Source organism: Coffea arabica, chromosome 11c (genome assembly GCF_036785885.1).
Source record: "Coffea arabica cultivar ET-39 chromosome 11c, Coffea Arabica ET-39 HiFi, whole genome shotgun sequence".
Classification (NCBI taxonomy): Eukaryota; Viridiplantae; Streptophyta; class Magnoliopsida; order Gentianales; family Rubiaceae; genus Coffea; species Coffea arabica.
Window position 1 is genome coordinate 5,627,786 of NC_092330.1, and position 72,089 is coordinate 5,699,874.

Consider the following 72,089-nt stretch of genomic DNA (forward strand, 5'->3'; position numbering starts at 1 on the left):
AGTGTGTACTTTATCGCACTTGACCTACATGAAATGTGAAATTTTCAATGTTTAAGTGATTAAACGTTAGTTGTGCATGAATGTAAACCTTTTGGCTGAACTGGGTCCTTACTCTTTGTTGCCGGTCGACTCGAGCCAAAAGCGGACTCGGTCGGGCGATTTGGTGACCCTGGGTGAAAGTTTGGTATACTCGAGTATTACCACGTTGTCGGGTGGAGTCTGGCCAATGTCCAGAAGGGGGAGAAATGAAATGAATGAACGAAAGAAGGTTTTAAATTACAAATGAAATTTTAAAGTAATTGGAGGAATAAGGAAATGAAAGGTGAATGAAAGAACGAAAGTCTCCATGTGAGCATGTATCCTTTTAATGAATGTGTTATCATTGTTTCATATTGTAAATGTTTCCTGACTTACTTGTTATTGCATGATTCATGTCTTTGCTGAAGTTGATTACGTGTCTGGAACCTCACTGAGCTTTTGGCTCATTTCGTTAGTTTTGTTTTCTTTAACAAGGGATGCAAGCAAGGATAAGAGATCTATACAGACTGGCCTAGTCTAGTACTTTTAAATTTTTGTAATGGTTCTCGCCCTAGCGCTTGGCAAGGATTAGATGTATGAAGAATTGAAAACCTTTGTACATTTGGGTTTGTACTACTTTGAGATGGAAATGTATATAAGTATTTGTTTTAAACTTGGAATTATTGTTACACTTGTTCTTGTGGTCTTACTTTCTTTTTTCTTGCTGGGTATGATTGAGTCCTGGCGAGAGTTGGACAGGCGACCCGCGGAACCCTAGAGTACGCCCTAGAGAGAGGTGGGCCTGTCACAATCATGCTACTCATACATGTAAATAAGTACAAAATGTGGATTATTATGATGAATTTGGGCATTGCTATCCTTATTTTGATCAATATGGTCCTAAGTGGGGTAATGCTTGTGCTTAAGGCTGGGATAATCAATGTACCAATAGTGCTTCTCCTTGTTCATATGATTACCAATCTGAATGTGTCCAATATGAATCTAAGCTATCTTAGGAATTAGCAACAGAAAGGTTAGCTAATGCATCTTTATCTTGGGAATTAGAAAGTGAAACCTTAGCTAATGATTCTAATGCATCTTGGGAACTAGCCATAGAAAAATCCGCTTATCAATTTGATTTAGCTACAGAAAAGCTAACTAATGCAACCTCCGATTGTATTGCTAGGATTGAGAAAAGGTTAGATGAATTAACTTCTTACTTTTGTAAAATACAAGATCAATTACATGTTTATGTGAAGTTATTTTTTCTAATGCAATGCAAAATGACCCTAGCATGAATCAGGGGAATATTGTATGTGAAAATGGATTATATTTTGATCAAAATGATGAATTCAACTTGAGTTTCAATGAGAAAATGCCCAATTCACGAAATAATATCTTTGGAACTAACTTTGAACCTTAAGAGATAAGCCTTAACGACTTATTTTTTACCCCTCTTGAGGAATGTATTGAGAGTATAGGTTTTAAATGTATTATTTCCCAAGAAAACCATGCGGATGTTCTTTTGGTGAGTTCTCAAATGATACAAATTCAAGGTAATATCTATAATTCACTTGAGATTGGTAAGCCACTTCCACCTCTTACATCATTAGAACACGTGGCTTTTGTTGTTAAGCCACTTTTTAATGATCCACCACGTCCTTTAATGGTGGATTATTTATTGACAAAGCCTCCTTGAAAAATGAGGTGAAATAGTCAAGCTAATGACTATAAAGAAACGCTTGTTGAGAGACAACCCAATATTTTGGTGTTTTATTTCAATTTAGTGTGATTTTAGGGTTTTGTTATGTATTGATGTTATTTTGTTTTGTTTGTTTTGTAGGTATTGGAAATAGAAGCAAAAGTGATCAAATAAGGTGAAAAAGGTCAAGTTTGATTGAGGAACTCCATCACTTGATTGGAGTAAAAGTTGTTTTTGATTCGTTAGAAAGGGGTAAGATGCATGTTTTAATCATTTTGCATGTGCGCGCATTGATTATTTTGACAAAAAATTGATCTATGATGCATTTTGAGCAATTAGGGCAACAAGTGTAATTTTCAAAAACTAAAACAATTCTACAGAAAATTTGCAGAAATTTGAAAACGCGACCAAAATAAGCGACTTCAAGTCGCGTTTTCTTCAGTCGTGTTTTCCATTCTGTAACATTAAAACGAGAAATGCAGGCATGAAAACGCGACTTTAGGTCACATTTTCCTGAAGTCGCGTAATCCTTTCTGAATCATTAAAACAGAAAATGCGACTCTAAAACGCAAGCTCATGGTCACGTTTTCAAGTCGTGTTTTTAGGGTTCCTCTTTTAAAAGACAAAACGTAGGCTGCATTTTCTTCTCTTCTTCTATTTCACCTCATATATTTCCTCATATACTCACACACTTTTCACCAATCTCCTCTTATACACCATTTTCTTGCAAGAAATCATCCACCAAACATTATTTGACCTTCATAGAGCCTTTTTTAACTGATTAGAATTCACATAAAACATCTCAAAAATCGATTGAAGGTTAGGGTTCTTCATTTCTAAATCCATCAATTGGAGGTTAAATGGGGTGATTTTCATAGACTTTTTGCATCATTTGCATCACCATAGCTCACTCTACCAATTTGAGATAAATTTCTTGAACTTAACTTGGTATTTTAAAATTCACCATTTGCATAATTTTTTGAATTTATTGATACACATTGGATGGTGAATTTGTGATGTTATTTGTTGATGTATATAAGTTCTCTTATGCTTATTTAACATATCTAAGCATGTTTAGATAATCAAATGTGGGGATGTGATGATCTATGCAACGTTTCACTTTATGCACATACTTATTTTATGATCAATGTAGTAATTGCTCTTGGAATGTTTTTAAGCATAATTGGATGGTTCAAATTGTTAAAATGTGACTTGTTCATGATGCTTACATGTCTACATTCATTATATGGTGACATTTTAGTAAATTTGAATTTGTAAACTTTAGGGAATGGTTGGTTTATCTAGTTAAAAGAAAATGGTGCATTTAAATGGAAATTTATTGCCTAATCTTCACAGAAAGCATGATTGAATGATGAATTTTGAATATGTGAAAAATTTAGCAATTTGTGGTATTTTAGGGTGAAAAATGTGTGAAGTGAAGTGCTTTATTGTACCTTGAGGAGTTTTTTGTCAATTTTATACGAGTACATCACCAAGACAGCGCGTAGAGTTACGGATCGCCATTTTATGTTTATTAATGCTTTTGTTATTACCTTTGTTTCTCATTTTCAAATCTTAGGCATAGTTACTAATGGTTACAAATGGAACTCATGAAGTTTTGGAGATAAGTGGACAACAGTTTGTGATACTTCATGATGCTTCAATCACAACAATATGGGAGTATTCTTTTCTTTATCTTTCTTGATTTCCTTTTTTACACATTGAGAACAATGTGCATGTTAAGTGTTGGGGGGGGAGAATTGAGATGATATGCATCAGTTGTCATTGATTTGTGATTAAAATGATTTGAACTTGCCTTGGAAATATTTCCTATGCTTTAATTTGTTCACACTTGGGTTTGTTGGCAGGAAATTTAGTCCATTTATAAGGGAAAACTCTGCCAAAATTTTTTCAAAATCTTGTTCAAAATTCAAAAATGCCCCAAAAGATTTCAAATTTTTTCAATTTTATCCAAGGGTAATAAGTTCTATACCATTAGTAAGTCAAATTCCTTCTACTTTTGAGATAAATATATGTGACTTAAAAACTTCTTTTCTCATTAACTTGGAAATGATTATTATGTTATTATAATTTGTTCACTTAGAGGAAAGTATATCATGTAAAGTAGAGAAAATTATGCCTATATTTTGCATATTTAATGACATTTCTTCTCTTTACTTGATTTTACATAGTTAAGTGATAATATGATCAAAAAATGTAACACTCTTCTCATGATTATTCTTTTAAGGCAATAATTATTATCTTTATTTTTAAAAAAAAGTAGAAAAAAATGAAAAAAAAAAGAGAATAAAAGTTACTCTACTCCAATGGTTCTTATATTTAGTAACCGAGAGTCTTCATCTACAAATGTTGACTTTCGCGTAAAACAGTACTTGAATTAAGAGTAGGCAAGGCAACTTCAGGATATGAAGTGTTGAGTAACCAGCGATTTTTATATAAAAATGTCGATCATCACGTCAAAATGCACTATCACAACTTGAGTAAACATTTAGCTATGTTGTGTGAATAAATTCCTATTTAAATTTTAATAAGAAGATGATCATGAGTTTAGGAAGCATTTTATTGATTATATGAGTTACTTGTGAAATTGGGTAAGGATGAGAAATTGAGTTGAACTAGTTAAAATTGTGGTATAATTGACTCTCTGTTATTTGATATTGTGAGTACTTGACTTTAGTTGAGTGATTGCATAATGGTTATTTACCTTGTTTTGAGGAAATGAAGTTGAATTGTGCACATATGTTTAATTTCAAAGTTTTGGATCATTGTTGGTTAGTATATTTTAATTGCACTACAAGAAAATTGTTCATTAGTGACAACACAAAGTCATCACAAAACATACAAATATCGTCACAAATACCTTTTATTGACGACTTTTTGATCGTCACAAAGTCGTCACTAAATCCCCGTCGGTAAAAGTAAACAGTGACGACCTAAAATGTCGTCACTAAATAGTTCTCATTAGTGACGACTTTAAGTAGAGCATTTTTTACAAAAGATCAAGTCGTCAATAAAACACTTCCAGATTGTCGTCACTAATGACAACTATTTAGTGACGACCTGAAATGTCGTCACTAAATAGTTGTCATTAGTGACAACAATCCGGAAGTGTTTTATTGACGAATTGACCTTTTGTCAAAAATGCTCTACTTAAGGTCGTCACTAAAAAGCACCGAAAGCCATTGTATATAACTATTTTACTGACAACAATTGTCGTCACAAATTTAGCTTAGATTTAGTGACAGTCTCTGTTGTGACAAGGAGTTTTTATTTTCTATTTTGTGACAACTTTTTTTTGTCATTAGATAATTTCTCAATAGCTTAATAGTCATAATTTGACCTGTAATCATTGCTAAATCATTGATTTTAAACAAACCATACAAATAAACATGAACGATTGATAACCAAAAGTATTTGCATTAGATTACATGGTAATAATATAGCATTCTCAAATGCCAAATTCAAGTGTACATTACCCAACTAATGCCTACAAAAATAACATTTGTCCAAAATATCACTTGTACATAAGGTACATTTACAAAAGCAATCACAGTTTAAGAAATTGAAGAACATCTAAATGAACCACTCCATGAGCAAAAGGCAATTTTGTCTTCAACATTCTTCAACCATAACCATAGATATCTTCCAAAAGCTAGTATGAATAGCATTTATCTGTCATAAAAGAGTAAAAGAAGTAGGTAAGAGGAGGAGTATAATAATAAAGAACAAGTAATGAGACTTAGATTATTAAGACAAAAATTACAATTCATTAAGAACCTCATATAATTTGGGCCCACATATTACAGCACCAGCAAGAAGTTAGAAATCACAGTCCAATCTATACAAATACAACACTGCATAAGTTCAACTAAAGAGCTCTCTGCCGGAACTTCAAACAAATTCACAAGATAAGAATCTAAGGTCCAACCATAATCTTGCAAATAAAAACTTCAGCATTCATAGCAAAACAGCCCTCCAGGTCATCGGATGGAGGAAACTGACAGCTTTCATTCAAAATGGCATAAATGAAACGACAATGGCAAAGCTGAAAACATATTCTACTACAGGAGAACTGATATGGGTCAAATTATTCACATGCCAAGTGTAGAATCCTTTGAAAAGAACATACAAAGCCATGAGGAACTTTTCTTTTGGACAACAAATATTCTCTGCAATAATTTTATTCCCAACCGTGGCCTTCTTTTAATTCATCATTTCAAATCTATTGCACACAGGGACGGAGCCAGAAATTTATTTTTGGGGGGGCTGAAGTGTATTAAAAATTTTTTTTTGTGACGAAATAAATATATTTAATAAGTAAAATTTAGAATCGATATTATAAAAATAATAAAAACATATAATTATACATACCCAAAAATTTGTTATTGATTAACACTTGAAGTATTGGTAGTTGTTGCACTCGAATAACGAAGAGGAGGCAATTGCATTCTGCGAGTCTTCATCCGTTGAAAACGCTGCAATATTTGCTCAATATTTGAAAACGCTACAATTATGGTCTAAATTCTAGAATTAATCTGTCCAAAAAACCACATAAAATATGCAAACAGAGGACTAAGCTTAAAAGAGTGAAATTAGTTTGATTTTTCCAGATTTTGGGCCACGGTGAACAAAGGGAGACTTGGGGGGCCAGAGTGCAATTTTAGAAAGTTATTTTTGCAAAGCACATTTCTACAATCTGTTCATGCAAGGCTACGGTGAGAATTTATGCAACATCAACCTGCTACCTTCTCTAGTTCACTATCAATTCGAATATGTCACTCACAAACATCAGCTTTTTGAATCAAACAATCGCAAGACACACTCCTAATCACCACCCAAGCCAAATATTACCCTTTTGTTGCAAGATCAAATCAGAAAATCTGGTTTGGTGACAGCTAGCAAAAACAAAGGGGTAGCAGTGGTTTTCAAAATAACAAAACAAAAATGCAGCGAAAATGTTTAACTCTTGTTTGAAGTGCCGAACCAAAACATTCAAGAAAACATGCTAAAGATCAGATCTTGAATTTGAACAAAATACTAAACATGCTAATCCAACACCACTTATCTAATCCACCTTTTCAATATAAGACCAATCAGCAGGTTGGATGGCTGAAACTTGGTGAGCAATTGCAGAAAAAACAAAAAACAGCAAAGAGGACTGCAAAAATTTTATTCTGCTGCAGATTTGATGCTCATCAAAATGCAACCAAAATGGCTTAGAGCTCTGCCATAACTTCAAACAAACTCACAAGATAAAAATCTTAGGCACAACCATAATCTTGCAATAAAAACTCAGTATTCACAGCAAAACAGCCTCGCAGATCATCGGATGAAGGAAACTAACAGCTTTCATTCAAAAATGGCAGAAATGAAACAACAATAGCCAAACTGAAAAACATATTCTACTAAAGGGAAATTGATACGGGTCAACTTATTCACATGCTAAGTGTAGAATCCTTTGAAAAGAACATACAAAGCCATGAGAAACTTTTCTTTTGAGCAACAAATATTCTCTGCAATAATTTTATTCCCAACCGTGGCTTTCTTCTAATTCATCATTTCAAATCTATTGCACAACCACAAGGGAAAAGCAGGGAGCTACAGCATACCATCAAAACCCAACCTCTTGCATAATTGCCAAAAACGTCAACTACCCAACTCTAGTAAACAAAATTTCTGGGATAAGAACACGCAAAATGCAAGCAAAATCGTCTTCAAGCAAGACTGTCGGTTAGGTATTTCGTCAAACACCACATGAGCATAAGAAATTTTAGCTAATCTCTCGCTCAATTGATGTAAAGCAGCACCCAAAATTATCAGAAATCCCAAGAAAATCCAACCAAATCAACACATAAAACACGTATAATCATAAAATTATGGACCATCAACAGGGGAAACGCAACAACCAAGTCATGGCAGACCCATTTGAAAAACTTTCCAAAACTTGTGATCAAGGAAAAAAAATGAAATACAAATGAAAGGGATAACTTACGGTGGACTGCTAGCGGCGGTGCTCTTCTGGCAGCAGGACTGGAGGCAGTCGGGGATGGCGGTGTCCTTGAGATCGACTGAGATAGGCAGAGTAAGCCTTAGCGTTTGATTATAGGGGGTTTTCCGGCGGCTTGGGGGGGGCTTAAGCCCCCACCAGCCCCCCCTTAAATCCGTGGCTGATTGCACAACCACAAGGGAAAAGCAGGGAGCTACAGCATGCCATCTTAGCAAAAACAAAACCCAACCTCTAGCATAATTACCAAAAACTTCAACTACCCAACTCTGGTAAACAAAATTTCTGGGATAAGAACAACGCAAAACGCAAGCAAAAATCATCTTCAAAGCAGGACTTTCGGTTAGGCATTTCGTCGAACAGCAAATAGGCACTAAAATTTCACCGACTTTTTTTGCTCAATTAAGGTCATTTTCAGCCCCAAAAGTTTGCCAGAAACACAGCAAACAGTCCAATTAACACATACAGCATGCGTATTCAAAAATCATGAACAAACAACCGAAAATTGCAACCAAACACAGTCACGGCAGCCTGTTTCAAAGGCTTGAACAAAACTGAAGTTTTAAAGAAGAAAAGACAGCTTACCGTGCTCTTGCTTGATGAAAATTGGCCAGTGATGATGGTGGATTCGGTGAAGTGGCGGCGCTGGCGGTGGTCGACGGCAGTGGTGATTCTGGTTCTTACTCTCCTCTGCCTCCGTTTTGATTTTTCCCTAGCCCGAAGCTTCTTTCTTCCTCTTGTTCTGGTTCCTGCTCTTGTCTTCCTCTCAGAAACTCCCCGAAGTTCTCCCTTTCACTTTCGCGTCTCCCTTTTCTCTAACCCTAGCCGTCCCTTTTCCTCTTAGTTTTCTGCTTTGTTCCGCCGCCCCTTGTCTTTCCTTTGCTTTGTTCTTTTTAGCCCAAACCTCTCTCGGCCTTCTCTGTTTTTCCCCACCGAAGCCCCCCTCTCGGTTCTCTCCTTTTTCTTCTCCTTGTTCTCAGCCCCTCTGTTTTCCCCTTGTATTTTTGCTCTTTTTTCCTCCTCTGCCCGTCAGCCGCCACCCTCTTTCCCTTTTCTCTATTTTTTGTTTTCGTTGAGCTTCCCTCTCCGTCCTTTTCCCTTCACTCAGCCGAAGCCTCTCCTCAGCCTTCAGCCGCTAAACTTCCCATTTTTTCCTTTCAATCTTTCTCTTTCTTTTTCTTTAGCCTCCGATGAAGCACCTCCTTTTTTTCCTTTTCGTTTTCCACGATTCCTTTTCATCCGCCACCCTCTTGGTTTTTCTTTTACTCTGTTTTTTCCAGCCGTCCTCCCCTCTCGGTTCTCTCATTTCTTTTTTCTCTTTTCGGCCACCAACCAGGTTCCCCCCCTACTCAGCCGCCAAACCCTCCTCTTTGTCTTGCCTTTTTTTTCAAGCCCCGTTGCCCTTTTCTTCTCTTTCTTTTCCTTTTCAAAATATCTATCCTACAAGTGTCTAGACACCTCACCATCTAGGTGAGGTGAGGTGTTGTCAAATGCAAAAAGGGACACTTGTCTCTATCCATGATTCCCACTTGTCATTATTTTTTTTTTGCTTTTTCTTTTTCTCTTTTTTTTTAGTACGAGACAAAAATAAATAATAAAATAAAATGAATTAGAACAAAATAAAATAAAATAAAATAATAATAAAAATAAAAGCCCTAGAATTGAAACAAATAAACCTATTAAATTAATTAAACAAAATAAAATTAAAAAAAAAATTTGGTGTCTACACATAGTTTCAATAAAAATAATCATTTTCCCAACATTTGAGACCAATCATCATGTTTTTTTTTTATTTTTAATTTGGTTTGAAGCATAGATTTTATTGCTATAGTATTATTCTTTATTTTTTAGTACAAAAACACAAATTTTCGTCAATATAGGTGGCAAAATTTGTTAATTACATATAAGTGAAAATATACTTTTATAATTTGTAAATATTTTAGCCCTGCAATTTTTTATAATTGCAGCACTAAAGTACATCATTAATTGAAAATAACGAAAGTCAAATTCTATGGTTATAACAGACTTTCATTAAAAATAATCAAATGCTATTAATAAGACATTATTGTTAAGTCAAAATCAAAGAAAATTTAGTGATGACATAATGTTATCACTAATTTATTCAAGATTATAATGACAAGAAAAGTCATCACTAATTAAATTGCTAGTTTTTAATATTGTCAATTGCTAGTTTTTAATACTTTTGTGAAAATATTGATAATGGTTGAGAAAATTTTGCTACATTACTGCAAGTGATAAATGTACTTTTTGTTCTTTTTCAATCATTTATTTTAATGTTTAATTTTGTTTAAAATTATTGTACTAGTATAGATTTGCAAGACAAAACTTAAGTTCTCAATAGTTAAAAAATTCATTACAGAGAAAACACAAAGTAGTAGTTGCAAAATGTGTATAAATTACAGATATTTTGTTAATTGCTTTGTAGTACTTTGTTATTCCTTTGCTAATACTACTTGGCATGTAGTACAAAGGATAAATCTGCCATAAATTTCTTATTCCATTGATAAAAAGACCTGCCTGCCTTATAACTATTGTAATGAAAGATATATCTTTAGAATTTATAACAAATTATTACTTAAGTTTGAGAAAATTATAAAATATTTATGCATAGTTTATCAAGATACCATTCGCAATTTCCTAATAAAAAAATAGGGGCAAAATTGTAAAAGCTAGGGTGCCATAATAGAAATAATAAAATTGGTGTATTACATATGGGGGTTAAATTGCAAAAGTTAGAGTGCCATAATAGAATTAATGAAATTGGTGAATTACATATGGGGCTAAATTACAAAAGTTAGGGAGTAATAATAGAATTAAAGAAATCGGTGTACTACATATGGGGCTAAATTGAAAAAGTTAAGGTATCATAATGGAATTAATGAAATTTATTACAACATTTGGGGCTAAATCGCAAAAGTTAGGGTGGCACAGTAGAATTAATGAAAGTGATTTAGAAATAAGTACTTTAAACAGTGACGATTAATTCTTGTCACTAAATCCGAATCGGTAGAGTGACAGTGACGATATTAGAAGTTGTCACTATATAGATCATTTTAGTGACAACTTTTTCAAGGTCGTCACTGAAGACTTAGTTGCTTTGAGCAATTATGACAACTTTCCTTGTCGTCACTAAATAACCACTTTTTGTGACGACTTTTGTCGTCACTAAAAAATGTTGTCACTAATGACCATATTTCTTGCAGTGTAGTTTGTGACGAAAATAACGGGTCGTCACTAAAAAAGTCGTCACTAAAAAATGTTGTCACTAATGACCATATTTCTTGCAGTGTAGTTTGTGACGAAAATAACGGGTCGTCACTAAACATTTAGTTGCTTTGATGCAATTGTGACAACTTTAGGTGTCGCGACTAAAGAAGCACCTTTTGTGACGACTTATTGTCATCACTACAGAATGTTGTCACTAATAACCTTTTTTTTAGTGATCAGTGACGACAACAAAAAGTTGTCCGTAACTAGGCCAAGCAATAGTGATGATGTTTTTAATGTCGTCACTATTGTGTGTTCCAAACACTCCCGCACTCTTGCTAAATCTTGGCGGGAATTTACTAGTGACGACTTTTCTAAGTTGTCACAAATGAGTTGGCTCCCATTAGAGGTTTGTGACGAGTTAGAAAGTCGTCAATAAAGGATCCACTTTTGTGACAACTTTTTTTCGTCACAGAGAAAAGTTGTCACTAATGACCAATTTTCTTGTAGTGTTGCTTGAGAACAAGCAATGGTTCAAGTGTGGGAGAGTTTGATAAGTGCATATTACGTGTTTTTAGTGTGTTTTATTAGTTAGTTTTGGTGTGTTTTAACTACTTTTATAGCTAATTAACTAAGTTTGTAGTGAAAATATGTATTTTATTGTTTAAGTGATAAAAATTGCATTTCTATGGATTTTAATGGGGAAAACTTCATACTTTTACAGGTTTAATGATTCAATCATCAAATGACATAAATTGAGAAGATAATTAGATGATTATTGATCATTTAAAATGATAAAAGAAGACATGAAATACAAAATACTCAAAGGATGAAATGCAAGTTTTTCAACTTTGACACCTTGTGACATCAAAGTCTAGTTTAGTCATTTCCCTAGTCAAAAAGTCGAAATACAGAAGTGTAATTTCACTGTCGAAAGCTGAAACAGGTGACCAGTTGAGGATATTTTGGTCATTTCACGATCCACAGAGATCTAAATTGGATAAATCTTGATGTATTGGAAAACTAACTTAAAGGGCTACAACTTTCATGTGTTATGCAAGAGTTCAGCATCCATCACCAAGAAAATATCAGTTGAAGTTCGACCAAAAATAGAGCAAGAATCAATTCTACCCAGAAAGTGTAAACCTGCAAAATGCAATATGTGGGATATAATATGTGACCTAAGGTCGCGTATTTGAGGTCATGTATTCTAGTTTTTCTGCTGCAACTTACTTTATAACTTGTTTTGCATTCACACAACCTTTCCAACTCATCTACAACTCAAAATTTCGGTTGTATCTGACCAAGAAGAGTGTGGAAACTTGGAGAACAACTCTTGGTGAATTCAAAAGCCAACTTTGCCAACCAAGAAACAACTCACCTTGAACTTGAATCCTTGATAAATAGCTGCTTTTGGAGACCACTTTAAAAAGCTTTGGAAGGCTAGAGAAACTCACAAAAATTATAGTTTTCACTAGAATTTCCTTAGTTCATTAGTTAGGATAGTATAGTATAGGTAGTATAGTTTATCCTTCTTGTATTTGTAGTTAGATTTGGATGAAGAATTGGGGAGCAAAGATGGAGATGTTGAAACTCATGTGACAAGAATGACTTCTCTCCTATACTTTATCTTTTGTATTTAAGTCCATATTTAACTATAATACAAGTTTAGATCTTGTTTTTCATGTTTAGTTAAAGTTTATGCCTGGAGTATGGATGAATTTTCTATATCTTGTTTGTGATATTTATTTGGTTATTTGATGATGTTATTTTGAGCAAGTTAATTATCACTTTTGCTTAGTTAATCATGATTAACCGACCATTAATTGTAATAATCTTAAGGTGTTAAATTTGCAATGAGAATTAGAATTGGAATTTAACACTAATTCAAGGAAGTGATAAACTTAGGGAGTTCACTTACGAGAGTAGAAGAGCACCTTTGTGGCTTTAGTAACTTGTTTCATGTAATTTTATAGAAGAAATGAACTTATAATTAATTCATAACCACAAGAGTAGGTATGACTTAATTACAAATATAGTTGATTCACTACGAGCGTAGGTTTCACATATAAGAGGAAATTAAGCTATAACTATTCAAGATAATAGTATTCACTTAACTGGTAATGTCATTTGCAAGAATAGGAAGGAATTCCATACCACTTGGAGCTTTTTATTGTATTTTTGTTACTTTTATAGTATAAATTTAATTTCTTGTTCTTGTGATAGTCTAAACAATAAAGGAGTTCGAAAAATATCAGTAATTGACAATCTTCCATGTGTGATCGACACTTAATACCCCTATGCTCAATAAACAACTCGTAAACTTGTGAAAAATAGCGTATGGGGTATTTAAGAATTTATAAATATAAAACTTGACTGTGGATAAGCTAATTGATATATGTATACCCCGTGCTCGTCACGGTCCAATTAAATCATGGTTTATAGTTTCCCTTCCAAATTCTAACAACACCACTTTGTACCGGTTCTTCATCTTCAAACACTTTTCTCATTGTAATAATCCAAATATCTGGATAGACTGTTTTCATTGCTTAATTTGATACCCATTTATTGACAACTCACTTCGTGATTTTAATGATCACAACTAAAAAGATATGATTCTTCTCCAATTTCTAGATCAATCTTATGGTTCAATCTTCACTAACTAGGTATTTCATGACCAACCTTGTGGTCTAACTCAATCAACAAACTCCTTCACATTTATTCTTATACTCCAACTCGGACAGTAGAAAGCACCCAAAACTAAACTCGTAGTTGGGTCAATTCTTTAATGTTTACAAGCACACCAAGATCAATTCTTGAACCTAGGGCTCTAATGCCAGATATAGGACTCAAAACATTTCACCATAAATCTATATGAGACAAATTTCAAAAAAATCAAATGTATATGGGGAAGCAATTTACACACATAAAAATATGTGTGGGAGAAGAGAAATAAATTAATAATATAACATCAATAACACCATAAGAACAAACCTATCAAACTTTATTCTTTACTCATCTAAACCGACCATAACAATACAACTCTCTATTTATAGAGTGACTTAATAAACATGTTTTATTAACTACAAGAAATTTTCTAATAAAATAATATTTCTTAAATAACAAAATTACCATAATTTGACTGCTATAGAATTACTAAAAGTTTAACTTGATTAAAAGGTAACCCGGGTCTGGGTGGTGGTGGTGGTGTCTTACGGGATTCGTCAGGAAGCCCTCTATTTGCTTTCTCGGCCTTTCTGGGGGTTACCTCTAGTTTACGGGCGGAGACTATGGCCCTGTTGATTGGGCTTCGCGAGTGTGCTCAGAAGGGTTTTGGTACTGTGGGCGTCCAGCTAGACTCCTTGGTCTTGGTGGGGATTCTGCAAAAGCAGTTTCAGTGTCCTTGGCATGTCCGACGGGAGGTGGGACAGATTTGGCAGTTGCTGGGTGAATCCCCGTGGATAATTCATTGTTACAGGGAGGCGAACAATGTTGCTGACATTCTATCTAATGTGGGAGTAGCTCATCCTGAGCATAAGGTTAGGGTTTATGACCACATCCGAATGATTCCACAGATGGCTCGTGGTGCAATCCGGCTAGATAAACTAGGAGTGCCTTCAATTAGGAAGTTCAGGATGTTATAGGGTTTGGACTTGCGTAATTTCTGCTACTATTGTAACTTTTGGTTCGAATTAATAATATTGCTGCATTTATATAAAAAAAAACACTACTAACTAATAATATAGAAATTATATATTTTTTTTAGGTCTGATTTGATTTGCCAAAAGAATCTATGACATATTTCTGTTTTCTGTGGTTGTTGCATATAACACACAATAACGAACAAGGAAAATGATAAGGGAAATGACAAAGAGAAGTGTAAATGAAAGTTTATTTCGATAACTGCTTGTAATAACAAAAGTTTTGTGGTTTTTTAAGATCTTTTTTTTTTTAGGATAAATTTTGATGGCATTATTAACACTTGAAATCCAAAATGTAGGGCCAGAGGCAAAGATCATGTGTATACCTCCTTTGCCTATGTCAAAACGAGAGGTCGCTCAGGTAAAGTTTTTTTTTTTTTTTTTAAGAAATTCTTTTTATTTATTCATGGAGAATATAACCAAATATCCCTCTTACATAATCCTCATTTTTCTAATTGAAGGTATCCCTATTCTGTCCAAACGGATTGCCCCACGAGACAATCTTGGGAATGTACTGAAGGTATCATAAACCTCAATTTGTTTATCTGGATGAGATATACCCACATTAGATAAAGCATCAGCAACTGTGTTAGCCTCCCGATAGCAGTGCGTGAATCTAGGTGGATCATCTAATAACTGCCAAATCTGGTTGACGTATCTTCGAATTTTCCACGGACACTGAGTTCGGCGTTGAATGATCCCAATTAAAACCAATGAATCTGATTGTACACATATGTTTCCAAAACCGTTATGTATACAGATCTAAAGACCAATAAGAAGGGCACAAGCCTCTGCACGGAGACATGTAGTTTCTCCCAGATATGCCGAAAAACCAATCATTGGTAATCCAGTGGAATCCCGGAGTATGCCCCCACCTCCACCTATTCCTGGATTACCCTTAGCACATCCATCCGTGTTAAGAGTATACCTCCCTGTCTCTTTGGTTTCCCAGCGGATACCTTGATATATAACCGTACCCCCAGGTGCCTTTGACCAATCATACAATTGACAAAAGGATTGTAGTCTTATCAGTTGTTTAAAATGTATTCCTACCATGGATTGGATTTCTGAGAAGATGGCTTGACGAATGGCCGATGATTGCATCTGGACACCCTCAAACATTGCTTTGTTCCTTGCCTTCCAAATCTGCCAGCAAATTACACTAGGAAGAATACGGCAAATAAGCCTTCGTAACTCAGAATCCTGTGAATACAACCACCAATCTACTATGCGTGCTCGTAGAAAAGATCCTGAGAATTTTATTCCACATAACCCTCCAAAATAATTCCAAAGGAATGACGCAATGTGTCCATTGGAGAATAAATGCTCAATAGACTCCTCAGAAGCCTAAGTACAGCAAAAGCACTTTGAAGGCAAATGGAAACCAAATTTACGAAGCTTATCCGGTGTCGGTATTCTCCTCAGAAGTAGTCTCAACATGAAAAATGAAACTTTCAAAGGTATCCGAGGGTGCCAAATGGAAGCAAATACCATAGACGTGGGTCGGGTCTGCCTAATGTCCCCAAAAGCCGAATGTAGAGAGAAATTTCCAGTTGTTGTGGGCATCCAAATGACTTCAGCTATACTTCCTTCTTCTGGGACCATTTGTTCTGAAATGGAATAAGCAATTTCCTTTGGCAATGTGTGGTATAGAAGATTCAAATCCAAATGGCCGTTGTTTACGAAGTTTCGGAACGTCAAATTTGGGATAACCGGAACCTTTAGAAACAATGCACCACTCCCCAACCAGTTATCGTACCAAAAATGACACGCCCCATATTTGGCCACCCATAATATTGAGAGTTCCACTTGCCGGCTCACATTGATCATCCTTCGCCAAATTGCCGAATCCGTTGGTCTGAGTTCTACCTGACAAGGATGCAGACATTTACAATACTTTGCTTTCATGAAGGTCGACCACAATGATGATTCTGTTCGGAATTTCCACCATAACTTGGAGGAAAAGGCTGTGTAGACGTCACATAATCTCCGAAATCCAATTCCCCCTTCCTCAACTGGATAGCACAATTGAGGCCAACGTATCCAATGAAGCTTCGATTCCTCGGGTGAGGATCCCCAAAGGAATGCCGAGCATGCCTTTTCTATAGTTTTAAACACCGAACTGGGAATCACTGCAGCTGACATTAGGTGAACTGGTATTGATGATAATACATGCTTGATTAGAATAATTTTTCCTCCAAAGGAAAGTAACCTTGATTTCCAAGACAGAATCCTTGCTAGTATTGCGTGACAAACTTCTCCAAAATAAGATGATTTGCATCTTCCAATGTAGAGCGGAAACCCTAAATAGCGTATTGGAAATGACTTGCGGGCAAACCTAGAGATGCGATCAAGCAGCCGTCGTCTTGCCATTGATACAGATGGATGAACTATATAACAGCTTTTTTGTACATTTAGTAATTGGCCCGAGCATCTTTGATAATCATCTAACACTTTCATGATAGCCTTCAGGGAAAATGAGGATCCATTTGCAAATATAAGAACATCATCCGCAAATGCCAAGTGAGTAATAGACGGGCATCCATATGGAACTTTGAAACTCACAAATCTTGGTTGCATGACAAGATTATTCAGTGCTCTAGATAACACCTCTGCCCCTATAATAAATAATGCTGGTGATAATGGGTCACCCTGACGGAGTCCTCTCGAAGACTTGAAAAAACCGTATGAGGATCCATTTATAATGACGGAAAACCAGACATTAGAAATCAGTCGCCAAACCATATCAATGAATCTCTCACCAAAACCGAACCTTCTCAGAACATTGATAATATGACCCCATGCCACTCTGTCATATGCCTTAGACATGTCTAATTTCATAACCACATTACCACCTCTATTCTTTTTCGCCATACCCGATATCACCTCCTGTGCAAGTAGGAAGTTTTCGGTTATATTGCGACCCTTCACAAATCCTGTCTGCTGGGGAGAAATAATTTTTGGCAATATTCCCGCCACTCTGTCTGCCAAGATCCTTGATAATAGCTTGTTGAAGAAGTTACATAGGCTGATGGGTCGAAATTGAGAAAAATCTTGAGGATTTGGCACCTTTGGAATTTGAACAATTGAAGTAGAGGTGATGAAACGAGGTAGTTCTGCTCCACAGAAAAAACTAAGTACCGCCTTGTAGACATCTTGGGCGATTACTTGCCATGCAAAAGTAAAAAATTTTCCCGTGAATCCATCTGGGCCGGCAGCACTTTCTTCATCCATTGCCTTCAGGACTCTAAAAACCTCTTCAATTGAAGGGATTTCTTCCAACTTCACATTATCCTATCCCGAAATCATAGGTGGAATGAGGTGTAGCATATCTGCAGATGATCCCAAAGAATCCGAGAAAAGTTCAGAGAAATAGGTGGTTGCTTCACTTGCTATATCAGCTTCATTGTCCACCCAAACACCATTGGCTTTTTTGATACGATAAATCATAGCTTGAGCCCGTCTCTGTCTTACTATCGCATGAAAATACTTTGAATTGGTATCTCCCTGTCGAAGCCATTTTACCCTAGCCTTTTGCCTCCAAAATTGTTCTTCAATTGATAATGCATATCTCAGCTCCGCTTGAACCTTTTTGAGTTCAATCTGGCACTCCTCCGAATCATCTTGATCTACCACTTCTTCTGCCCGTTGCACCGCCATTTCTGCAGATCGCATATTATCGATCACATTTCCAAAGTGTTCTTTGTTCCATGTCTGAATAGCTTTTCTTGTTGTCAATAATTTAGAACATAGAACACGCATCGGAGATCCATTGACATCTTGATTCCAAGCCTGGCTTATCACCTCCAAGAGTTGTGGTTTAGTTGTCCACACATTCAAAAATCGAAATGGATGCGGCTAGTATCTGATTGAGCAACAAATGAGAGCTTTAACGGTGAATGGTCAGAAGGATGTCTAGCCAAGTGAAGGACAGAAATGTTATAAGAAAGATCCAGACATGCCACGTTGACTAAGAACCTGTCTAACCTCTTTGAAATCCGAGCTCTACTTCGTCGATTGTTTGACCATGTAAAATTGGGTCCTGAGAAGCCTACATCAAATACTCCAGCCTCCTCCATGAAAGACAGAAATTCCACTCCTTCTGTTATAGCAAATGGACGACCTCCCCTTTTTTCATGAGGTGCCACAATAACATTAAAATCACCCCCAATACACCAAGGAAGAAAACTAGGCTTATCAGCTAACAATGAGGACCATAACTCACGCCGCTCGTCAACTGAGCATTTTGCATGAACAAAGGACATAATTATTGGAGAAGGAATTAGGGGACTTTGTACATGTAGAGAAATATGCTGATCCGAATTACCAACAATTGAGCAAAGAAAAGGATTATTGTAGAACACCCAAATATCACTTGAAGAATTAACAAGCACGTAATCAAATAATAGACGTAGACGAATGGTTTGTATTTTAGATACGTCTAACTTTGGCTCACAAATCACAACAAATTGGAAATGATGTGTCCGTACTAAATTGATTAATCTTCGTAGATTAGGTGCTTTAGCTACTCCTCTAATATTCCAAAAAATGCCATTAATCATGAGAAAGAACCTGGAATGAGTTTTTGGATGATGTCTCTGACCGTGAGCGCAAAATTCTGTCGGTTTGAAGATTAGCCCTCAAACCTTTTGTCCTTTTTTGTTTGGGATTACGGTCAGCCCCCCCTGATTGATCAATACTTAAAGAAGGACCTGATGATTCAGGCAAATTTTCTTGTGGGACACCCGGTCTGGGAGACAAATTTCCTGCAACAGTTGGTGAATTAACCTCCACTATCCCATGCTCTGTAGGACCGAAATTCTCCACTCCTCGCAACTCAACATAGAGATGCTCCAAAGAGTTATTGTCGGCCATGGACTGAAGTTTCTCTTTTGATGCTTCAGACGATGTAGCTTGGGTCCCTTCATCATTTCCGTGGACCTGTTCTAAATGCTTTTGCATAATCAATTGTTCCCCAACAAGTGCTTGCTCCCTCATATGAGCCGTATTCAAATTCCCTTGCACATCATATGTTGTCGGCTTGGATGCAGCAACTATCACCACTTGGTGATCAGTATTTAGATGATGAAGAGAATTTTTGTCGGCCTTACTCTGAAGTTTGTCTGTGGGATTTATATTAGTTTCAAAACGGGTCCCTTGGTATTCATTCCCGTGGACCTTCTCCAGCTGGTTTTCCATTTCCCTTCGTTCCTCACGTACTGGCAGCTCCATTGCAAGATCATTTTGTGGTTGTTCAAATCCAGCAGATGACGACAACTTAGTTACTCCAAGCTTAATAAGGTGATCATCAGGCTTACTAACTTCCTGAACCTTTGTGGCAGTACAGACTTCCTCCACCACTGTACCTTTTAGTTTTTCAGCATAATTGCCCATCTCAGTACGCTGCACTTCGTCGGAATCAGTCACGGTATCTGTTGTTTTTTCCAAGTTAGCATCTGGGTTTTTCACAAGGTCTAAATTATACACTTGAACATTATTAACTTCTAACGATAGATCCCTCTGCAGCTTCGTGTTATGCTTATATAGATACCAAGCCCCAACCTCAGTTACATTCTTCTTGCATTGCTCTTGGGAATGACCCAAACGTGAACAAGATGAACAGTACAATGGCATATTCTCTGGCACAATCCGTTGCCAAAATCCAGAATATTATAAGAAGATTATTTGGAAAACTTTTTAAATATTTTTTTATAAGAATATTATAATTTGTTTTATGATTTGATGTATATGAAATTAAAAAAGTGGTTGGAAAAATAAATATGTGATTAAGAAATGTATTTTGGATGAAACTTTCTATACCTTTCCAGAAAAACTAAAAGATCTTAAATTTATAAAATGCATAGACATGGTAATTTTTAATTTTAATTTGCATTTTTTATTTGTTCAAGTAGGACACTTTAGTCTTGAGAAGGCGGAGGGAGAAGATGTTACAGTCAAACCTAGGAATCTCCAGTTCTCCTGACTAGTGTAGTAGTGTTACTATCGATTGAAGCATTTAAAGAAAAGAGATCCAGGCCATTATTTCCCGATTCGTTGAATAAGAGATCATTGAGTCTTGCAATGATGACTTGTAACAAAAATTAATAATTTTGTAAATGATGTAAACAAATACTTATTGAAATGCAACCGCAATTATATGTTGACCAAAATTTCTATTCCCATTCCAATGTACTTGAAGAGATGAATAGCAAGGCTTCACGAAACTAAATAATGATGAACCTTGGACAAATTTCTTGTCTTTTTAATTTTGCAAGATCTCAAAATTACCCAATGATAATTTGGTAGAAGCAGTTCAACAATTTATTCTTAGTTTGTTCAAAAGCGGCATATGAGCAAAAATATAAATGCAAAATAACGAAAGTAACGGAGTGTATCATAAATTGTACACTACAAATGTGACAATCAAATTTCTTGATAAAACCTTTCATAGTTCCTATATATGAGTCTTACATGTCGTGATAACACTAGTTACCCTTCGCACACAAAGTATATTTTTCTTAATGGAACAATAGTAAATTTTATTAATTCTCCAAGAAATGGACGTTTCTCATTTAGTCATCATTAATTCAACTTCTACATTTCATGTTTAATACTTGTGGTATTTCCTAAAGTTAGCTGAAAACAAATTGTGAATATTGATGAAGCCCTACAATCTAATACATGACTTTTTGGAGTTTGTAACGGGTATTAGTTGATGTATCTCTAATGACTTAGAGAAAACCAAATGTTTTCAATTTTAGATAGCTAATGATGAAATTTTATAGGGAGTAATTGGCCGCCACTTGACAAAAGATTTGTTAAACTCTTTAGCTGATAGATCTTTCATCAACCTTACCCAATACAATGCTAATTTTAGGTATGAACTATTGAAGACAAAAATGGATGGATGGTTGAATTCCCATGATGTTAGTCAATAGATTTGGTTGAAAAGTTAGGACTACTGTTTAGGTTTTCTTAGCCATTACGTTCTATGGATGCTTATAATGCTAGTACCATTAGTCTATAAATTCGTTAGCTAGCCATTGAAATCCAGAAATTCAAACAAGAGTTAAAGGAATTTTCAGCTTATATTTCTAAAAAGCAATATAAACTTTTAATCGATCAATTAGACATTTTGAATTTAATGAAATCCCAATACAATATTGTAAGGGAGTTCAATTGGTAGATCATAGGCCCCTTTAACGTCCCCGCGTTACGGAAGGTGAAAGAAAATTGCCATTGGATCCGCAAAATAAAATCTTTCTTGACTTTATTATAGAAGTAAACAATGGTATATAACGAGAATAATGAAAAGGTTTACATCTATGTGAAACAAAAACGAAACCGAAACCTATTTCATACTTTTTCTTATCTTAGCAAAACTTTTTATAAAAACAAGTTTACTATGCGATGCAACAACATGTTCTTGACATTTTTTAATATTAGGATCCAAGTGTGGAATAAAACAACTATTGAGACAAACAAGCCACAAGTATAAAAGATAAACGACACACAATATTTAATGTTATTCGACTCCACCATTGAACCTATATTCATGGAGAGAAACCTGTTCTTTATTATGAGAAGAAAACCCTATACAAGAATACAATTTGAATCCAAACCCAACCCTTGTATATTATCTCTCATCTCCCAAGAACCCTCTTCCACCCCCATGTATAAAGCTACATGTTGCGCTTTTGTACTCTTGTGTGTCTTTGTATAGTATGTCAACCCACCTATTTATAGATAATATTATTTGGCTAAAACCCAAATAACAATATTAAGCCAATTCTAATTCCTAGATTTATACAAAATAGGAAATAACTTCTAATCCTGAAAAAATAGAAAATTGCTTGACTACTACTTCAAGTAACTAAAACTAATTAGAAAACTAGTTACTTACACACAAAACAAGAAACTTACCTAAAAAAAATTAAGCCAATATCCTAACAAATCTCCACCTTGGCAAAAATTTCTTTTAGTAACCATTTACTTTCAACTACCAAATAATATGGTATCAAACTACACACCCGAATCAATACAGTCCTGATACCAAATTGATTCAATCGACAAATGAACATGTGTAGTTATCCCAAATCGAACCTCCAGTTGACTCATGAGAAGGTGCGTCAATTTACCGTCTCTCTTTGCAGGATTTTTTCTCACCACCACTTGCAATCTGGAAGCCCTTCTGTGAGCTTTAACCCTAATCATTGAGGCTACCAAATGATAAAATCACCATACTTTTTTTCATCCTCAAGACTGTCTCGCCACGTGTGGTCTCCAAGACTCAACCTAAAACGAAAAATTCGTAACTGTCAGATTCTTCTGGCTTATGAAAATTAGATCTCTTTGTTTCTTTGGGACACGTATCACACCATCCAAAAAACATAATCCAAATCTAATAATCATTTGAGAAGAAGTATCAACCGATGGAGTTGTGAGAAAGTCTCCACCGATTCACATTCAAAATCAATATTGGATTCCACATTTTCCTTGACCCTTGAATCACCTATCTAAATTCACTGTCAAGTATCTCTCTACTTTTCGACTTTCCATCCTTTACCATCAATATTTTTTGCCAAGTCATTGAAACAAGGATACCACTAATTAAATTGTTCAATTGGTAACAACCACCATTTAGTTTGTTGGGATTCAAGTGCTTGTAAACAGCCCAATCTTGCAACCATTTAGTTTATTGGGATCCAAGTGCTTGTAAGCAGCCCAATCTTGCAACCAAACTCTGATACCACTTGTTAGGATCCAAGAGCGAAATAAATAACTATTGAAATATCAAGTACACAATAATTAAATGACAAACAAGCCACAAGTATAGAAGATAAACGACACACAATATTTAACGTGGTTCGACTCCACCATTGAATCTACGTCCACGAAGAGAAACCCGCTTTTTATTATGAGAGGAAACCCCTATACAAGAATACAACTTGAATTCAAAACCAACCGCAACGGATCTTCTGTACCACACCCTGTCTCACATCCTGTCCCATTCCTTAGAATCTCGCCAAGTGTCCCTTAATAAATCAAACCCTCAAACAACCCAACTCGAACCATATTAAGTTAATTAATCGATTAACCGGGCGAAGAAACTTAATCCCTTTAACCATTATAACCAAAACCAAGAAAAATAAAAACTCTTTAATCAAAATCACAGTTTATCAACGAAAAAAACCCTAAAATATTAAAAAACCTCTGTCCTCTCTTCATCATCTTCACCGTACTCTTACGGTTGTTTCAGCCTCTGCTTCACTGACGACTCTTCTTCTTCCTCCTTCGGATTCCTCAAAATCCATTTCCCTTTTCCCCCCTCCAACCCATCGATGGAATTCCAACGGCTTTTTCAAAATTGTCACCTGCGCTCCGCCGAAGCATGGCATTCACTCCACTGAAGCAATTGAAACTAGTATCGGGTATCAAGATGCTATCTTTATCTTTTGCCTTTCTAGAAAATCCAGATTGCTTTTTAGTGCCTATTGGACGAGTTTCAAGCATGGCATTTTGAGTGGCCTTCTCTGCTAGGAATAATTTTCTTTGTTTGAGTTTTATTTAGTGGGTAATTGACCAGAATTATCTGAAACTGATGCATGGTATAATATTGGACCCGAACGAGAGACCTCTGCTCTTTCTCTCCATCCTTTTTTTTTAACTCATTTTTTGTGTCATTCATGTTAAAGGTACTCCGAAAACTTGTTCTCTGATTCTAAACAACTCGGGACCAATCTCGTATTTGACTGTTGACACCAAATTGTATATATAATCCATATAACAATGCTGAAATTCCCAAAATATGTCCATAAACCAGGCCCTGTACACCTTTGCACCCTTCTCTTTAGCACATTGAGCCATCCAACTCACAGTCTGGCTCCCATGGTCAAACATATTCAACAGCCTCTTGTTCGAATGGGAAGGATAAGATTCAGCAACAATTTAAATGCAGATCCTCTACTAATAGTAAAAACAAGTACAAACTCATTCTCAAGAATGTTCAAGTAATCCATAATTTTGGTTTTAATATCATGCTCCACAGTACCTTCCTCTGCACACCAATGAAGTACATGATTGCTCAAATTTGCAGTAATTTCCTTTAAGCTAAATATAGATGAATCCCAATACTGTAGCGTTTGAAAACAAGAAAACAACCCGTACAAAGTCAATTCTCAAATGGTCAATTGTTTCTCAACATTGGAACTTTGGGTACAAAGTCAAGAACCAACAAGAAGGCTTCATTAAAGCCAGGAATGGATTCTTCAATGCAAAATGTCCTTTCAGACAAAAGAGTAGTTGCCCTCAAGAATTCCTTCTGGGCATTAAGCCTTGCAAGAGATATTGACCTTCCCAAGCAGCCATCTTGATTCAAAGACTCAGAGTGAATTTCATGTGTTTTTACGAAGTGACCCATCTTCAGAAGCCTCCTCGAGAGCCTCCCTTAGTTTGTTCTCCGGCGAATTCTTGAGAGTTGATGGCTCTGCCTTACCCCACTCCTCCTCCTCCTCCTCCTCCACGCAAGAACCTTTTCCTCTCCTGCTCTTCTTGTCCATCATCAAGGTTGCACAGAATGATATAGGCTTCCATAGTCTCAGATGCAGTAACACGAATCAGTTCCAGTTGACTGCAAAAACCTATCATCATATCAGATACCCCTGCAGTATTAGGGAAAAAGTTACAAGCTTTACATGATTGAAGCTTCATTATGCATAACATTCTGCAAATAAGAGATTACAATTATCTAAGTTACATAATTTTCATAAACATTGAACTTTGTAAACAGTAACAATGAAGTGAATGAATACATAAACCCTGTAACTAGTCACACTAATGCATGTCAAGATGGCACCTCTATCCATATAGACCAAAACCAGAAAACCATTTGAGAAAACAGTGATCACACATGTTTCTTGGCTTTAATTCATAGTTACAGAATAAAAAAAAGAGCTTTTTTTTTGAGAAGCACTTACCTTTAGGCCTTATCAGGTTTTAGATGATCTCATCTGCCAAAGACAGAGATAGATTTCCCAAATGAAACCAGCAGGTTGACCAATAATACTACTACGACTAATCAAGATTATGAATCAAAGACCATCCATTCATTGTTGATCAATAATACTACGACTAATCTAAGATTATGAATCAGCATTTGATAAAAATTTCAACTCATGGACTAATTATCAAATGCATCAAATAAAATTGCGACACGAAAGAGTAGAAGGGAGACAAGGATCGCATGTGCCAGCACAAAAAAGTAACCACCATGCAAACTTTAACATATTTTCTAACTACTAATTACAAGCCTACAGGTAGTCCTAATAAACAAAATCAAACGTATAAAACGCAAAACACCCTCCTAATAAATATGGGCTCAACCAAGTCAGACTTTTACCTTATAGTTTGATTCATCTTCCTCTTAGGCATTTGATCGAACAGCTGGTGAGCTTCGTCCAGTACATACCGAATTTTCAGAAAATTTAACAGATGAAACATTTGGAGTGGAAGCTGCAAATTAGAAGAAAAATTCCCTTAATCAGCAAAAGATAAAGGCAAACTTGTTACCCTCTAGTTTCATCATCTACACCTAAGTTCCAAAACACTAAAACAGAGACACTAGAGAATATAACCAATTTCTTACTACTACACACATGCAGTTGAGGATATAGCAAAACTAATTCAAATGTGTGTATCTATACCAATTTGAAGTTGAAAACTAGATCAAGTGCCTAAGCTAAGCAAATTACATCAAATTGGCCTGCGTAGCTAGAAAGAAAAAAAAGCAACACAAAAAAAAAAAAAAACCGCAACCGAGAGAACAAAAAATGAAACCGCAATAAACTCGTTCAATAGGCACTAAAAAGCAATCTGGATTTTCTAGAAAGGCAAAAGATAAAGATAGCATCTTGATACCCGATACTAGTTTCAATTGCTTCAGTGGAGTGAATGCCATGCTTCGGCGGAGCGCAGGTGACAATTTTGAAAAAGCCGTTGGAATTCCATCGATGGGTTGGAGGGGGGAAAAGGGAAATGGATTTTGAGGAATCCGAAGGAGGAAGAAGAAGAGTCGTCAGTGAAGCAGAGGCTGAAACAACCGTAAGAGTACGGTGAAGATGATGAAGAGAGGACAGAGGTTTTTTAATATTTTAGGGTTTTTTTCGTTGATAAACTGTGATTTTGATTAAAGAGTTTTTATTTTTCTTGATTTTGGTTATAATGGTTAAAGGGATTAAGTTTCTTCGCCCGGTTAATCGATTAATTAACTTAATATGGTTCGAGTTGGATTGTTTGAGGATTTGGTTTATTAAGGGACACTTGGCGAGATTCTAAGGAATGGGACAGGATGTGAGACAGGGTGTGGTACAGAAGATCCGTTGCGAAAACCAACCCTTATATACCATCTTTCACCTCCCAAAAACCCTTTCTCACCCCCATGTATACGGCTACATATTGCCCTTTTGTACTCTTGTGTGTCTTTGTGTAGTATGCTAACCCACCTATTTATAGATAACATTATTTAGCCAAAACTCAAATAACAATAGGAAGTCAATTCTAATTCCTAGACTTATACAAAATAGGAAATAACTTCTAATTCTAAACAAAATAGAAAATTCCTTGACTACTACTTCAAGTAACTAAAACCAATTAGAAAACTAGTTACTTTTACACAAAATAAAAACCTACCTAAAAAAATTAAGCCAATATCCTAACAGTTAATACTTTTGAATCCAATGCAACCTATAAGTTTTTCAATTAATCCGTAAGTACAAGCCTAAGATTTTAAAATTACACCTGTCATCCTTTTTCTTCACTTGGTTAAATGAGAAAATGCCCAAAGAATGGAAAATTGAGAGCGACAGTGCACCAATGTTTTTAAACTCGGACCGGTCAGTGAACCGGAGAGGTGGCCGGTTCGCGGCCCGACCGGTCGAACCGGCCGGTTCAAAGGTTCACTGTTTTTTTTTTTTTTTTTTTAGTGTTAAGTACTAAGCAGGTTTCATTCTACATTTGAACTTTACCAACATAACTTAATTTAAGTTACGATAATAATAAATTTTCTAAAAGTTATACACAAAACATGGAATGATAAATATAATTAAAATATCATAATTCACCACAAGTTTTCATAAATTCATTATAAACATAAATAGATACAATCCAAATGTGCACCAATTATCACAAATAAAAACACAAAAAATAAATAAATTAAATATTGAAATTCTTTTACAACCCTTAAAAAAATCCATAAAAGAGTTCAAGTTAAGACAAACTATTTGAATAGCAAACTTTTATCAGTGGCATGAAAAGCAACCACACCACCTTCACAATTTCATCAACTTAAGCTGAAAAAGTTAAAATTTTATTATAAAAATATAAATATAATTGCTCAAACTAAAAAAAAACTAAAAATTTTTGAAAAACAAATATACAGTTAAACACATAAAAAATTAATTGCTACTAAACATTACTAATTAACATGTTATATTAAATTCAATGATCCTATGCCATTAATTATTTTAAATTCAATTATCAATAGCTTCGATTATGTGCCAACTACCATATTTTTGACCAACCCAATGTTATTATTTGTAATTCCTACCCAATTCCTACACGGATGTGCACTACTTTTGCAAAAATTTCATCCTTAATTAATCGAATAAAAATAAAACAAAAATGAGGGAAACATATGAAAATTGAGGGGAAAAAGAAGAAAATGCAAAAAATCAACTAAAGATAATAATATAGAAAAAAAAACCTTGAAAAGAAAAAAATTAAACTTACTAAAATGCTGGAAAACAAGAAAAGTTGAAATTTTCAACTTGTTTACAATCTGCTAAAGATAATAACCTGATAATAATGGTGAAGACTTGAGAAAATCTTGTTGTGGATATTTGGGTTAAAAATGGTTAAGAAGAAAAAATTGAAAAAAAAAATAATAGAAGAACTTGATGTTTTAATATATGTTTTAGTCAAGTAGAATTCTCAACAAACTTAAGTATAGTCTAGCGGTAAGATTGTCATATTTAAACTTGGAGACCCAGGTTTGAATCTTAGCTACACCATTCTTGATATTTTGTTGAAGAATTTAAAAAACCGCCGGTTCGCAGTTCTTAACGGTTTGCACGGTTCGTCCGGGTTTCAACGGTTCTCCATGAAATTCCGGCTTTAGCATTAGACCGGACCGGTGACATGGCCGGTTCGCGGTCCAACCGGTCGAACCGGCCGGTCCGGTCCGGTTCTAAAAACATTGCAGTGCACTCTTGTGACCCGGGTAGCAAATGTATGCACAATATTTTTGTAAGCACTAGTACAGTTCATGCTTTCTCTTGTGATTTTTGGTCACCTAATACAATTCTTTTTTAATCTATTGCACTCACTTACATATATTACCGCTTTTTAGTTACATATTTTCCAACTTTTAATTTGAATTTTTCAAAATGCAAATACTTGGAACCCCACTTAACCTGCTCAAAAGGCACTTATTAGACAAGCCCTTGCCTATTCGTCATGCAACATATATTCACTCACCATATTTTAAAATGTAGAAGGAAGAATATTAATGTCAATTAATGTATTAATAGCTATGTTTACAAATTTAATTCCTACTAGTAATTCCTATTTAGCACAAAAATTCATATTGCCAACCTCTAAAATGGAAATGAATAATTGGCTGCCTAATACATATGCAGTCTATATAGCTAGAATGGTAAGTTTTTATGACCAAATCTTACAATTTATAAGGAAATCTAGGCAATAAATGCTTTTCCCTACTTTCCATATTTTAATTGTCACCAAAAGACATGAAATGGCTTTGGAAGCAAGGTTATATAAAGAGCCATTTGTACAAGCTTCTATCTCCATTCTTAAAATATTCAAAACCATACAAATGGAGACAAAGAAAGGCTTCTTTCCGGACTCAAACTACGATACGGAAGCAGAAGATGCAGAAGATGAAGAAGATGAGTGTGAAAAGCAAAGATGGCGTGCAAATCGACTCTTGGATTCCATCTCAATCGAATTAATGAGCTACCAGATTCGAATGTGTACTCAACTCATCACTCTTTTTCCGTTTAGTTTTCTTGTTTGTGCCTTTGTTCTTTTCCCACTACTGGCAAGAATAAATTAGTAGTCGTCTTACAAACCCTTTTGAATCCATTATTTGCAGTGTTCTAAAGGGCTTGGATGGAGTGGCCCTTTGCGGCAGGTACAAAACATATGTGCCATACCAAACAAAGTTCTAGCAGCAATCAATTTTAAGTTCTAACCTTATAGACAATTACTTTTTTCTTATTTTTGTTCTTTAAAGTTCTCTTCTTTCTTGCAGGTATCTCAGGTGCCTTCCTCTTCTCAAGCAAAGGCCACACGTCTTACCCATAAATAGATTCTTATGGGATCAAAGCCATTATTTCTAGAAAACGAGGAACAAATTCGCACTGGTGATGGAGGAAACATCTACGGTCTAGAATAGAAGTTTAAAACTCGAGGGAGGTAAAGCATTGTGGACAAGGAAAATTCGCACTTGAGAGTGAAGAAGAGGCGAATTCCAAGAAGCACTAAGAATTCCATGTAAAATGACTAGTAAAAAGAGCAACAATCAAAGTCCAGAATTAGAAGCATCAATCAATTGTATATGCTAAAACATTTATGAACTTTGTAGAGATAAAGTGATATCATATTACACATGTTCTGCTTGATTTACTTGAACCCTTTTATGATATGTAAATATTTATATTTAGTAAATCATATTTTTACTCTTATTAATTTCTGACAAATATGCACATCCTTGTAAATTTTATTTCTAGCGAAAATGACTTGAGAAGAAGACAAAACGATTACCACACCAAAACTTATTATTGCAATGGCCCATGCAATGCAATAAAAGAATGTAAGTTGATAGGTTGGGTTTCTTTACATTAGAGTTTGTGTCACTTATATATTGGCTCACATTTGGTTAGATTCGATTTTTAAATATTCAATTGTTCAAATTGTGCCATATTATCTCATCAAATAATGAGGCACGATATGGGTCATTTGATTTTTGAAAATCAGATCTATTCAAGTTTTCACTACAAAAGAAATCATTTTTTCCACACATCAAATCTGTGATAAAAAAAAACCTCCTAAACCATGGTAAAATGTATTTATCACAGATTTACTACAGTTTAATGGGTATCTTGTATACGGCCCTCATATATTAAATAAATACATTGTACATTATTTATAATATAACTAACATGGAGGAGCTGCCAACACAAGGAAGTCTCTTCGCTCAATGTATAAAGTTTGGGTATTGGATATTACGCGATTAAATAGACTATAGTCCATACTAGACAAAGTTGCAAGATTTTAAATCCTAAATTAACTAATGTCTGAAATTTTAAATTAGTTTATGGTTAACTTTTGAAATTGTATCTCTCATAATTGTCGTAATTGTTCATTCAAAAACTTATATTACTATATATTTTATCATTTTATTACTATATATCTTATCATTTAGTAATGTTTAAAAAAATATGTTGCATTAGAACTTGTGAAATTGAAGATTCAGACAAGATATTTAGAACTTTTATTAACATCAGTCATGCAAATATAGAATTAGTTAAAGTATACAATGAACGTGGATCTATTCTCAATATATTTTGCAAAAGCTTAAAGTAATTTTTTCTATTTTTCATTTTTGTATTAATCATGTTCAAAACCTGCAAAAAAATTATGAATATATAAATCCAACCAAGACACAACAAATGCTAACGGAAAAGGATGTCAAAGTTACGCATGTTTTGATATCCAGTCTAAATAGGCAATTACTTTCCATGTATTTTAACAATTTAAAATCTGTATGAACATGTCAGGGCAAATTGTTGTTGACTACTATAAATATGTTAACAGATAATTTTCATTGATACCTGAATTTAGTTTTTGAAAAGATGTTGATGTGTTTAAACATCAGTATTTTCATTTTCTATGATCTTAAGAATCATTAAAAAACAAAATCGCTTAAGCAACGTCGGACAAAGTTCTATAAAATTAAAATAGTTTTAGAATTGTAATCCTTCAATTTAGTAAACCATTGATAGCTGTGCTTTTCCGCAAGATTACGAACTACTTTGGGAAATAGTCATGGCTATTTCTTTATCGTTTTAATAACTATACTGGAAATTTAAAAGTGTACGTAGGAACCTCAATATACATGCAGATCTCAGTTATAATAACAGCAACGTGAATAATAATTTATATACTCCTTTTTACACGTTGATTCTTCATAAGGTTATCATGAATACATCAGCAGTGTACTAGCTATCATTTCATTAAAGGCATTTCATTGCCACTGAGAATATATGGAAATTTCTGTCTCATTCTATTTGGCCTCTGAAGTGGTAGTTTCTAGTTTATTTGATGAATGAATTAACCCTTTTTACCAAAATCATTATCTTATTAATTTGCCTTCCCTTTTGTACAGGTAAGCTATGCATGAGCTTTACAATGATAATTCATCTATAATCTGTAATAAAGGTTCATCCTTATGTAATGCAACTAAACCATTATATACTGAATACTAAACCATACCTACTCTCGTAGTTATGATATTAATTACAAGTTTATTTCTTCTATAAAAATACATGGAATAAGTCACTAAAACCACAAAGGTACATCTCTATTCTCATGAGTGTAACTCCCAAGGTTTAGCACTTCTTTGAACTAGTGTCAAATTGCAATTCTCATTACAAACTTTACATCTTAAGATTATTACAATGAATGACCAGTTAATCATGATTAGATAAACAAAAGTATCAAATAACTTGCTCAAAAATATAACTCAAATGACCATGAAAAGATCACATAATAATCATAGAAGTTCATCCACACCTAGGTATAAAAACTAGTAAAACATGAAAGACATGAAAACAAGGTCCAAACTTATATTATAACCAAACATTAGAATCAATACAAGAAATAAAATGACAGGAGAAATGTTGCCCTTGTCGCATGAGTTCCAAACTCTTCATCTTCATCCTCAACTTTATCTATGCTTAATTAAATACAAGATTTGGATGAAACAAGCTATACTAATCTGCCCTAACTAATGAATTAAGAAAATTCCAATGAAAGACTACATTTTTGTGTAGTTTCTCTAGACTTCAAAGTTATGAAAAATGTTCTCCACGACCTCTATTTATAGATGAATTAAACTCCAATCAATCATGTTAAAGTTATGCAAATTGTGTCTTAAGATTTCCAAAAGTTGTTTTTCCAAATTTCCAAGGTGCTTCTTGCACTTTCCAGTTGAAATCCATTGAAAAAATTGGTCCAAAAATAGTAGGAAAGAGCTACAAGTTGAAGTGCAACTGGTTCCAATTGTAAAGCAGCTAAAATATGAATACGCAGGTTCAAAACGTGGGTCAATGTCATGTATTGGGTCGCATTTTGTCCTCCCCTATAGGTTTGCACCTTTTTAATCAATTTTCAATATTGCTCTATTTTTATATCAAATTCAATTGATATTTTTTCAATGATAGAGGCTAAAGTAGCTCTTGTACAAAGCATAAAATTGTAGTCCTTTCTATTAGCCTTCAATGCATTAAGAATCATCTAATTTGGAGTTCTATATACTGATAAATAACTAAAATACCTTTGACTGGTCAATCCCCTATTTTATCTTTCGACAAAAAAGAAATGCATGACATATTTGACTTTTTGACTAGAAAAACTCATGAATTGGATTTCGATATTTGCATACGAAATGTACCCTATGTCTTAGTTTCAAAATGGTTTAAGAATCATTTTTTTTTAGTAACGTGCTTTTAGTGCCCAATCAGAAGCTTACAAGCCGAGACCAGGACCGGTCATCAAAACGATCCTTTGATAAGTCTAATGGAAGGAAGGCCTAGCATATTCAACCAAACTTCCCCCCTTGCTAGCTGCGGAAGAGAACAGAGTTGGTGATACACCCTTACATGATCTTGCGAATGCAAGATACCTACATTAGCTAAGATGTCAGCCACTTTATTGGCCTCCCTAAAACAATGCGAAAAGTGTGCAGGATCCGCAACTAGTTGCCATATTTGGTGTACCTCTTTTCGAATGAGCCATGGACACTGGAACCTCCGTTGTAATATACCCACTAGAACCAGCGAATCTTTCTGCACTTGCACCTGCACAAAGCCTTGCTGGAAGCATATGCGAAGCCCCGTTAACAGTGCTAATGCTTCAGCGCGCAAGCTTGTATTGACCCCTAGGGAGACTGAGAATGCCACTAACACCTGCCCATTTGAATCAGTTTAAGAATCATTTCAATTTAATGCGTGTAACTCAAGTTATAGCAAAAATATTGGAAGGTGTCAAAACTATCAAACATTTCTTCTTTACAAATATCGAAAAGTTTATAATCTAGTCTTAGGAATTCTTGGATTTTATCTTCCTTTTCTTTTTCTTTTTATCTTTCAAAATAAAAAAAGGCCATTGGTCCTTTGTAAATAGTTTCATTTTCATGCCTATGCAAGTGCTCATTTTATATTATCTAAACATGCTTTATGAGAAGTGTCCATTTTATCTAATAGTTTGTGTATATTTTAGTTTATTTATAGTTAATTTTGAGCTCCTAAGACAATGTGAGTGACCATTTTGACAATATTTGATGTTCTTGAATAGCTTTGAGAAGACTTGTAAATTAACTACATTTTATTTGTTAAAGTTTATCATTTTTGGAAGGGATGAAAGAGCAAAGACAATCCAAGGCTGGTTACAAAAAGTCATCACCAGATTGGATGAGAGTATGTGGGGTTGGACAATAAATTTCGAGTCTAATACCAAACTAGATGCTTGTCAAAAGGCTTTGTAAGAGAAAGGGTGTTGAGCACTATACAGTGTTGTATATAGGGAGTCAAGCCAGATAATCGTCAAAAAATTTTTGAAGAAGAGTATTTAGTAGTATATGACGCTGGATAGTGAAATTCGCTTTAGATACTGCATTGGATACATGAGCAGGAAAAATCTATAACTTGCATTGTTTTTCATCCTTCTTTTTTGTAGTGTCAATAACATTTTGGCAGCTATTTTTTGGGTCCAAGACATCAACTTTTGTCAATTTTATGTCATTTCATTGCACCTTTTTGACTCTTTAAGACAAAATGAAACTTCTTGTGGAAGATTGGAGAAGTCTTGAAGATTATAAATAGAGAAGCCTTTAGTTTTAGAAGGAGTTTTTGAGCTTTTAGTTTTTAGTTAGTTTTAGAGAGAGAGAGAACTTTGGAGCAAAAGAGAGAAACAAAAGGTCATTGGTCCTAAGACTTTGGAGAAGTTTTGCCCTTTGAGGCAAGACACACACCCACAACATTTATAGCTTTCTTTTTCATTTTTATTAGTTTATAGGATTAGTTTAAAACATGTGTTGTGCATCCACTCTTGTATTGGCTCAATAAGGAGGCCAATGGAGAGGCTCAAGAATCTCTAGTGACAAGGGTTTTTCTTCTCGCCATCTCTTTATCTTGTATTGGATTTTGAATTTTGTTAACACAAGTTTTGGATATTATGTTTGTAATATTGTTTTAAAGTTATGTCTTGGATATTTGGTTGAACTATTATTGATTGCTATGTGTTGATCTCTTGATCATTACAGGCTATTATCTTAATTGAGTTATTTAGCACTTTTGATCTCAAAATCATGATTAATTGGCCATTGATTGTGATAATTTCACGGTATTCGATTTGCAATGAAAATTGAAAATTGACATTAGTTCATGAAAGTATTAAACTTAGGGAGTGCACCCACCAAAGTAGAGGTGCACCTTTGTGGCTTGTTTTGTAATAATTTCATAGAAGTAAATGATTTTATAATTGATTTCATAGAAGTAAATGATTTTATAATTGATTTCATAACCACAAAAGTAGGTATGGATTAGATAATGGGTATCATGTACATATGGAAATTACATCATGGCTTAGCCATGTTTTCGTACTAATTTAGTTGGGAAGTTCTATTAGCATGAGTAGAAGGGGTTCATCCTTGTCAGGTGGTTAGATCTCAGACTGCTTCACCAACTTGGAGACGTATGGTCAATGTCAGTCGCTAGACGGAATTGTGCATAGTATGGCTGCTTAACGATGGGACATGTGATTTTTGGTTTGATAATTGGTTGGGGAGTGGGCCTCTTTTTCTCAAAGCATCGGTGGTTCCGGGCTTATCGTTTTCCGATGTTATGGTCAATGGTACCTGGGATAATTGTCGGCTGTCACAGATTCTGCCGCTTAACATTGTGGATGAGGTGATGCAATCGCCGGCTTTGAGTGGAAGGGGGACAGATCAAGTGGTCTGGAGATTGACGCAGTCAGGGCTCTTCACTTTTGCATCAGCTTTTCAGGAGGTCCGCCAAGGTCGCAACAGGTCATTGGTGTTTTCTCGCATATGGCATGCTAGAATACCTGTGAGAGTGTCCTTGTTCATGCTACGCTTGCTCATGAGGCAACTGCCTTTGGATGACGTCTTAGGGGAGATGGGATTCCAGTTGGCGTCAAAGTGCTTCTGTTGTGTGCCTGCCTCAGGAGAGACACTGGAGCATGTGTTTTCTACAGGACAGCTTGCGGTAGAGATCTGGGCGTATTTTAAGAACGTATGTGGTATTGGCTGGTCATTCGATAGCCTCCGAGCGCATTTGTTTGATTGGTGGATGTCACCTTCTCCAAAGGGAAAGCAGAGATTTGTATATGACATTGTTCCAGTTTTTATCTGCTGGAACATTTGGAAGGCGAGGTGTAGAGCGATTTTTGAGGGGACTAGAGTTCGTGCGAAGGAGGTATGTGGGGCGGTCTTCCACGATGTTCAATCGGCATTTGAGATTCAGTTCAGCATGACAGTCCAAGTGAGCGATTTCCCGCTGCTCTATGAGAGGGTAGCTCAATCGACTGATCGGTATGAGGTCACAGTTGTACGGCGGAGGGCAGGGGGTCCAGTAGATATGGTGCTCAATACGGATGGCTGTTCTAAGGGAAACCCGGGAGCGAGTGGTGGAGGCGGCATACTTAGAGGCTCCGATGGGCAACTAATGGTTGCTTTTTCGGCATACTTGGGGGAAGCTTCTAGTCTTCGTGCTGAGGTTTTGGCCATGTTGAAGGGTGTTCAGGTGTGTCTTGAAAAGGGGCTTCTCCCTACAGTAGTGCAATCGGATTCAATGTTGTTAGTTGACATACTCCAGCGGCGATGCCTTTGTCCTTGGTCCGTTAGAAGGGAGGTGGAGCAAATCTGGCACCTGGTAGGGGGGACTCGGTTTGAGCATTGCTACAGAGAGGCAAATAAGGTTGCTGATATACTAGCGAATGTGGGGGTATCTCATCCGCAAGAGCTGGTCAGGGTTTACTGTACTGAGCGCACTCTTCCCTCGGTGGCCCGGGGAGAGTGCAGGATGAATAGACTTGGGGTGCCATTGGTTAGGCGTGTTAGGATAGGGCGTGCATAGGCTGTAGTAACTGGGGTTTTCCCTGGTGTTCGTTGTCTTCGTGGTCTGGAATGAATAAAGTAATTATTTAAAAAAAAAAAGAGTAGAAGGGGATTCCAGGGATTCCATTATCTGGGGAGTTTTCATTTGTAGTTTTTTTGCCCATTGTAGCTTAGATTTCGTTTTCTTAATTTGTCGACAGTCTCAATAATAAAGAAACTTTAGTAGTGCCAGTGTTGTCCGTCTTCCCTGTGGGTTCAACTCTAATTACCCTACACTCGCTCACGACTCATATACTTGGGAAAAATCGTCTGTGGGGTAGTTTAGGAGACTACAAATTTAAAATTTGACTATGGAATGAACTTAATTTTTATATGTATACCCTACGAACATCACTTTATTCTTGCACCATAGTTTTTTGCCCATTAGTAGCTTAGGTTTCTTTATTTTAATTTGTTGATAGTCTAAATAATAAAGAAATTTTGGTAGTGCTAGTAGTTGTCCATCTTCCCTGTGGGTTCAACCCTAATTACCCTACACTCACTCATGATTCATATACTTGTGAAAAATCACCTATGGGGTAGTTTAGGAGACTACAAATTTAAAATTTGAATATGGAATGAACTTAATTTTTATATGCATACCCCACGCACGTCACTTTATTCTTGCACCATTGCTTACATGAGCTTTTACCTTTTTGTACTTTATCTTGCTATCTCTTACTCTGTTCAAGTAGTTTTATCTTTAGGGGAAGAAATCCATGATATATTGCTATTACTTTATGTGTTGCTTTCCTCTACATGCTTCTTTAATTGAACATAATGTTTATTCTAATGGGGAGTTTTTCTAAAAGGGAGTTAGTCCTAGTTTCGATAATGTCAAAAGAGGGAGTAGAAATGATGCTTGTGTTTACCTTATTCCCTTATTCATACCTTTTTCAAGCATCATTGCTTTGTCTTCAAAAAAATGAGAGAAAATATCAACCAAGGTGATTCCCTAGTTTTGATGATAAAAAACCAATAAATGTGATCCAATGTTGTTTGTTGAGTGCAGGTAGTAAGAATATGATAGTGGTGTAAAAATGTGAGCAACACTAGCTAAAGTAAAGATGGTGTAAAAGTTGGAATGTAACAAGGGGTTTCAAGAGTTAGGATGCCCAAAGAGAAACTTTAATTAGACGAAAACTCTTTAATTGCTAGTTCTTGCAAATGAAATCTTTTTGCAAAGGAATTTAAGGTGGTCGGATGCCTGAAACAAGCCTTACCCATCCAAAGTATGCTGTCACAAAAAAGCTTCATAAAGTCACTTTTACCACCCATTCAAGCACCTCTTAGGTTGTCTGAAGTGACAAACTAGAAGAAAATGCTCATCAAACACTCTGTGAAAGCAAAAATACACATTGGAAAAGACTTTAGCCATCTTTTTAGATGAACCTTTGGCCATCCGAAGTAGAAGAATAGAAATCCTATATTTCTGAAAGGAGTGTTCGGCCACAGCTTCAAATATTGGAAGAAAAGATCAGACGTTCAAAGTATAGCTACAAGATTGAGAAAATGGACTTTGGCCAACTCCCTGCGACCTAGGCCAGCCAAACAAACCAATGGCAAGTGTTTTTTAGCAATTAAAGTGACCATTACTTCCTCTTTGTAAGATGTATAGTTTTGGCAAAATTTCATCTTATATATCACAATCCAAGTAGGTTCAAGCATCCATAAGCAAACTAAGTCCAATTCGATCAAAAATCACACCTCCACTCTTACTTTCACTCACTTACACTACAAGAAAGGAAACCAGCAGCATCTCTCCTGTTTTTCCTTAACTTTCTCCTCCAATTTCAAAGCTTAATTTCATGGCAAAACAACCCTAATCGAAGCCACAAGTTATAAGATATAAAGGGTACTTGTTCTATGTAAGACCTCGAAATTTTACTTGTCTTTATAGCTCTTATTTGAACTTACTTGCCTTAGATTCTTGGTTGAATGTAAGCCAAGGGAGTGAATTTTGTTAAGAAAAGTTTCATAATCTCAAGTTGTTAGAAAATCTAGAAATTTTCGCAGGAGGCTCTGCATAGCTTTGGGAAATTGGCTATAACTTCGTGTAAGAAAGTCAAAATTGAGTTCCGTTTGTTGCATTTGAAACTAGACTCATAGAGCTTCCTACAGTGGAAAATTCAGAATTTGATTCAATCTCTATAAATTCTAGAAAATTGGCAAAGTTGACTGAAAATTCTGCCCTGCACAAGTAAACATAGGAATGTTGTAGTAGTTTATGGCTCAATTTGGACTAACTTATGAGCTGAATTTCTTTGAGGTGTCTTCTAAAGATTATTAGTGTTTTAAGTCTAGTTTTTAATAGGCCAAGTTGTATGAATGTTTGACATTTATAACTCAACTTATGATTTTTCTAAAGGAATGACATAAGTTAGGGTTTTTTTGTGCATACTAGGGTTTTTGGTGTATTTTTTGTCTATTTTGGTAGTGTGGTCACTTGGTGAGGTGTGTGTACTAAATTTGGTGGATAAGAACAAGTATTAAGTAAGAGAAAGTGTATGATTAGTAGTGCTAATAATAAGTTAGTGAATCATAAGTTAAACCACAAGTACGAGAGAGTTAAGAAAAATCGACTTGAACCGACGTGCACCGTTTGCTACCGATTGAGTACACCACTTGGACACTACTTTATTACCTTAATCTCCTTATTATTAATTGAACAAAATCAGCCCTAAATATCTCCTTAATACAGCCAAAAATTTGGACTAAAAGAAGAGAGAGAAAAGAAAATTTTGAGCTTTAATCTTGTAGTGACACTTGGCGGAAATCCAACCAACTTTGACTAAACCAATTTACTTCCTTCTTATCACCAAATTGGCTTCATTTCTCCTTCATTCTTCTTCATGTTGGCTGAAACTAAGAGAGGGAAAAAGAGATAAAAACAACTTCAACTCCAACCCTGATTCTTTCTTGTTGAGTTGAAATTACAAAAACTAAACCGATTAAACTTACCTTTTGGTGTTTGGAAAGCTTGGTGTGGTGCAATTTTTGGAAGAAAGTGGTTTGTTTTCACTTACAAGAAGGCTTTGGGAAGGTATAAGTTCATCCACCTCTTGTCTTTAACTTAATCTAGCTATAAATGCTATAGAAGTTTGTAATCTTGGCATATGATGGTTGATTGTTTAGTGGCATGTTTAGCTAGGGTTTGCATCTTTTCAGTTTTGGTTAGTGTTGTTTAACTACTAAATGATGTTATTAAGGTTGGAAATGGAACTTGTGAAGTGATTTTGGGCTTGAGTGTAACTTTGTTAGAGTAAAAGTTGAATTCCAGCATTTGGTAGTGATTCTACCCTGTTTTTGGAACCAATCTGACCTGCATATTCGTCCATGATAAAGCCCAAATCAGTTCTTGCTCAAAACATGAAAGTTATAGTGAATTGAGTTAAATATCTACCTACAAAATTTCAGCTCAATCAGAGCACTGTAACTTATGAAATGACTAAAATGCCCTGGACTAACCAAATGCCCTATTTAACTGATAGCTTTTTGTTTTCTCTGAGATGTCAATTTTTGACCCTAAAAATGTGAGAACTGGGTGTCGATATCTTCATAGGAAATGTAGTTCTATGTCTTAACTTCAAAACACCATAAAATTTGCTCCAATCCGATAAGCGTAGATTCAGTTGTGACCAAAACACCGAAAGATGACAAACCTGCTACTTAGCCATTCGTCTTTAAAACTGGTTTCCAGCTTTGATTTTGATGGTTGCATTGCTAGAATTGACTTGTATATGGATGACATTGAGCCTAGCTGAAGAACTATTGTGTTAAGCTTACTTATGTGTTGAATTTGGGCTGAGTTGAGGAAAACAATGAAGCCATAAATGGCTGGAAAGTAGCGAAATACAAAGGGCATGCTGCCCAAATTTTCACTCAAGGGTTAGGCGTATGTACTCGCGACTTGAACGAAGATTTAAGGTCAAATTGGACTTGGTTTGTCTAGGGTATTCGAGTTTCTTTGATAGAGGTATATAAGCTGAAATTTTGCCGAAACTCGTACCCTTGAAAAAGTGAAAGTAGTGACCCTTTAAAAATACGATTTTCTCGATCTTTTATACTAAGTACGACTTCAAAAGTATAAACCACTTCCTTATCAAAACTAAACGAGCGAGCATGAAGTTTCTAGAGTTTGATAAGTAATTTGAATACTACTTAAACGAGTTTCATTTACTTGATTTTCTTAAAGCGAAACTCTATGTTTCGAACCCTAGTGATTTTAAACTCTTGAATAATATTTCATCGCAGATTTGGACTCCATCCAAGGAGTTGCACCTGAGCGTGACCTTGAAAGCACTAGACCTTTGATGAGTGCTTCCAAGTGCATGTTTGTACTTGATACTTGCTTTTACTTATTTTACCAATGTGCTTAGACAATATTTGCTTGGTTTGGTCGAGTAAGGGTGTACTTTATCGTACTTGCCCTAATGTGATATATACTTGTTCATTTGTTGCAATTGACTTGATATACTTGTGCTTGTAAGTGCTAAACGGCCGCATGTACCACACTCAATCCGAGTGGGAGGTGTCTTTCATTCCCGCTCCGTACTTTTCTTGTGATTAAGTCGATTGGAAACGTTATCTCATCGACTATACTCACTTCTTGGGGACCTAAACCCTACTGGCTAGTTAATCGAGTCGAGCTGGCAAGGGCTTAGTCAATTGGATAACGAACCATGGGTATATTGTTTCGTCGAGTGGAGTGATACCTCTTCGACTAATCGGTATACTCGAGTATTACCAAGCGTGATTCTTGTGGTGTTTGGGCCCGGTAAGGTTGAATGGTGGACGGATTGGCATCAAGCGGGACTCTACTGGACAGGTTACTCTACGTGAAAGTTGATGGAGCGCCAACTACTACTTGATCAAGCTATGGCGAAACTATTTTGAAATAGTGGCGGTATCCTTTCACTTGATATGTTAAATAGCCAGTGCTTGGCTTTACAAAACTTTATTACTCATTTTCTTGACTTCATGTGCTCGCTATTTTGATACATGTGATTTTAAATCATGATTAACTTGCTATTTGGGTCTGCATGAAGTTTTGGAACCTCATTGAGCTTTAGCTCATTCTATGAGAATTGTTTTCCTTACAGGGGATACAAGCAAGGGCGTGGGGACTGGTACAGGCTAGCAAAGTCTGGTTTTTTGAATTTTTGTGATTGTACTCACGCTAGTGCTTGACTAGGGTTGGATGTATTTGAATTTTGGAATATTTGACACATTTGGGGCATGTATGAGTCTTGGAGCTGGATTTAAATACTAATGTATATTTTAAGCTTGGAAATTGTTGTTTTATTTCCTTTCTAGGGTTGTAAGTTGTTTTCTTTCAGTAAGTGAGTGAGTCCTAATGAGAGTTGGGTGGGTGGTCCGTTAAACCTTAGGGTACGCCCTAGGGGGGGTGGGGTCGTCACATTCTAGGCCACAAAACTAACTAAATTGGACATATACCTAGCTCATATGCATTATATACCCATGCTGGAAATTTAAACCCTAAGCTGGAAATTGCAAAGTATAGACGGAAATTGACTACTACAGCTAAAAGAATCGTATAATGAAGCTAGAAATGCATATCCAAGCTAGAAATCTTCCTACCAAAACAGACAAGTCCATATCAAGGTTAGAAATTCTCATCTCAAGGCTGGAAAATTATAAATCAAAGCTGAAAAATTCAATCAACTTCACAAAACCATGAAATCTTCCTCAAAACTTCCATAATCAAGTCATGTATCCATTAAATGCAAGATAAGAAAGAGAAGGGAAGTTTCTTAGTTTGATACCTTCAAACCCCAAGGAGAAAATACAAAACTAAAGCGTTCTTTCCCAAATCACTCCACCACAAGCCTTCTTGCCCTTGTTGTAACTTTCTTCGGATTAGATTTAGGTTTCTTGTTGATTTCTTCACTAAATCAAACCAAAATCAAGATGAAAATTGAAGTTTTCCCCTCTCTTTTTTCTCTCTCTCTTTGAGTCGGCCAAAAATGAAAGTAAATGAAGGAATTTTTGGTTCAATAAGTTATAAAGATAGAAGAGAAGTCTTGGTCAAATGATAGTTTTGACCGTTGACAAGTGTCATGATCCAATTCCCTTCCTATCTCTTTGTCTATCTTAGTCTCTTATTGCTTGTTTATGCTCCTCTAATACAATCTTAACACTTCTAAGCATATATTCCTTCTAACACCACACCCGTTTTTGTCCACCAAATTTATTACACACCTCACCACTTAATCACACTACCACAATGCACTACGAAACTTAACATGCACTAATTATAAAAGAAAAGATAAATCTCTCGACTCAATCATTAAAGTATTTATAAAATTAAGATGAGAAAATCAGTATAAAAGAAACAATAAATTAACTTATTCAAAATAAGAAAAATTATAAGAAGCACATAAAGTAATTTTCAAATCCTCACACTCTCTTAACTTCCTCATTATCAAAATCAACTAGTACTGGAACTGGATCCGAACTAGTAGGAATGTCATCTGAGAATCTTGGCTTATTATCTTTATCAATGTCCTCAATGGTTTAATCTTCAAGAAAAACAACATCTCTACTTCTGATTAACTTCTTTCCAACAGGATCATATAATCTGTAACAAAACTCTTCATACCCATAGCCCAAGAAAATACATTGCTTAGATTTCATATCAAGTTTTGACTCTCAAGTGTTCAAAAAACACATCCTTTCCTATTCATACTCTCTCTGGGATATTACCATCCAAAAGAACTGACGGAAAAAAAGTTGATCAACTCTAGTCCTCAATGCCTCACCCCTAAAGGATTTTGGTAACTTAGCATTGGAAAGCATATATCTGACTCGCTTAGTGATGGATCTATTCATCTTCTTTGCTATCCCATTCTGCTAAGGAGTCTTTGATACTGTCTTATCTAGTCTAATCTCATGTGGGTTGCAATAGCTTTTAAATAGTACCCTGTACTCACCATCATTTTCAACATGAATACACTTTAACAACTTGTCAGTCTCCCTCTCAACTTTGCCAAAAAAGTCTTTGCATATCTCTAAAACCCAATCTTTGGATTTCAAAGCAAATTACTAAATTTTTCTATCAAAATTATCAAAAAAGTTACAAAGTAAATAGCATCATCAAAGAGACCTATGACGGGTATTTTACATATGTACAAGTTAAAAAAAATCGAATTACACCCGTTCACTGCAAGTATACAGGTCAACTAGTAGTTTAGGGTATATATCGGATCGATCCCACGAGAAAGAGTGAACAATTACCTGTATTACTAAAACTTCTCTATTATTTAGACTATCAATGAATTATAACAGATTTAACCTACTGAAATTATACAAAATAACAAATGAAAGTTCCTTAGGTTGTGGTATCCCTAACTACTCATGCAAGTGCTATTTTTGGATTATTGAGTACTATTATCTAGACTAGTTATGGTGTAATTTCCTTAAACATGTGAAACCTACTTTCGTAGTGAATCAACTATACTCATAACTAATCCATACCTATTTTCATGGTTATGAAATTAGCCACAAGTTCATTTCTTCAATGAAATTACATGAAATGAATCACTAAAAACCACATAGGTGCACCTTTACTTTCGTGAGTGTACTCCCTATGTTTAGCACTTCTTGAACTAGTGTTAAATCTCAATTTTCATTGCAGAAACAACACCTTAGATAATCACAATCAATGGTACCAGATTAATCATGATTTAAAGAGCCAAAGTGCTAAATAACTTGCTCAAATCATAGCAATCAAATAACCAAATAATAAACACTAACAATTATAGAAAGTTCAACCAAACCCAAGGCATAAACTTTAAAGATACATATTAAACACAAAATCCAGAACTTGCATATTAACTAAACTTGGAATCAAGTACAAAAGATAAAGATTTGGAGAAGAGATAACCCATGTTACTTGAGCTTCAACTCTTCCTTCTTCATCTCCATCTTCACCCTAATCTAGCTGATATACAAGAATAGAAGAGCTACACTATTCTAAACTAAACTATCCTACTACTCAGATAGTGCAAGAGCTACATCTCTGCACTCCAAGTTTTTTCTGTATCTCTGTCTCTTCTATTTGCTAACTAGAGAGAATTTTCCATCAGAAAATCTGGCTACGTATGGATGTCCCAGCTCCTCCCTTGTGTTTCTTCATAAAAGGTGGTAGAAAGTCTACTCCTCTCACTTCATAATTTCCTCCACTCAGATTTTGTAAAAAGAAGTCAAAGATATGATGTTTCCTTTTGTCTACAACTCATTTGGTCTTCTCCTTTGTTGCAGAAGCATGTGCCACCGATTTCTGTCCCTCAAAATAGTTGTAAAAGTTATGAGAAAAGTAAAGAAAAACGGTTGTGCCACTTGCTGAAAAGAGAGACAGATCTGAGTCTCGGATCCGAGGGGTGAAAATATATCCGAGCTCGTATCGATGATGATCCGAGGCCTTCTCTGATGGATCCGGGCTCGGATCATTTGTACTCGGATGCACTGCTCCAGAAGTACAGACGGAGGATCGGATCGCTCCTCATTCTCACGGATCCGTGCTGGTATTTTCCAGTTTTTCACTTCTTTTCCTTTTTCTTCATTTTTGCTCCTAATTTCTTGTGTACTTTATCCTCTGGACAATCCTTACACTTCTTTCAACTTGTGCATGAATTTCATACATCGATATCCTTCACACAATTTCACAAAATTAACGCATTAATCCACTCATTTATCAACTTTTGAACACTTAAACAATACTTAAGCAATTATCACCAATAGAGTTCAAAAATGGCTTTAATCTTGTCGAAACATACCAAAAGTTCATGCCAAAATTGTACAAAATACACGTTAAATATTCACTTATCAACCTAACTTTCCTATAGCAAATATTAGTGTGAACCAATGACGTGCGCAGGGTATACATATCAATTTAACCTCATTCTAATCAAGTTTTACATTTATAAATTCCTAAACACCCCACACGCGATTTATCGCAAGTATACGAATCGTGAGCGAGTATAGGGTATTAAGGGTCGATCCCACAAGGAAGATTGCAATTACCGGTACTACTAAAGCTTCTCTAGTGGCTTAACTACGGTGAAAATGCGCCAAATTTAAGGAATATTGCAGTGAAAATATTGAGTCGAACCTGCACATCGTCTGGTTGTGAGCGAAATTGGAGTACATGGTCATTAATTCATACAAAACTACGTAACCGTTTGGCAGTTAAAACATTGCATAAATTAGTTTTTATGCATTACAATATGCGATTAAAGGTGAAAATTTTGATGCATCAAAGAGATATTGATGATTTTTACAACCCAATTGACTTGAATCACATTTTTCACCAAGATGATATATTGGATGATTGGATAAGAGAAAATGAAGAACCCACATTGCCTGAAGATAATCTGGATTGGTTGGATAAGGGCATTCATCAAACTGAATAAAAAAGCAGTGAATATCAAGAACATGACAATGATGGTTTTGGTGATACATTGTCCCAATATATTACCCAAAAAAATAAGAAAGGTCTTGCTGAATCCTCAAGTAGGAAACAAAAAAGTAAGACTAAACAAATCAGTAAGCATACTATTCCATCATCTTCAAATAAAAGTGACAGTAGTAATGATGATGATGACAATGGTGACAATGGAAATGGAGGGAACAATTCTTTCGAACATAGTGGTGGATACAATCAAGATAGCCAACAAACAGGAGGTATGTCATGGGCTCAAGGACAAGATAATTATTATGCCACTCAAGATACTGATCATGGCTATCGTTCTTGTATAGAAGCACAACGTCAATTCCTCAATAATTTAACTCAATTTTCAAGTGAGGATACTTTCTCTTACCATTCATGGTCACAAAGATATAGAGGAGTCAATGATCAGATGCAAAATTTGGGTATATACCCAACCTACGAGCATGAATCTAGTCAAAACTACAGTACTAGTTAATTGGGATATAACTATAAGCAATCATATGGAATCACTCCTGACTATTACAGTGGATATTGGCCATTTGATGGATCTGGACAGGTCAAAAGGCCTCCTAGCATTCATGGTAGTGGATATTATGAAAAAGAAATAGATAAATCTCATGATGGTTCTTCTTTTGATTCCAATATCATTGGGTTTTATGGTCATAATTCTACTGCATCATATGGTACTAGCGATAGTGTTAACTATTGAGGGTTTTGATACTACCATCATACTCAGCAATTCATCTCCAATCCAGAAGTTCTTCCGTCTAATGATTATGGAACATCTTGTCAATTTTCACATCCAGTAAATAGACCAGATAACTCTTATACACTACCTACTCAAGGTCCTATGCCACTTCCGCATTTGTTTTACCATTCATCGAGAAATGAGGGTGATTTTGAACCACATCGTCATTCTACTTGGTATTAACAGGTATGATAATATAAAGTACTAGTATATCTTTTTACATATTTGCCTTTTATTTAATACGATTTCTTTTTATTTTTTGCAAGAGATTGATCAAAATATTCCAACTTTATGCTATAAATAAATCTTTAGTTTGCATTGTTAATGGTTGATATTACTTTTGCAATTATTAGTTTTAAAATTGTGGTCTATGTTATTTTGATTTTATTTGTGATGCCATTGTCTTAAATAATTAAAGTACTTATTGTGTTTAATATGCATAAAAATAGTACTTTTTACAAATTTTCTTTTGCTATTTTTTTATTATTTTTGTTTAACATACTTTTTTATATTATTAACAATTTTTAGAATATTAAATGCTGTAAAATTTGTGTCTCATCAAAACCGCGACCGATATGCCGAGACCGATGTGGCATATTCCGGGCCGCAACCACGACTTTGAACCATGCAGCGAGATCAGTGCCGACTGTTAGGACTTGACAGCCTCCATCTTATGTTCCTTCCTTACAATATACATTGGCAAACTTAATACTGCTGTAATTGGCCTCTGAAAGATGGAACAGCCCTATGCACCTGCATTTGCCTTTTGGGTCAGGCAGATCCTGGACCTGCTTAGTTATAGGGTTCCTGATTCGATATTTTCCAGTCAGATTACTCTTCTCAAGTAATATCCCATCCTTGCTGCTCAAACACTCGAATATTTCTTCATCTCCGTTGTCTTTCGTGTTTTCCTCGTATACATAGACAACATTTGATCGTCTCAAATGCTTTACAGTGAACATGGGGTCCTGAATTAAAGAACACCACAACTTGCATACACATTCACATCTTCCCACAGATTAAGCAGGCAATCGAATTAAGATCTCAATAATTAGATCATCAGGAAGAAATTTTTCTTTGCTCCGAACCTTGTTGTATATCCTCAAACTGCGCCGTACATTCTTCAACTCGTTCATTTTAGTACTCCAAAGTCTTGATACGTAGGTCAGAGGGAGTGATATTGTCTCAGCAAGGCACAATAGTTTGGATCATACTTACTTGTGAACCAGATGCGGTGAATTTTCAAGAGTCACAAGGAAATTCTAAAATTGACACAATACGGAATTGTAGCTGTGCCGTATTGTGAACCAGAAACAAGACATAATCACATATACAGGTAAGAAACAAATAGAACCTGGTTCAGCAGACTGATGTAACCTTTATACCTGCGATGTAAATTTAAGCCACTTTAGTATAAATTTGTTAACAAATATGATTAGACGGTGCAAAGTCCACAATTACACCAAATTTATGGAAGTTTACACCAACTCTTATAATTCTAACTTCTTTTTTTTTTTAATTTGGTTTTCTGATAATGTCCTCACCTCCATTTGACTTCTATTAGTTTACTTTACCAATTTCCTGAGTCAAAACTTTCAAGGTTTTTCATAATTGACTTCCATATATGAGATTAATTACACCACTGATTTGAAGCAGCATCATGTCCCAAATCTATCTAACAACTTACAGACAGAGAACTTAACTAGACAAATACATGAGCCACGGCAATAACTTAAGTTGATTCAAGAATTTCTTCTTGTCTCTCGTTTCTTTAGATACGAATTCAATGACTCTAATTACTTCAAGGCATATTACTAGATATTCTGAAACAAAATTCAGGAAAACCAAATATTGCTTGTAACATCTTATATGCTAGTATATGCTAGCACAAACTTACCAGTATTAAACAAATAGAATGAGCAATTAAAACATATTAAATCAGTATTAAGACGAAATCAAGAATCAAAACCCCGTAGCTTATTGTGTTGACGTATCAACAAAAACAAGCTTAGGAATTCTGAGACTGTAATGCAATTTTTCCATGTACAAGCAATAGTGTTATGGAGGAACTTACCGATTAGGTTTGAGACTTCTGACCATCAAAGATTCATTGACGTTTAACTCGTGATATCTCAGGCAAATTGTAATGTATGGACATTAATTGTAAGACACAAGTCATAAAATATTCTTACCAATTGTAATTTTAGTATAACTAAACTATTTATTTTTATCCATATCCCCAAATTTTAGATACATGCCTCCTCTCTTCATAGAGTCACTCTACCAAATTAATTCGTGAAAGTAGTGAATCAATCACCTTCTAGTGAATCAAATTAATTATTATCAGGCTTCTTTTTTTAAGGTGTATGCGTTGTTACTAGTTCTGATCTTAATTTGCATTGGTGTATTTCATAATGAAGTTGATTTGGGTTGGAACACCAAGGACATCTACGATACTTGATTTGGGACTTTTTTATTTAATTCTTTTGTTATTCTGATTTCCTCAAGAAATTGTCTCCTTTTGTGTTGGACTATTTTAGAAGAAGCTTTTACAATGATAATGTTTGTGCGTCAAATACAGTACTTCAGTTTGCACTGGAAAGGCCTACTTATGCTGATACAAATAACATAGCACTTTAATTTACCTTGAAAAATTGTCTGCTGTTTTTTTTTTACTGAAGTTTTTTTTATTATATAAATCATAAAAATTCACAAGCAGCAATTTGCTTACAACATTTGGGTACTCAAGCCGTAACTAGAATTTTATGTCTTGCATGGTCCTGCCACTCAGAATATTTAGTCAAGAAGATGCTTGTCCAGAGGACCAAAGTCTTATGTTGCCCTGCCCAATGGAACAGTTTGCCACACAGCATAGAAATCTTAAATGCTCAATCCTGCACTTTTTCCGATGGCCTGCAGTTTGATTGGATTCCAACAAAAACCCCACAAAATCAGCACCACCAGATTCTCCTACCTGCATTGCCTTCAACTTTCTATTGATGATGTCTGTAAACTTAATTCTTAGTTCTCTGTGTAATGCTGTCATCCTGAGATTGCTCTTAGTTGGCAGAAACCTCGCAGGGAACAAGTCCAAAGTCCCACAGCTAAAGAAATCAGTAAACCACCTAACTCAATACGCGCAAATTAGGATAACCTAACTTATCCAACTTGAAGTCCCCGCGAACCAACCTTGGCAGATTCAAAAACGAATCATAAACAATATTAGAACCTAACTCCGTCGCTATCTTAGATAACCGATCTGCAGGAACATTCGCTTGACGGTAACAATGAGTGACAGAATGAAAACATTGTCGAAAAGCTAGCAACTTATCCAACTCTCATTGTAAACCCCATGGGCATCTACTAACCCCTTAACCATTTGGACTAAAAGCAAAGAATCAGATTCCAATTGCAAGCAATTGAAACCTCGTGAAACACACATCTTAACTCCAAATAACAAAGCCTTCAATTCTGAATGTAGGTTAGATGTCTCTCCCAGTTACACGCAAATCCTAACAAAAATGTTCCCGCACTATCCCTCAACACTCTCTCCCTCCACTCCTTCCCGGATTCCCCAGAGAATAGCCATCAGTGTTCAATTTCAAAAATTTCAAGACAGGAGGAATCCATCTATCTAAGATGACCTTAGTCGGCTTCTTCCATCCAACCAGTGAAGCGTAAAAACTTGGCCAAGAGTATCTCCCAACTTCCATGTCCTTATAATGCACCTGAAAAATAACGCAGAGATCTGACAAAACAAACCTATGCACCTGCATGGCTGTCAGCACCTTCCCTTCCCACAACGCCACATTTCTAGCTTTCCAAAGATGCCAGCAAATCAGCGATGGCAACACCTGATAAACAAATCTCAGTAACTTGTTCTTAGCAAGACGTAGCCACCATTGAATAATTGCATGTTTTATCATTGAAGGAGTGGCAAACGCACCAACCTCGACTTGAAACGAAACCCAAACCTGCTAGCACACAAAACATGATCAATCGAATCCAAACCAAGTTTTTCACAACAAAAACATCTCGATAGTCCGCACACACCCAAACGCTGCAACTCCTCCATCACTGGCAGTCAACAAGACAGCATCCTCATCATAAAAAAGGATATTTTTGCTGGTAGAGCTTCCAACCAAATATTTAGATGAAAAAATTGAAATATTGGAAACCTTTCGGACCAAGTTATATGCAGAAGAAATGGAGAAAAAACCTAAAATATGTAAATCCCATACTATCCTATCAGGCTGATTAGAGTGAACATCAGGAGAGGGTATTTGTAGAATCATAGAGACAACATTTTCCGGGAGCAATTGACGAAGCATTAGAGCGTTCCAATGATCATTAAAAACAAAGTCAGCCACTTTATGATCGCCAAAAACCTCGACCCACTGACACAAAGGACCTGTACCCATCCAATTCTCATGCCAGAAGTCCACCAAGCCATTCTGCAACACCCACTGAATATGAGGATCGGCCAAAGACTGGCACCTGACCAATCTCTTCCAAGTACTCGATTGCAATGGCTGAAACTCCGCTTCACAAGCAGGCAAGTTATATAAATATTTAGAGTGCATAAATTTAGCCCAAAGAGACCGACGTTGTCTTAAAGACCACCATAACTTCAACGAAAAATAGTCAAACACATCAGACAAAGCCCTCATTGCCATACCCCCTTCCGCATATGGCTTACACAACGATTCCCATCTAATCCAATGATATCGATAGCCCCTCTCAGCCCTCCCCCATAAAAAATTCGCAAAAGCTTTTTCAAGGATATTTAAGACACTCTTTGGAGGAGACGATGCAGCAAGGATATGAATAGGCATACAGGACAAAACACTTTTGAGTAGCACCAACCTCCCTCCAGGCGACAGAAGCTTCTCCTTCCAAGACAAAACTCTCTTTGCAACCGAGGTACAGATATCCGAGAAATAACTACTTTTCTTTCTCCCAGAATAAAGAGTACATCCCAGATATTTAATCGGGAATGACTTGGCATGAAAACCAGAGATTTGTGAAATAACACGTTTATGAGATGCACTCAAAGCATCGTGAGCAATGAAGCAACTTTTTTGGCAGTTAAGATGCTGCCCAGACACATTACAATAGTCTTCCAAAACCCTCATAACTCTTTGCATAGTACACTTAACTCCACTACAAAAAATAATCACGTCATCCGCATACGCTAGATGTGTGACTATAGGGCATCTAGGAGGAACCTTAAATAGAAGGAAACCTCTCTGGCCGCTCAAAGTATTAAGCAACCTAGATAATACTTCTGCCCCTATAATAAAAAGAGCTGGCGAGATGGGATCACCTTGGCGCAAACCCCGAGTTGACTGAAAAAAACCACAGGGGGGGCCATTAATAAGAACCGAAAACCAAACATTGGAAATTAACTGCCAAATCATATCAATCCACCGCTCACCGAATCCAAACCATCGCAGCACTTGCAACAAAAAGAGCCAAGAGACTCTATCACATTCCCCCCACGATTAGACTGCCAAATTCTAGAAATCAGCTCTTGAGCCAACAAAAAATTATCTGAGATTTGCCTTCCTTTCACAAAACCACTTTGCTATGGTGAAATAATCTTAGGGAGAAGCCGAGCCAATCTATCAGACAAAACCTTCGATACCACCTTATTTATAAAATTACACAAACTTATCGGAAGGAATTGTGTAAAATCTTGAGGAGAATTAACCTTCGGAAGCAACACTATTGAGGTTGAAGAAATACTCTTCGGCAGAACCTCCCCACAAAAGAAACTTACCACTTCCGCATATACATCTTCAGGCACGATATCCCACACACAAGTAAAAAACTTACCCGAAAACCGTCCGGGCCAGCCGCCCTCTTACTGTCCATAGCAAAAACCACCAACTTAACTTCTTCCATGGACGGAATCTCCTCCAAATTCGCATTATCTTGTTCAGAAACTAATTCCGGGATAACATCGAGAATATCAAAGGACTCGACATAGGACTCAGACGTGAACAATCGTCTAAAAAAAGATTCTGCCTCCCCTTCAATATCAGAAGCTACCTCCAACCATTCCCCACTGGACGACTTGATTCGATGGATTACTGATGTACTCCGGCATTCGGCCACCACAGAATGAAAATACTTCGAGTTCCTATCCCCATCCTTTAACCACTTAATCTTAGCTTTCTGTTGTCAAAACATATGCTTAACTTCATGAGAACGCCTTAGCTGAGCCTGTGCTTCATGTAACTCAACCAAATTGGCCTCAGACGGGTCAGCATCATAACTCAACTCTGCATTAAAAGCATGGTGTTCCACCACTTTCACAGATTCAAAGATATCACCAAACACCTTGCGAGACCAAGTTCGTAACGCTACCTTTACACTCTGAAGTTTTGCTGCAAGGACCATTAACGGTGGGCCTAAAAAACTCCCGTTCCATTGACACCTAACAATGTCTAACATCTCTGGCTTAGATGTCCAGAAATTCAGAAAACAAAATGGCTTAGGCATGTCATCCAATTTTGTTAAAGCCGACAAAAGTAATGGAGCGTGATCCGAGGGGTCTCTACACAAATGTTGAACGCCAAAGTTCAAACCCAAACTTGATGCAACCTAATTCATAAGCAACCTGTCTAATCTCTTCCATATACGGGCCCTACCATGCCTATTATTGCACTATGTAAAAACAGACCCCGAGTACCCCACATCAAAAATCCCAGCTTGAGACATAAAGTCCAAAAAATTCCAACCTTCCTCTGGTCTAAACGGCACCCCACCCCTTTTCTCCTCTTCTGAGACAATAACGTTAAAATCCCTCACAATAAACCAAGCAGACTAAGTCGGTTTGTCCACAAGAAGGCTATTCCATAATTCTACTCGTTCAAGGGCCGTGCACTTAGCGTGAACAAATGAAAAGATGATAGGTAACTCAAATAATGCGGAATTAACTTGTAAGGACAAATGCTGACAAGATTCTCCAACTAGACTACAAATAATAGAAGATTTATAAAAAAACCCAAATGTCACCTACAGTATTAAAGGCGGCGTGATCCATATTAAGTCTCATCCTGATCGAATCGATCTCTGCAACTTGAATTTTCGGTTCGCAAATAGCAATCAATTGAATGGAGTGGTGGTTTACCAAATATTTCAATCTACGAAAATTTAGGGAGCGAGACACACTCCTAATATTCCAAAATAGAAAATTAATCATTGAGACAAAGCAGAAAAAGAGTTTGAGGAAGCCTTAGCTTTCGATCGCAACGAACGATCAGATTTAAATTTAGCCCGAACTCCTTTTTGCTTGCCCTGCGACACCACATGAAAACCTCCTTATGCTGGAACTTATCATTGACTTGTTGAATGATCAGATCGAGATTAAAAATATCAGCAACCGCAGATGAGCTCGTAACCTGCAAATCATTCACCGCACCATGAGGAGATATATCTCCATCCACCTCATCTTCCCCCCCTCCAAAACTGATGCAAAATCGCCACTGATCAGTCCCTCATCTACTCCACTTAGGACAAAAGCCTGCTACTCAAAACGCTCTTCAGGCTCCTCTGCAGGACTGGTCTCATTATTCCAACCAGCCAAAAATTCTAAATTTTGCTTGTCTGGAATCTTATCTTCTAACCCTTCAAATGCAGGCTGAGGCACCACCGCCTGATTGGCAGAACATGCACCAGCAGCATGTTCTGTAGATAAGACAATGCAAATTTTTGGACCGTCTCCATCAGCAGCGCCTTTTCCATCAAGATCCAAGACTTTGGGACCTACCGAAATCCCCTCCTTCTCAACAACATCCACCTCAGCCTCCCTAGAATTATCCACCTTATCAATGATGTTTTGATCCACTCCTTTCCCAGGCTGATCATCCTTCCTACTGACAGAGTCCAGGACAGGCAAAGACCAAGGTTGAGAGCTCATATTGCCTTTATTTTTCTTGGAAATTAACGGCCTCTCAATTCTGAGATCCGGATAAATCACATGACAGTCATCCTGGATATGTCCCTGCTTAAAGCAATGGGAACAATACTTAGGCAAATTTTCCGGAATTAAAGCTTGCCAGAAACCCTCATGATCACCATTACCAATCCATACCATGGGAGTAAACGATTTTAACAAATCTATTTCTACACAGACCCTAGCAACGCTCGGCCTTGAAGCTGCCATGGTTGCAGTATCAACAAACAATGGGCTCCCCAACACGCCCACAATCTGAAATAAGCATTCATTGTTAAAGTAATGCAACGCAGCTTTGGTAATTTAAACCAAACTGGAGCCACAGAAGGCTCCTTGTCCACATGGAATGCAGGAGACCATTTAGAGACACGCATTGGAGTGCCATATACATACCATATACCTCTAACCCAAATCCGATGGAAGTCCGCCTCATTCCCCAGGGTAATTACCACATGTCTGGAATCTAACAAACCCACCTTAGCAGCCTCTTTAAGATCAAGTGATAGAAAGAATTTTCTAAGATCCTCCATAGAAGGACGACCCTTAGAAAATTTACCCACCAAAGCAAATTTGTATAGGGCAGCAAGTGTGGCCAGATCAGATTGAGAAAAAAGAATAGTAGGTTCCCCCCGATGAGTTGAAGACACCGCCTTGACAGTCAAAGCTGGTTGAGAAGCGGTATTACAAAACAGTTCAGAAAATGATTTCTTTTGGAATGTAGGAGAAGGAAGAGGATGTCCTTCAACTTGGGGCTGGAGGACAGCCTGATTAGCCATCGATGGCTAGTTGCTAGTCAATCTTAAAGAAAGCTGCTTGAATATGGAATCCAAAGGAAAAAGTACCCAATATGGAATCCAAGAAAGTGCTTGCAAGGTGCTTGATCCTCCTAGATCTTAATTGTCTGCTGGTTTAATTGGTAATATGTTAGTGTTTAAAACTAGTATATTGCTATTATTTTCTTCAACAAATATCTTATTTTAATTTTGTTTATTCCTTAGATTCCAATAACTAACAATGGTAAGGGATCATAGAGACATGCATAATGAAAATTTTAAAATTTTTTATTCCTTTAATAAATCATCCTTTAATTAATTCGATGAGACATAGAGTTAGTTTAAAAAGATTAACTCAATTCATCAAGAACTTTTCAAACCAATGGAGAGTTTACTCAATTCATCAAGTTCTTGTTTAGTGTTTAGGTAAGGATATGACAGGAATTCAAATTATGTGTTTTCTTCTTTCAGATTACATAGAGTAACACGTGGATATCATATAAAATATAGAGAGATTAACTTGCAAAATTTGGAGTTGTGACCGTATGGTGCGCAAATTCTTTAGAACTAGTATATTGAACTTCTTATGCCACAATAACACTGATATGATCTCCATTGTAAGATGAAGCTCGTGACCAACAAACTTGGATCATGATGGTGATATTCAAGTTTAGGCAGCGAAAAACCTACAATCCAATCTAACCCTTGAGGTGCCAAGTTCTTGATATTATCTCAACCGACAACCTAACGAATTAGTAAATCAAGGTTTGGCAGAAGGCGTCACAAACAAGTGCGATTCTTATTTGATAAGTCAAAATGAACATTTAGAATTCTTCTGAGATGTTCAAAAATAGCTACAAAGAGTTAAGAGAGTAACTCTCACACAATTTTTTGGACTAAAACGTTCTAACTTTATTAATGAAATAACATTGCCTTTTTATAGGCTACAAAGACTCAAATCCAAATCAAAATAGAATGAACCATGCAAACTAGAAAGCTTCAAAGTGGACAAAGTGAGCAATAGAAAACCAGATTTTGGAGGCTAGAATAAGCTTAAAAAGCCATGAATTTCAGCAGGTAAAAAGCCTTCAAAAACCGTGGCAACAAGCACTAGTGGTGGCATCAAATTCGAATGCATTTCATGACGCAAATCTAGAAATGAATGGACAGCTTTAGTACAAGATATAAGTGTAGGAACCCCTGTTGAAAGTCATTATTCTCCTCAACACGTAAGGCATCCACGTGATAGAAGGATTTCATTAGTTGAGAAAGGAAAGATTTGATGCTCAAGACAAACTCCTTGGACTCACATGAACTTTTCAATAGATTTAGGAAGGGAACACATCATGTTCAATTCAATCTTCCTGTGCTTTACCTACATAAAACAAGAGGTACTAAACAAAACAAAGTTAAAGTCACTAGTAAAGTCATAATCTCTGACACTAACTTCCTTAGATGTTACAATCATTTTCCTAATCTCATGCTCAACTACAACTTCACTCTCTAAAGCACGTCCCTTTATTATTTCTCTTGACTCAACACTCACTTTTTCTTCCATGCACTCCTCGAAATTTACCTCATGCTCACCGTCAAGTGTTACTTCACACTTCTCACACAACTCTTCCCTACCCAGCACTTGATTAGTAGCTAGAGTAGATAGGATGTGAAGCTCTTCTTGAACATATGTGATGCATGGAGACCCTTTGCTAACAACAGCCTCAACAAAGTCTTCCTTAGGAGATGCTTGAATAGTGTATACAAGTTCCTCCTTCATTTGCTTTTCTCGAAGAAAGCGTTGGTAAGTCTCTCCCAATGACTCCTCCTTCAGCGTAAGGAACTCATCCTTTGGTGGTGGAGTATGGTAACTTGATTGCTCAAAACCTCTTCTCCAGAAAGGTTTATTCTCAATCTGATCAATCCGTCTAATCATAGCCTTAACTTTTTGATCCACAATTGTTGAACGACGCGTTTGTTGACCAACGCATTTTTGCTTCGTCCCACATCGGTAGAAGTCAAAGGAATTCTTTCTTTGGTTTCATATAAATAAAGGAGCCTTATGAAGGTTTTAACTCGCACCACTTAAGAGAGTATTATATGGGCTATTAGTTTCTTGGGTCATTTATTCCATTTATAGTCAAATATTTTAGACTCTCTTGTTTTGAATTTAGAAATATTTCCTAAACCTTTTGTAAGTGCTATTTTGGCTTAGGAACCACTTTCTTACGGCTTTTGTATTTCTTCTTTATTGTAGAAATATTACTCTTCTCTCGCCCGTGGACGTAGGTCAATTTGACCAAACCACGTAAATTTCTGTGTCTTTTATTTTGCTTTGTTATTTGTCTTTATTGGGTTGCCGCAACCCTTTTATATGGTCGATTTTACTGCCTAATTGTGTCTACAGCCTAATCTTTATATGGTCGGTTATACCGCCTATTTTGTTCTAACTTTAGTTTGTTTATTTCTGAGCCAGTCCTCACAAACTGGTATCAGAGTTGGCTGATATATTTTGTAAGACAGGTTCATCTCGTGGAGTTCATTCACCCTGTGGGGCCCGTTCATCCGTGGGACCTGTTAATCCGTAGGGTCCACTCACCTGTGGGGCCCACTCACGAGATTTACATATCTGTTTGACCAATTTTTTGAGACACACTTCAGGTTACAGATTTTGTTGCAACAATGACAATAACAAAGACGGTTGTCGGGAAATTCGACAAGAATGTCAACTTCGGCATGTGGCAGCTTAAGATGGAGACCATTCTTGTTCAAGACGGAGTTGATTTGGCAATTCAGGAAATTGAGAAAAGGCCAAAAGATGTAAAGGATGCGGATTTCGCCGATATGAATAAGAAGGTTAGATCCAGCATAATTTTGAATCTCTCCGATGAAGTTTTACAGAAGATAGCAATGGAGACTTTGGCCAAGGTTATGTGGGATAAATTGAAAGCCTTGTATATGAAGAAGACAGTCAAGAATCGGCTATATTTGAAGTAGAGTTTGTACATGTTTCGGATGTCTGAAGGTACATCTATACTCTTCCATCTTGATAAATTTGATTCCATTATTATGGATTTAGAGAATATCGATTCGAAAATTGATGATGAAGATCAGGCCCTATTACTTTTATATTCCCTTCCCCAGTCCTTTAAGTATTTCCGTGATACTATGATTTATGGAAAGGAAACAATTTCTTATCAAAAAATTAAATCTACATTAAAATCTAAAAAATAGATAGATAGGGGTATTACTGGGGAAACTAGTGGGAGTCAAGCCGATGGCTTGTTTGTTATGGGTAGATCTGAAAAGAGAAATACAGAAAGTAGAAGTAGATCCAAATTCAGACATAAAAATGTGGTGTGTAACTATTGTAAAAAGAAGGGCCATGTTATCTTTGATTACTTTAAATTAAAAAATAAAAAAAAAAAACAAAAGGAGAAAAAGAGTGAGACCACCAAGGCTAGTATTGTAGTTGATGAGAATGATGGAACCATTTTCTGTGCAACGAAAAATGATTTTAAGTATAACAATGAGTGGATTATAGATTCGGGTTGTTTATATCATATGTGTCCCAATAGGGACTGGTTTTCAACATATGAATCAACTGAAGGTGGAGTTGTTTTAATGGGTAACAACGCCGTTTGTAAAATTGTTGGCAAAGACACAATCCGGATTAAAATATACGATAGTATTGTGAGGACGCTCACAGATGTTAGACATGTTCCAGGTTTGAAGAAAAATCTCATCTCTTTAGGCATTCTTGAATCTATTGGGTGCAGGTATTTTGGTGGAGGTGGAGTTCTCAAAATCACTCGAGGTACTCTTATTGTTATGAAAGTACATAGATATGGTACTTTATATATTTTGCAGGGATCTACTGTTACAGGTGCTGCTACTGTGTCAACATCATCTTTGTCAGATATAGATATCACCAAATTATGACATATGCATTTGGGGCACATGAGCAAAAAAGGTTTGGACATACTGAATAAAAGAGGACTTCTTTATGGACAAAGTATCGGGCCATTGAAATTCTGTAAACATTGTATTTTTGGGAAGCAGAAAAGAGTTAGCTTCAGTTCACCAGCAATTCACAAGATAAAAGGTACTCTTGATTACATTCATTCAGATCTATAGGATCCTTCTCGTGCTCCTTCTAAAGGTAGTGTCAGGTACATTTTGACTTTCATTGATGATTATTCAAGGAAAGTTTGGGTCTATTTTCTTAAGCATAAAAATGATGTTTTCTTAACTTTCAAGTAATGAAAAGTTTTGATTGAGAAACAAACAGGAAAATATATTAAGCGGTTGAGAACAGATAATGGCATGAAATTTTGTAAAGGTGAATTTGATAGATTCTGTAAAAATGAAGGAATTGTTCGGCATCGCACTGTCAGAATGACGCCTCAACAAAATAGTGTGTCCGAACGTATGAACAAAATGCTTTTGGAGAGAGCGAGATGTATGATCTCCAACGCAGGGTTGACAAACGACTTTTGGGCAGAGGCGATCAATACGGCCTGTTGTATTGTCAACCGTTCTCTTTCTGCATCTCTTAATTTCAAAACTCCTGAGGAAGTTTGGTCAGTTACTCCTGCTGATTATTCCAATTTAAAAGTTTTTGGATGTCCAGCATACATGCACGTGAATGACGAAAAATTGGAGTTTAGGGCTAAAAAGTGTATTTTTCTTGGGTATGCTTCTAGGGTGAAAGGATACAGATTATGGTGTCCTAATTCCAAATCTCCAAAATTTGTGATCAGTAAAGATCTTATTTTTAATGAATTGTCTATGTTATCTTTCAAGAAGGAGTCTTCTAGTTCTTGTACTATTGATAGTACAGAGAAGCAGGTGGAGCTTGATATTGGCAGTTCTGATTCTTCTCAGACCAAATCTTCTATTCAGCAAATGCCAGTAGATGTACCTGAATCTATTATTGAAAATAGTTCAGAAGAAGAAGAGTATTTCATAGCCAGAGATAGACCAAGGAAAGACATTCGACCACCACAAAAATATGTAAATTTAGTTACATATGCTTTGTCTGTTGCAGAAGAAACTGATGCAGTTGGTGAGCCTTCCACCTATTCAGAAGCAGTTTCTTGTGATGATTCTACAAAGTGGTTGATTGTGATGAATGAAGAAATTGAATCTCTTCATTAGAATGAAACTTGGGTTCTTGTGAAACCACCTTCAGATAAAAATTTGTTGGATGCAAATGGGTCTTTAAGAAAAAGGAAGGCATTCTAGGGATTGAAAATATAAGGTATAAAGCACGATTGGTTGCAAAGGGCTATAGTCAGGTACAAGATGTTAATTTTAATGATATGTTTTCACCTGTTGTTAAACATAACTCTATTCATATTTTACTTGCTTTAGTTGCTATGTATAATTTTGAGTTAGAACAACTCGATGTTAAGATAACTTTCTTACATGGTGAACTTGAAGAACAAATTTATATGAAACAACCCCAGGGTTTTGAAATTGAAGGTAAGGAAAATCATATTTGCTTGTTGAAGAAATCCTTATATGGATTGAAACAGTCTCCAAGACAGTGATATAAGAGGTTTGATTCATTTATATTGGGTCATGGTTATTTGAGGAGCATGTATGATAGTTGTGTTTATTTTCGAAAATTAGATGATGATTCTTTTATCTATTTATTGCTATATGTTGATGACATACTCATTGCTGCCTAGAATTTGTCAGAAATTCACACTTTAAAATTACAATTAAGTAGTGAATTTGAAATGAAAAATTTAAGAAGAGCTAAGAAAATTCTTGGCATGGATATTAAGTGAGATCGAGGAGCAGGGAAGTTGTTCTTGATCCAAGAAAATTACCTAAAGAAAGTCCTAGAGCATTTTGGCATGAAAGATGCAAAACCTATAAGTACTCCTCTTGCTAGCCATTTTCGGCTATTTGCTGCTCAATCACCACAATCAAATGAAGAGGAAGATTATATGGCATGGGTTCCTTATTCCAGTGCAGTTTGCAGTATTATGTATGCAATGGTTTATAGTCGTCCGGATATTTCACAAACAGTCGGTGTTGTTAGTAGATAGATGTCTTGTCCAGGTAAAGAATATTGGCATGCTGTGAAGTGGATTCTTAGATACTTGCAAGGGACTTCAAATGCTTGTTTGGAGTTTAGAAGAAATAAAACCACTCTGGTTGGTTTTGTAGATTCAGATTACGCCGGGGATCTTGACAGAAGAAGATCACTTTCAGGCTACATATTCTGCATTGGGGGTTGTGCAGTCAGTTGAAAAGCTACTTTACAACCTGTTGTGGCTCTATCTAGTACGGAGACAGAATACATGGCAGTGACCGAGACAATCAAAGAAACCTTGTGGTTGAAGGGATTATTTGGCGAGTTTAATCTACATCAGGGTGTTACAATTATTCATTGTGATAGTCAAAGTGCTATACACTTGACTAAAGACTAGATGTATCATGAGAGAATAAAACACATTGATATAAAATATCATTTTATTCTGGATATCATTGCTGAAGGAAAAGTCCTTGTCCGAAAGATTAATACCAAGGAGAATCCTGCTGACATGTTTACAAAGCCTCTTCTAGTTTACAAGTTCAAGCAGTGCTTAGATTTGGTTGGTGTTCATTGTTCGTGATTTAGGCCCATTGGGGCTTATGTGGAGAAGGTGAAGCAGTTTTGCTATTGTCGATGTTGGGGGTTCATCAAGGTAGAGATTTGTTGAACGACGACGCGTTTGTTAACCAACGCGTTTTTTGCTTCGTCCCACATCAGTAGAAGCCAAAGGAATTCTTCCTTTGGTTTTCTATAAATAAGGAAACCTTGTGAAGGTTTTAACTCGCACCACTTCAGAGAGCATTATATGGGCTATTAGTTTCTTGGGTCATCTATTCCATTTATAATCAAATATTTTAGACTCTCTTGTTTTGAGTTTAAGAATATTTCCTAAACCTTTTGTAAGTGCTATTTTGGCTTAGAAACCACTTTCTTACGGCTTTTGTATTTCTTCTTCATAGTAGAAATGTTGCTCCTCTCTTGCCCGTGGACGTTGGTCAATTTGATCGAATCACGTAAATTTCTGTATCTTTTATTTTGCTTTGTTATTTGTCTTTATTGGGTTGCCGCAATCCTTTTATATAGTCGATTTTACTGCCTAATTATTATATGGCTGGTATCTACCGCCTAATTTTTATATGGTCGGTTATACTGCCTATTTTGTTCTAACTTTAGTTTGTTTATTTTTGGGCCAGTCCTCACAACAATACATCCCAATCCTTCCACTAATGATTCTACAAAAAGCTCATAATTGAAAACTCGAGAGCTTTCTTCACCTCCGTTAGACATTTTGAAGTTAAACCTGCAAAAGTGTTAGCAAAAGTTAAACCTACAATCTCCGGTGTTAGTTAACTCGAGAGCTTTCTTAAAATTTCTGTTGTTCCAGATTATTCTTTCAGGGATTTTATAGTAAATGGGAATTGGGATTTACAAATGCTGTGGATTTACAAATGCTGTCTCAAGTTTTTCCACCAGAGATTGTCTCTTCTATTTCACAACAGCCAGTTCCAGACAGTAGCCGTGCGGATGAGGTTGTTTGGATGCCAATGAAATTTGGAAAATTTTCATTATCATTAGCATTTCAAGAGGTTAGGCAGGCTCATAACTCTTCCTTTGTTTTTTCCAATATTTGGCATTCTCGCATTCTGTTAAAAGTATCAAGCAAATTATTCACTCCAAAGATGAATTGAAGAGAACAGAGATATCTTGTATCAATTGAAAATGAAATTGGGTCCCACAATTTCCAAAAAAGTTTGGGTGCCATTTTAGCAAATTTTTAAAAAGTCAATTTTGATTATCCAAACAAGGTTCAAGTTTTGCTTGTATTTTCATTTTCCTTTTTCAAGCCCAAAACGTCATTGTTTTGCTATAGTAATTAAGTTGCTGGTGTGGCTTAATCTTCACCGTTGATAAGTTCACTTTTAATCTTGACCATGAAATTGCTTCAAATGGAACCTGTGAAGCCCTGCTCACATGCAATTTTGTAGTGTTAGAGTTGGACTACAACTTAGAACTACACAAAATTGCAACAGCATGGAGACGAAATTTGCTGAAGATTACACTGGGGTTATTATTCTCGGATCTTAAATACAATATATATGGTTCTAGTAATGTAACTGGGTTTGCTTAATCTCACGCCTTAACGGAGAGATGAAACTTCCAATTTTTTAAAAATTAAAAATAAAAAGAATAAAAAGGCAGTTTAACATTTTTAATATTTTTGTTTTTTTTTTGTATCGACAATAATATTTTTATAACCTACTTTATAATTAGCCTATTTTAAGGGGAAGGAGAACCTACTGACGGAAACCATGTCAAAGGAAGCCACTGGAAGTAGCATGCTGCTTTTTTTGTGGCTTTGGTGGAAGGTAAGGTTTGTTCCCTTGACCTCCTACCTCCACCAAGACTTGATCAACGGCCCAAGTAGCTATTGACTTTTTTTAATATTTTAGTTTAAGCCTGTAACTTTCAAGGTAGCACTGAAATTCAAATTTTAACAAATCATTGGCTGATTTAGTAATTCCTCATCTTTGTAGAAAAACAACTTCATTTGTCATTTTTATACATTTCCTTAGATATCCGATTTGCAATCGTGAGTCAGCCCTTTGCATCTAATGACGCAGTTAGGCCAATCAATTTGTTTGCCTAGATGCTTGCAATTGAAACTCCCATTGCCAAACCTTAACCAAGTTTTTTCCATCAACTAGGGCTGATTTTTGTGGTATAGGAGACTGTAAAACGCTAACAAATTAAAACATGTAATATTAGCCACGTCAATAAATCTAGATTGTAAGTCCAATTAATCTTCAACAGAAAAGAAAGAAAAAACAAAATTAAGAACATCTACTCCATTTTAGTAGGGAGCATTTAAAACAGGTTTCCAGTCAATTTCTATAAATAAACATATAGGTCCTTACATTAATGTTGGATTGTAAAGGAATGAAGATTATTTTCAAACCGTCACTATGCCACAAATTTGACATTAAGGGGGTGAAGCAACCAAATTCCAGTTCATGTGGTGGAGGTGTACCACCAGCAGTAGTTATTAATTGCAGACAATCTCCTTCTTTTTCCCTTTTCGTTTAGCATCTAACGTTGTTGACTTCGAGTGACTAAATCTGAAAAGGGATTAATACGTGGGTAGAGTATTTTCTAGTTGATGCAGTATATCACATTGAGCTTCTCTTGGATCAAAGACATGGTTTCTAAAACCAGAATTTTGCCTTTTCGAAGGAGTTTTCTGGTTATCTTCTCTCTCTTGTTCGTTTCAATTATTTGTACTGCTAAATTATCTAAATGTTCCAAAAGTATCCTTCACTGATCGGCAAAAGATGTAAAATTTGGTGGCGTGGTCTCAAAAGCCCTACATCGAAAAAGGAAAAAGAGTTTGGAGAATAAATTGGTTTAAAAAATCATAAAGGACAAAATTGGTTTTGGTATAAATGTTTAGGGATAAAAATGATGAATTTTTCAAAAGTCAAAGACAAAGAAAAATAAATGGGTAGAATTTACTGTACCATTCAAAACCAAAAGGATCAAACGGTCAGCATAAAACCGAAGCATCCTAGAGTTGCGTGAAATGGCGGAATTGCCCGGCACTCAAGCCTAGAATAGTGTCTTTTAACACTGAACCCGTTGACATTTTCTTCGCTTGAGGGACATTAGAATACTTTTTATCATATTAACAACTTTACAAGGGCAAAAAGAGACGAACATCATAACACGTATTTTGGGAACTCTACTTACAATGAAGCGCAGATGTCAAACATACTTCATCATTTGTTCATGAGATTAAATTTTAACTGGGGCTTTTTTACGTTGGTGTTATGGGGGGGGGAGGGGGGAGGGAGAATGCCGATCCAATTAACAGCCCTAATTGTATTTATACAAGAACATGTCAATATGTGGTTGTAGCATTTTTCTCAAAATGTAGAAGTGCATCTAGTAAGTGTACTTTTAGAAATTTTACACACACACACACACACACACATATATATATATATATATATACTAGGGGGAGTGCCCGCGCATTGTGCGGATGTTTAGTGCCTGTGGGGAAGGAGATTTTTTTGTTGAACAAATAATAGTACATTGTGAAAAGAAATAAAACTTAGTATGAAAAGATAAACAATATAATCTATCAATTCACACAGCGTTACAGTAAAACTGTGTCAAATTAAAGGTCGTTGATAATGCAGAAAGGCAAAGCAACACAAAAAGCTAATTTTATTCCAGAACCCCCACCGAGAGCTCTTTCTTACTGTTGCTCCAAACTTATAAGATTATAACCAATCTAGACCAATTGGGGTTAGGCAACGCGAAAATTGCTATCTTGCAGCTAGGCAACGTGATAAAAGTCGCTAATTGTAGATACTAAGAACACACTGACAAAATTAAGGGAGGAACTGAAAAATTGGAAGGATGGGTGAAATCTAACCTCACGCTGAACCACCAGGAGTAGTTGGGATTGAAGAGCATTCTGAGCTGATTAGTATGAAATCGGGTAGAATTATCCCAATCCTAGAATGCGAACAGAGAGAAACTGATAATCAACTGTTTAGGTATTAACATACCAACGATTCGGCAATTGAATTATGTGTAATTAATGACAAAATGTTTCAGACAAAACAACATCTCAAACGGTTATCTGCAGCTGAAAAGGGGAATTATTGGTAGTTAAGGGATATTCCGGTAATTACACGAACATACAAGCATATATGAGTTGTACAAAATGCAAAAATAGTTGTACATTAATTACATATTCCATTAATACTCAGATGACTCATCAATGACAATTTTAAATGTATTAAAATAGGGTCATTTCAGTAAACATACCCAAATACATGCTTCCTTAACTTGTACTTCAAGTTTTTAAACTAATACACAACATTTTACATTTGCAAAAAAGCCCCCACCTATGCGGTTGAAATTCAACCTATTCTTTAACCAAAACTCAATCTTATATAGTATAAGGATATATATAATTAGCACTCTTATTTTACATGGGAGAAACTCAACTGAGTTGTATAAAGGCCTAGAGGGAAGACTGGGCCATTTATCCCAAAAGAATGTGTTGGCACATTTTTTGGATTTTTTTTTAATTCCAAGGAGTGAGATTTTAATCTCTAACTTACAGTTCAAATAGGGATTTTGAACCCCTTTTGGTGACCAACTTGTCTAAGATAAGTTGATTAGAAAAATTAGATATAAGTAAACAAACTAAATTGGACGTTGAGAAATTCTAGGAGACTTATTCTAAGAAGAAAGGGGGGAGACAACAGATATTTGTAAATCGGTTGGAGACTCTGGTATTTTTATTTTTTTTTTATTTTGTTTATTATTGAATTGTTGATGATTCGATCCATTTTCCCTTATTGGGTTAGAAATTGCTCTTCCCACTTTATCGGTTGATATGGGCTTGCTTAGATTACCATCCCATTCCAAAAAGTTTTCACGTGTTTTGTGAGCATACTTTTCCATCATTTTTTCGCTTCATATTTATCAAATTGTTATAGTATATTTAACAAATTGTTATAGTATATTTTGCTACAAAACCTCCATAATATGGTAATCCAAATGGAAATTTGCCAAAAGAAATTTAAGTACGTTCATGCTCTTAACATTCCAAACAGCTTTTCTAGTTTTCCAACTCAAGAATACAGATGGAAAAAAACAATTTCATAACTTCTCTAATGGCCGTAAATCTCGAATCCCAAATTTGGAGCCTAAAATTAGGTTTCAAACAGGGTAAAATCAGGTTTCAGGAAGAGGATTGACTATTAGCGCATACAAATATCTCATGCTTCAGGTGTATATCGAGGACATTTGAACCAATCGTCACAAATAGAAGTTTTCTTCTTTCACATAAACACAGAGTGGGAGTTAAGTAGACACTGTTAAATAGGATAATTATGGTAAAATGAAGAGAAAATAAAGAATCATTTACCCAAAAAGAAAAAAGTTTACCCTAGGGTTAACAGTTAACCCCTTCATGCATGGTAAAGCAATTTCAGGATTACAATTTCAAAATAAAGTTAAAGGATTTTAACTGAGAATGATAGGCATAAAAATCAAACATAGAATTTGTTGAGCAAAAGTATCATATATAATCAATAATTTCTGGACGGAGTTGCGACAGGAATTGACCAGTGACTTTTTGTGTTCAAATCCACGCAATGAACATTAGTACTTGTACTAGGAAACAAAAATGTCAAATGCACTTCATCATTTATTGGTAAGAATTGATACTTTAATTTTACAATAAGTTTGGTTAAACTATAAGAGAGGTAAATGTAATTAAACCCCAAAAGTATTAACCGCTCCTTCTTTTTATTCTTTTATTTTTTAATAACTCAGTTTCAGTCTTGTGCTCTATCTATAAAATAGAGCAAAATCGGAAAGGCTTCTCCACATTTCAATTTGCATCCCACTTTTTACATATTCTGATATCTTCTTTGTACCCATTCCAACTTCCAAGATCCCTTTTTTCCTTTCTTGTTTTTTAACTTCGTAGAGGATCAACTGCGATGGAGGACAGTGGAATAAGAACGCTAGATGTTCAAGGAGGAGGAGGAAAACCATTCAAGAACGTTGAGGATGAAAATCCTCCTCCACCTCCTGCACCAGTGCTCCCTCAAGCACTCAAGACTCTGCTTGACAGAAAGAATTTTGCAGGGGAGTTCTTGGTGAAGAGCTGGAATCTATCCACGGGCAATGCGGGCTAGCAGTGGTTCTACAATTTCATGATAAAATTGAAAGAGCTCGATCGTGAAGGATTCTTGACCGAACGACTGAAGCAGATGGAATTGAAGCTTGAAGTGCCTCTGTTCATAGTAAATCTTGGCAAATTCACAGTCAATCTCACAAGAATGAACCAATCCAATTATGCTTCGTCGAGTTGGAGTCGCATAGTGGACTTGTACGGCCTTGCCGACGGCACTCCGCTGCAACTGTGGGCCTTCAAGCCCACAGAATCTTCAGTGCCTGGATTTGCAATCGCTATACTCGATAAAGCAAAGGTGCGTGACAATCATTAGTAAATTTCTGGTTGATTTCTATATAATATTGTTCTTCTATGAATATCATCCAAGATTTTCTTCAATTAACAGCTTCAAGAACTGATCCAAGCTCAACAAATTCCTCGAGAAGTCGGGGCTCGCATTATGGGTATCCAAGCAGTATCATCAGGGGAAGTGGCTGTAGATGTCCTGGCTCACAGTAGGGATTTTGGAGCAGCATCAGTGTGACACGGATGGCACACAACCGCGCGTGACAGTGCTTGCCCTCTAGCACGCCCGCGCGTGACCGTGCCTATCGGCATGCACACCCGTGCCCATCGCTCGCGCGCCCATGCCCAGCTGGTCAAGTTCCGCAGCACCATCTATGGTAGTCCTAGTAAAAAAGTTGGAATCGTCCCACACCTTAATCCTCCAACTAAGTGCCAAGCCTTGTACGCTTGACCAAAGCATGGAGGTTATGTCAAGTTGATAGAATTGTGTAGCACATACTAGAAGCTTGTGGAACCTTCTAGGCTATTCAAGAGTCTTGTAGATAAGTTTAGAACTTTGTGGATAAGTATAGACTTGTGTAGAATTTTTTAGGATCCAAGTGCATATATCAACTTGTGTAAAGATTTCTAGAGAATGCTTAGGTGTACACTTTGTAGAATTCTCCAGAGTTGTGTATTAGTTTCTTGGCTTGCCTATAAATAGGCCAAACCCTTTCCATTTGTAGTAACCATTGATAATCTTGTACAAGAAGCTTTGTGGAATATAAGCTTTCCTTTGCCACACATACCTCTATCTTGGCCTGCTACTCTTGCGCTTCCACATTACTATCGCTCATATTGTGTTAAGGTTAAACTAGCCAAGCGTTCATAGATTAAGTCTTGAACGTACGCTAGTACCGCACGGAATGTTGGCTTGTAGGGAAACAAGCAGCCCGTGACAAGTGATATCAGAGTTTGATACCGATTCTTGGTTGTCATGGCCACAGGTTCGGACGTCACTAAGGAACCACAAGAGGAGCAAATCACGAAGGAGCCGAAGAGGACCGTTCCTACTCGCGGCAAAGGCAAATGAGACAAGTCGGCTGCGCCAGACCTGATGGCGGCCCTCGAGTCAACGTTAGCGCGTGTAGAGCTAATCATAGCCAATCATCGCGACCGTTAGGATGAGCTGGACCAATGCATGGAGCAGTTCGATAGTGCGGAGCTACATAAGGACATGCAAGGTGATTTCAATGAGACCATAAATCAGCCACTAAAGGGAAACGATGCCATGCGGGAGTTGGTCAAGTCTCTACAAGTAAAAGTTGTCCAATTCAAGGGGGAGTTGGAGTCTTGCAAGGCCCAGCTAGCATGTGCTAGCGTGACCATAGGAGAACTGTCAACCAAATGAGCTTGCGAAACTCAAAACCGAGGTTGATGCGTTGCAGACACAAGGGCCAGGAGATGCAACCGTAACCGCACCTAGAGTAGAGACTTCGTGTTCGAAGGCCTATGGTAGTACAAAGAAAGCAAGGGAAATTGAGAATTTCCTCTACGTGGTCAAACGGTACTTTGATGCCCTTGGAATCGCAAGTGATGATACTCGCATGTGAATGGCTCCGCTATATCTTAAGGATTCTGCGTTGATATGATGGAGATGCAAGTGTGATGAAGGACGTCGTGGTGAGAACATCATCACCACTTGGAATGCATTTAAGGCTAAGATTAAGGCCGAATTTGAACTGGCCAATGTGCACGAGGCAAGAGCCAAGTTCCGTCATCTCCAGCATAAGGACGGCCATATGAAGGAGTACGTAGACAAATTATTCAATTTGTTACTGGAGATACCAAATATAGCACCCAAAGATGCGTTATTCACATTTCTTGATGTCCTATGACCGTGGACTAAGCAACGGGTGGAGGATAAAGACTCTCTAAACGTCTCCCAAGCAATGAAGGCAGTCCAGCGCTTAGTTGAATTCCAACGGAAGGAACCTGCAAAAGATAAGGGCAAGAAGCCAGGCAATGGAAAGAGTAGGAGAAACCCACCAAAACAAGCCCAACGATCATAGACCGATAGGAACCAGCAAAAGGGAAAAGGCCCTAGCAAACCTAAAGTCTGGGAAGAACTATGAGGATGCTATTCTTGTAAGAGCAAAGAGCACTACGCTCGTGACTACCCAAGTTATGGCAGCCTTGATGATCGCACAATAGGCTAGCACGATGGAGGAACAGAAGGTTGCATGCGTATGACCCCTAGAGGCTATGCAGGCAACAAATGACTGAGGTTGTATGTACGTCGACACCAACATCAACGAGCACCAAGTGATGGCTTTGTTGGACATGGAAGTGAATGTCAACTACATGAGCCAAGACACCGTGGGCTGGATGGGTCTTGCATCGGTGTCGGCATCGAGGTGCTTTAAAGGCGTTAACGGTGAATGGACACAACTAGTAGGAGAGGCCAGGGAGGTACCCGTAAGTTTGAGACAGTGGACGGATACAACTAGTTTCTCCATGGCCCCGATTGATGACTACGAAGTATTTTTTGGCATGTGCTTTCTTGATCAGTTGAGGCCAATCATGGTGCCATACGAAGGCATTATATTCATTACACAAGGAGGCAAGCCCTACGTGGTGAATGTATGTCGAGAGGCCAAACTTAGTCGCCAACAGTTGAAGGGACTATGAAAGGGTGAGCTGACCTTCGCAGCCATCCTTAGTGAAGAAGACTCGCCGTTAGGTGAGTCTAAGGAGTCGGTGCTAATTTCACATGAAATTGAGGTAGTCTTGGCAGAGTTTGAAGACCTGCTGCCGAAGAACTACCCAAGGAGATCCCTCCTAAGCGTGCTGCAAATCATGCCATAAAACTAGTGGAACGAGGTAAACCAGTCTCCCGGCTGCCATACCGAATGTCGCCCGAAGAGTTGGAGGAGTTGGGGAAGCAACTTGGG

General features: G+C 36.4%; 1 protein-coding gene and 3 long non-coding RNA genes across 5 annotated transcripts; 1 reads left to right on the forward strand and 3 right to left on the reverse strand.

Annotated features, from left to right (window-relative positions):
• Positions 1–5,142: 5,142 nt before the first annotated feature.
• On the reverse strand, positions 5,143–8,760 carry LOC113715795 (uncharacterized). Of its 2 annotated transcripts, XR_011823198.1 has the most exons (3): positions 8,331–8,760; positions 7,734–8,014; positions 5,143–5,413 (listed from the first exon to the last, which is right to left on the reverse strand). It is a non-coding gene; the product is annotated as an uncharacterized lncRNA (long non-coding RNA). The 2 variants fall into 2 exon arrangements; XR_003454089.2 differs by lacking the exon at positions 8,331–8,760 and having other exon boundaries at positions 7,734–8,324.
• Positions 8,761–18,510: 9,750 nt separating this feature from the next.
• On the reverse strand, positions 18,511–18,939 carry LOC140016436 (uncharacterized). The gene has a single exon (XM_072069951.1). It carries the CDS (start codon positions 18,937–18,939, stop codon positions 18,511–18,513), a length of 429 nt encoding a protein of 142 aa, XP_071926052.1.
• A 5,671-nt stretch (positions 18,940–24,610) lies between these two features.
• On the reverse strand, positions 24,611–26,873 carry LOC113716331 (uncharacterized). Its single transcript, XR_003454123.2, has 3 exons — positions 26,591–26,873; positions 26,073–26,185; positions 24,611–25,335 (listed from the first exon to the last, which is right to left on the reverse strand). It is a non-coding gene; the product is annotated as an uncharacterized lncRNA (long non-coding RNA).
• Positions 26,874–29,591: 2,718 nt separating this feature from the next.
• On the forward strand, positions 29,592–30,351 carry LOC113716636 (uncharacterized). The gene is made up of 3 exons (XR_003454170.2): positions 29,592–29,721; positions 29,844–29,882; positions 30,003–30,351. It is a non-coding gene; the product is annotated as an uncharacterized lncRNA (long non-coding RNA).
• The last annotated feature ends 41,738 nt before the right edge of the window (positions 30,352–72,089 follow it).

Bases quoted from the DNA above. Each gene is read 5' to 3' on its own strand.
- LOC140016436 (XM_072069951.1), bottom strand. From the start codon at position 18,939: ATGTCCTTTGTTCATGCAAAATGCTCAGTTGACGAGCGGCGTGAGTTA.